This window comes from Epargyreus clarus, unplaced genomic scaffold (genome assembly GCF_041222505.1).
Source record: "Epargyreus clarus isolate Ecla_fem2 unplaced genomic scaffold, WU_Ecla_fem_2.2 ptg000026l, whole genome shotgun sequence".
Taxonomy (NCBI): Eukaryota; Metazoa; Arthropoda; class Insecta; order Lepidoptera; family Hesperiidae; genus Epargyreus; species Epargyreus clarus.
The window spans coordinates 13,702,695-13,764,001 of record NW_027332233.1 but is presented as its reverse complement, the minus strand read 5'-3'; the positions used below and the strand labels follow the sequence as shown (position 1 = coordinate 13,764,001).

Below are 61,307 nucleotides of genomic sequence, written 5' to 3'. Positions count from 1 at the left end.
TAAGTTTCGTTCCTATATCTACCCACGATTCTTAGGATTGATTACAACTGCACTCTTCGCTCACCCTTATCACTGATTTATCTCTACATTAATTTTTCGAGGGTAAAAATAAAAATGTCTTTCCCGAATTTTTGGGAGAGACGTCGAGAGATTGTTTTGAATATTCGGCTATTGTGAATTATTCGCTAGGAATTCGCGCCCTTGGCAGATATTGCGCTGATATTTTCTAGTACACTCAAAAATAACAGTAAATAAAATGTAAAATCGATCAACAAACTATTGTTAGACGAACTAGTACAAAGTGTAATAAAAAATTCTTTATACAAAATTATTAAAAACCCTTTGTGAAGTTTCACGAAAATTGCATTGTGACCTAGTAACACTGGGTATTAGAAATGATTGCATAAGGTTTTTGGAAAAGAAAATATTAATATTGTACGTACGAAAAATGTCTCGCCGTTTATGAAGGCCGAACGCCTGTTCAAATATTAACATTTAGACGTCAGTACGTAATATGTAAAACAAACTAATTTTATTTCAGGTAATATTCTGCTAGGAGTGTACGTTGCTTATTATGTTTTATTTCGCTTAAAAGAAAATAAAGTAAATTAACTGTTATAGTTAAGTTAATTGTTGCAACTTACAATTTAATTGGTTACAGGGAAGCTTTCACGGCACATTCACTTTCGAGAATATTATCACATTTGTGGTGGACCTCGGAGACGATCTATCTTATTTAGGGATATGTTACAGAATTATATGGACAGCATTGACCATTTACCATCAAATTTCTTAAAACAAATTGGTAACTATAACGACATTTCTTTTACAAATTTAAAGAGTACAAATGAGTATTTCAGACGCTTGCATCACATAACTTTTAATCATAATTATAAAATTCACACTTGACGCATATATCAATGAATATCGAATTGTATTTTTGTATATTAAAGTGATACTTTAGAATATTGCATGTTAAGCAATTAAAGGCGCTTCTACATTTAACGAAATATATATAAATATATTTCGTTAAATATAATTATAAAGGAAGCAAAATATACCAGTTTACAAATTAACTAATTATTCAAAATTCTTATACTGTTTCTGTAATTGATATTTGCTTGTATAATAATAAAATGATGTATGAAACAAATGCTTAGTCCGGAGCAACTCTCAAGGTATGAATATTGCTTGCTAATTAATTTCAGGCGCTTTCGCTTCACGTTCTCTGAAAGGCAACCTACAGATGGATTCACTTCTAAGTTGCATCAATGATGCATAGTGAAGAACTCCAAGCTTCTCTTAGTTATGGGAAGAGCCCAGCAGTGGGAAATAGGCTGCAGCAGGCATTAATATAAGTTGTGAAACAATATATTTTGATAACATTTGGAATAGTGATTTAAAGAGCAATGACAGAGGGACGGGCACGTTTAACGTGCCCGATATCTGGAGGCACGGCAGTGCCTCCGCCAAGTCGAGCCAAAGCCAAAAAAAGCGGCACGGCCGTAGCATACTTTTCTCGAAGCAATTCGGCCCATTTTCGACCCCCTGTAACTTCGTTGCATATGAAGCTAGAAGCTTGAATTTTCAGGAGCCAAGCAAGCATTGTGTAGACACGGTATATTTCAAATTTCATTAAATTTGAACCAGTAGTTTAAGAATTACAAGTAGTCAAAGTTCGTAATTTTGTCACTCACTCACTGACTGACTGACCGATCATCAAAACTTTAAGGCACTTCTAGCAGACATAGAAGGTTGAAATTGAGAATACAATTAGTGTTTAGTATATAACTCATGGGAAAACTAAAATATTTTGCAATTTCTGTCCAGTTATCTAGATACACCAACTACATTAAATAACTTTGTATCCTATATAAGTTATATAGGATGACAAAGTTACATTTGCCGTTAATGAATCTGTGTTTCTGTCCGCGAAATGTAAGAGTAGTAGGGGAGCCGATGATGTTAAATGGGTAGAAACTCGAGCGCCGATAGGTCCTATACGATTGTGTAGATTACACGTTAGAGTGAAGAAAAGGTTGTGTGATATTTTTCGATTCACCGTGGGAATAGTGTCTAGATGATTCGAAAGATGTTAAAAGCAGAGTCAGACATACTCAAGGCGCGGCAGGTTAGTGATAGAGTATATATCTCTGATGCCGGAAATATGTTTATCTGCTGGTTTGGGATAGTCATACGAGAGGTAAAAATGGAAAAAAAAGTAACCAGCGCATTAGATTTTCAAAGGGGATATGAAGCTACCTCAGATGAGTCGCCCATTCGAAAAACTGACGATTCGATTCGAAAGACTGTCAGTGACTCTTCGAAGATTATTATACAGGATAAGATTATTATACAGGAAATTCCAACTGATGTTTTACTTATCATAACCCTTCATCTGACGATTTAGTGGAGGGGTTTTCTATACTGACGATTTGAAAAAAAAATAGAATGAGAATGTATGAAGAATAATGTATTTTCCATAAAATTTGCCTTTTCCTTTAGTTTGTTATACACCATTACTTTCCAGGGATCCAAGCTAATAAATGGCGCTATCAGATAGTGCATATTTTCTAGCATTATTTCCTTTATATTAAAAAAATTACCGCACTCGAGTATGTCCAGGTATAGATTTTTTTGCAACCTTATTACTCCCTAACGCCGCCCTCAAATCATCAGATTATAAATTTATTGTTTTCAGAATGTAATTAAGCTACTATAGATAATACATTTTTTTATTAATAGTCTGATGGACTTCCCTGGTTGAACCCCCCAAATGGATAGTTTAAGATACTCTATAGGATGTAAGGTATCTCCCATATCTTAATCTGCCGCGTTCGAGTCACTCTCGAAATCCCGTCTTGGGCTCCCCTACTATTATAGGCGACGTCAATTGTTTTTATTCTCGAGACAAAAGACGTTTTCAATTCCAACTTCAATTTAAATTCAATTCAAATAATGGGTGAAGTGCGAATCGAACTCGTACACTGAGGGTTCCGTACCACAAAAACATTTGTTTATTTTATTTTTATTTTTACTAATTGATATTATAGCAGCCATATAATGCATTGTGAACATTTCAACTGTAACATCTATTACGGTTCAATAGATAAAATGAAAAACGCCAAAAAATAGCAGGTCCTTATATATTTGTCCCTGTAGTTCCTGGACTAAAAAAGGGCTTCGATATCCCGTGCCTGTCGTAAAAAGCGACTAAAAGGGGGCTTCCGGAGTTGGGAGTGGCAAGAGGGAGCTCGAACCGTCCAATAAGTGTCCGCGGGAAGGACGGCGGTATGTGTAGTCGCATACCGTCGTGAACAAAGTGTTTGAAGGTGATAGAACCCTTTGTGGTTCGACTCCGGTGGCACCAACGCCACACCTATTTCTACCTAATAACAGCAGTGTTAGGAGTTGCTGTGTTCCGGTTGAAGGGTGTGGTAAGGGAGACAGACTTTTCCGAGGCGTTTCAGCTTAGTCCTCAGGGGTAGCGGCGCATCCGTGGCCGACCTCAGGTAGGAATATTTTATCTTATCTGGGGTTGATTACAGATGTCCATGGGCGGCAGTAGCCACTTACCATCAGGTGGACTGCATGCTCGTCTGCTACTCTTACATTATAAAAAAAAAAAAAAACACCGGATAGTTTAGGAGGAGCGAAAACTGTTCTCCCAACGCAGAGCTCGATCGAGGCATCGCGCTTAGAGGACTTCGGTTGCGTTCAGTCGGAGATCCCGGAGTTCTCCGACAAACGTTGAGGACGGCCACCGAAGGATTTTAGTGCGGCTAAAGTCCCACATAACCCGGCGTCACTCCCACGTCGTTGAGTACCTTTTGAAGGTTTCCTCCTCTTCATAAAGAAAAAGAAGGTCTTTGTATGGCAACTCTCCTTTATTTGAAAGTTTTTCTTTTTACTTTTATTACTTGTTGTTAAAGCGGCCACCATTATAAATATGCCGTAAAAAAATTTAAGTTTCTATCTATTAAGGATCCAGAAATAGAGCTCTATGTCAGACAGACAAACGGACAGCTTAGAAATAGGGTTCCGTTTTTACTCTTTGGGTATGGAACCCTAAAAAGTTATATAATATCAAAAACATTCCGAATTTCTGACAAATGTCATAAGAAGAAAACTAGATGTTACGGCTAATGTGCCTAAATCAGTTAAAACGCAGATTAGCTTGTCCATTACCTAAAGTACAAAACGAAGATTGTATCAATTTTTACCCCTTGACGTCGACCCATGCATGCTATGATGCGTCGTCGTGTCATGAATTTACGACAAACTTTGTATATTTTCACGAAACAATATCGCTTTGCGGCACGATGTCGCTATGTATCACACTACGTCGTCGTGTCGTAAAAAGGCATGTGTTTTAGTCCTAAGAACAAGTCTGAAAAGATGTTTCAAATTTTAACTACATAGTTAATCTGCATATTTTCTAGCTAATCTTAAGACTGCCTAGTTAATGTGTATGCTAACGTATTCTACAATCTAACGGCAACATACACAAAATACAATAACTGTCGTGAGGTAAAGCAACTGTCACCGTATTATAAAATAATAATAAGTTTGTTTCCAAGGAAACAAGTGTTTAGGCAAATTTCGGCCTTATTGCGCATAAATAAATGTCTATGAAAATAAGCTTACATATAAAAATTTACAATGTTCACAATGGAAAATCCCTAATAACTTCTAAAAGGATTACCCTAATTACACAATTCCTTTTGCCCTATCCGTTTTAGACCTAAACCTACCAAATGGCATTAAAGACAAACCAATATATATACGAACAAAAAATCATGTTTTCAACTTACGTAATATTAGGTACCTAACATTTCAACGCAATATTACAAAAATTTAGTTATATTCATTTCAAGTGATTCGAAATAGGAAACTGTTATATAAATCGAGCTTAGATAGCCACTTTATAACATATTCTTGCCATGATCACCAAAAATATCAGCTCCTAGTGGCTTGATAATTGATAGCTATAAAAAAAACGAAAATCCACAGTTTAATGTTGAATTTAAACAACCGTCCATTGCACAATTAGGGTATTTTTTTGCTCCATTGCTTGCACAAAACAGTTACAAATGCGTGTAAAAATGAACTGACGAGTCGAGTCGAGTCCCCCCGAGATAACTAGTCGGTAAGTGGTGTCTATGTGTGCGTTACTCCAGCCCACTTTGTATGAAGATTGACTTCTGTTAGTTTTTATTTTGTGGTAATACCTACCCGGAAAAAACGTGGAAACTATTATAAGAAACCTTTTTAATATAAATTATTTGTAATCTATAATAGCTATATATAAAATTATATTGTACGGTGAGTTAAGTTTTAAATAGAAGTGAATAAAAATATAGTCTAGCTGAAAATATGTATTATTAATATACTCTGCAAATAATAATTCTAAAAATAACTACAGTTGAATGCAAAAGACAAATGCAGACTAATAATTTTAGTATGAATTTGTTAGCGGTGAGTAAACTTATTGAAAAAGGATTTACTGTTAATTTCTTGAAAAACGGTTGCACTATTAGTAACTCTATGGATAACATCATCGCAACTGGCCACAACGTACATGGTATATATAAATTTAAACAATTTGTCAAATCACCGATATGATATTTGACAATGTCAAATAAATATTGGCATAGAAGACTAGCCCATATTAATCCGGAATATAAGAATATTATGACCGGGCTTGATGATGTGAACATTACGACGGATATGACGACTAGTAAGAAACCATTTCCAAACCTCTGAACGCGAACGAACGATATACTGGAGATCGTACATACAGATTCATGTGGTCCCATGGAAGCTACTTCACTCAACGGTTCAAGGTACATGTTATTATTTATCGACTATTATTCACGAATGACACATGTTTATTTTCTCAAATATAAGAGTGAGTATTTACGAAATTTCAAAAATATAAAGTGTTGAAATGGGAACTAGCAAGTCGAACAAATGTAGGTATGAGATCAGATGGATGAACGAAATTTTGTAATAGAGCTTTCAATATTTTCTTATCAACAAATGGAATTCTACATCAGAAGGCGATGCTATATACCCCTAAACAAATTGTTGTGGTTGAAACAGCTAACAGAACTATTATTGTAAATGCGAGAAGTTTAAAACGAATGTTATCATTATTAAATAAACATTTCATTTAATTTCATTTCAGAAGTCAGAAGTATATTATAAATTGAACCGAATTTGAGCAAGAGCAGTAAATACTGTGGTTTATATAAAAAACCGGAGTCCGACGAAGTCAGTGAAAGATTACCAATGATTTTTGTCGGATATTCAGAAGAAAGTAAGGGATGTCGATTATTTAATACGAAGACACGTTAAATCACTATAAATAAATAAATAAATAAATCACAATCAGTAGAGATGTTTTTTCCTGAGGACAATGGGAATAATTTCAGTTGTCAAAATAGTAACTTTTTTTGATTTAATTTATTGTCATGTTCGAATGAAAGTGATGATGAATGGCAAGATTATTTACATAACTACAAAGACTAACTACAAAAATTTAATTGGCTTTAAAAAATCTGTTGTTGAGATTCAACTAGTAGAAGGTACCGGAAAGGAAAAGAGTAGAAATATCTACAAAAAGGAATGAGATGCCATCAAAAACAATGCTTGTAAAAAGATCCAAGTCTCGCCATTCAGTTCTTCTACCGTAAAAAGTTTTGAGATCTATGTAAAACCAAGCCGGTAAATGTATGCAGTCCCTACTTAAGGGACCTTCTGTCTTAAGGTATTATCTCACTATCTAACCTAACAACATCTCATGGGACCATACCAATATTAAAAATCTTTTATGTTCTAAATAAATCGACGTGGCAATCGTACTAATGTTACCTGTGTGATGCGATATGATAAGATGAAAACACAATGTGACTTGCAGTACGATTGCCACGTTAATTTATTTAGAACATAAAAGATTTTTAATATTGGTATGGTCCCATGAGATGTTGTTAGGTTAGATAGTGAGATAATACCTTAAGACAGAAGGTCCCTTAAGTAGGGACTGCATACATTTACCGGCTTGGTTTTACATAGATCTCAAAACTTTTTACGGTAGAAGAACTGAATGGCGAGACTTGGATCTTTTTACAAGCATTGTTTTTGATGGCATCATTCTGACATGAATGGATCCGGGTTCGATCCCTGGCCAGATGGAGATCTAAATGTTGAATACTATAGTATAGACAACTAAATTTATAATTTAGATATTTGTTATGGATCAGAGTTTTCGTGTATTCGTCTTTGTGTGCGTGTCCATAGCAACCACGACACAGGAAAATCCTAGAGTAGAAATCGTTATTATGTACCTACAAATCCTTATTCGAAATTAATATCTTGCGCTATATTATTTTCCTAATAAGTACTTATTTCTATAATTAACTTTAGAAACTAGACAAGTAGGGTGTACTTGTCTAGTTTCTAAAGTTTCTCTTACGAAATCGCGCTTAACTTTAAATAGATAATAACTTAACATACGTTATCGGAATTCAATCTTGGAACATGCTGACATTTGTCACGTGACTCTAATCTGGAATCTCGATCCGGAGATCTGTTTCTTGGCCCCAACGACAAATAACTAGTGTTATGTCATTAATCAGAAACTTTGTACAACGTCCCGTCTAACGAAAAGATTGCTATAAAAGATTTGTAACTTTATGAATCGAAGTTAAGTGTAATATACGAAACCGAGGTAGTTGATCCCGCGTTTCTTGAACCTAAGTCAATATTCTGAATAGTGTTTTTATCGTATTACTTACTTATATTCGAAACGTGTCGAGTTTGTAGTTAGACTCTCTTGTTGGATACAAAGTGCAAATCACTAGTCATATTTTATGTAAATGAAATAACAAACGAACCCCACTTTCGGGTACCCACAGACCCCATAACACATTTTTATGCGTTCTCATTCAAACTATAACTTTGTTAAAACGCATAAGAAAATCCCACATTAATCTGAGCTTATATTACATGTGCTGGGGCAATATTTTATTAGTGATAGGTGTTACAGCCTACGCACCGATTCCATTCGGTTTCGCTCAATAAATAACATATTAGCCGACGTTGTGAGGAAGAGACTTGTCTTATTGCAAGCGAAAAGAAAGCGAACTAAGTAAGAGGCGATAGATAGAGATTTTTTACTTTTATTAGTTCAAATGTGGTATTGGTATATAGGTACTTACAAAAATATATAGGTACCTACTAAGAAACACAATTAAATCCTTGGTTTTTCGATGTTTTCTTCAATGAATTATGAATAAACAATCTGCAACATTCAGTCTTAATAAAATTAGTAACGTTCATACTAAATACGAGTTACAAATAAAACACTAAACAAAGACTCTTCTTAAAGATAATTAAAAAAATCGTAAAGCGTAAAAAATGCACATGAGTTCCTACGCAGGTGGATACTTTTCACACTATGTTAATTTTATGTTATCCGTACAAGTGACGTTATATTTTTTTTTAATATTCGTTCCCATTGTATGTCGTAAACGAGTTTTGTGAAAGTCATCGCTTATATCTTATTCGTTTAATATCAGACAACTCGGTACCATTCAAGACATGGTAATTAAATTTTATTACGCCTAAGTAAAATCAATGATCATCGTGTATCTTTCGTTTTGACAACTCGATGTAAATAAACATTAAAGGATTATTTATCGATATCGAACAACGGATTATGGAAATGCTATTAGAGGCAGAGATAATCCATAGATCACAAAAAGTGGATTAAGTAGTTAATGCTGGTTTAATAGCTTGAGTATTCAAGTTATATTATGTTATTCAATAGAAAAGGAGTTTTAAATCAATCGGTGAATAGGTTTATAAAGAAATTTTACACTTTAGGATGACCACGTGGGTTATAGCCACCATGCTACTTGACGCCTCGCGTGGCGGAGCGGTCACCATACCGGTTTGACGCGCAGGGGGTTTCAGGTTCGATCCCCGGCCGAATGATGAATTTAGATTTCTATTCTATATATGGGTGGGTGTAGTTGTCTTCATGTGTGTCCGTGACATCCACGACACAGGGAATCCTAGTGAGGGACTATACGTGTAGAAAACGTCTTTTAAAAAGCTTTATATTGTTGAGTTAACGATTTAATCGCTAATGCCCGTTATTATTAATTAATTTATCCTATGTTTTGCCTATAAAAGATAGACAATTAAAAAAATCTGTTTGCTAGAAATTAAAAATTTCTAATCTGTAAATACTGCTACTGTTAAAGGTATGATTCATACATTTACGAATATATTATGAACTTTTGCTTAATAAACAAAATGTAGATGATATTATGGAGGGGTAAAAAAATAATTTTCAAAAGATAAAGTAAATTTGTTTCTTTCAGTTAGGTTTCGGACCCCAAAATGTACTAATAAGGAAAGTGCGTGACTGGGAAGACAAAATATCAATTTTGTGGAACTTTTCACACAGACTCTAAACAAGTATAACATAATAAACTTGTTTACATAACTTTTATGTTATTTAATAACAAACAAGAATAAATTGATTATGATAAAAAAAGGTAAAAGTATAAGTAATACTTATTTAACTATGTTTTTTCTTATGTTACAGGGTAATCTATTGCTTTAGTGTTTAGGTCTACAAATAGAAAAAGGATTTTGCGTTACTCGCAAACTTTAGTTGTAGTAATTCTTAGGAAGACAGTGCTGTTAATCTCTTGGATTTATGTACCTATCAACCGCCCCTGCAAAACTACTAAAAGAAGGAGTAGATAGTTCTATACAAGGCCATCATCACCCAGCACAATTGACGCTTTCTACAATCTTAATTTAAATGAGTTTAATAAAAGACAGGTTTCTATTTATAAAATTCTTTAACTCTTAAATTACTGCAAATTAACAAAAATATTCCATAACGCCCAACTTCAATAATCACGAAAACAAACGAGAGTATCTTCGTTATTATTTACAAAGAAAATTAAGTCTATTTTGGAACAAGTTATTTATAAAAGATTAACATTGTTTCTATTTCCAAATGAGTACCGAGTTGAATAGAATAGTGAGAAAATAATTCATACTAAGAAACAGCTAACTTTGTACGCAAACGGTACAGATTCCTGGAAACTTCGCGCTTTAATCATTTAACTTTGTAATTTTATTCAGGAGGTATTTGGTCGTAATTACCTTAAGATTAGTGAAATAAGATACGACCAACTTCACGACAAACTGGAGATACAACTTTAAACTCACTTCAAGTGATAATATAAGATGGCAGAGCTCTGACAACTTTGTTAACGTCGTACTTGGAGTTGTGACAAAATATGAACTTCAAAACAATATTTACGTCGCTTAAATTTTGCTTTTATTATTAAATTGAAGTAGAAAGTTGGATACTTTGTAAATGGTCAGTGCTGGCAATGGATTTATATTATCAATCCTAAATTGCAAAGAGAAGAATTAGGCCATAGTTGAACTGGCCAAGCTGCACTGGCCAAGTGCGAATCGGTACATTTTACACAAATTTTGGGACTTTCGTTTTTAAGAGATTAGACGTACAGATTAGTGTTTTCCTTTTCATCGTATAAATAAGCGATAAAATATAATTAATTTGACTTGAAAATAAGAATCTTAAAGAAAACATCGGTGCGTGCGTGGGATTCGAACATTAGACTTCGCGATCGAGAGGCCGAGTTTTTAACCAATAGCTATCACTGTTTTTTGTTACTGTTACTGTTATATTTTAAATTTTATTCTATACACTATTGTATTATTTTGAATTATAAACTTCTGTCATTAGTTGATGTTGAGAGTCGTACTTAAACACTATGCAAATGCCTTGAGTAAATGTTTGACATAATATCGATTGTACCCACATAACAACACATTTGGTAGTCTTAATCACAGGCAGTATATAATGATATGTCATTTAACACATTAAGCACGGCGTATTAGTCCTCTGATGATCTGTTACTAAGCATTATGCTAATTAGACGGTAACTACTGTCTTGTATCAACACTATTTGGGCGTTATGCTCTAATTTGAAGGGTATGGTAAGAAATATTTATATTTATGGGGTTATGTAATAGCCATCGGGGTTTAAAAGCGTTATTGTTTGATTGGTAACTAATTTAAATTAAATTCAATATCAACAAGATATTCTACGTGCCAGTAACCTTTTAAAGTTTAAGTGGACGCTGCTACAAATGTCGATACATTTATAAAAAAATCATTGAAAAGCAGATATTCGATTCTTACCAGGTGATTAAGTTGGAAGGTCTCGGATAAGTATGTCCCGCCTACCACACCCTTTAAACCAGAACACAACTGCTCTTGTCCCTGCCGTTGTGAGCAAAAACAAATATTGCGGTGGCACCTCCGGAGTCGAACTATAAGGTATTCTTCCAACAGTAATTGCGCTAACTTTTCCAATTACAACATAGAAGTAGATATGGTGGTGACGGCTACGGCGAATCCCAAAGGTTTGTACCATTAAAATATTACAACCAAAACATTTTGTGCCATGGTTCTATCTTTTCCTTATCAGCGTCTACAATCAAAACCTTATCTTTGTTTTATTAAAAGCCTCCGGGAGCCCATAAAATTAATTTATTATAGGAAAAGGAAGCGTACCCAAAAGGGGTGTCCCGCTGAGTACATGTCTAATTGATCTGATGGAAAACACGTAAAGACGTGGGCAATGGGTAGTTAATGTCCCTTTGTACTGTGTAAGGTATTAATAAAGAAGAAATATAGGAATCAAAGTCATTATGTTTGGCTGTCAAGAAAACATTTGATACATAACGTTAATGTTCACTAATTTTGAAGTAGTATTCATACATTAGTGATGTAAATTAATTAGCAAGATGAGTTTCTGAATATATAAATTAATTTACATATTTAATTCTACCTACACCTTTTATGTATGTATCACTTGCTTAAACGGTGAAGGAAAACATCGTGAGGAAACCTTCATACCTGAGAAATCTTAAAAAATAAGTTTTCAAAGGTACATGAAGTCTACCAATACGCACGTTGCCAGCGAGGTGGACTATGGCCTAATCCTTCTCATTCTGAGAGGCGACCCGTGTCCAGCAGTGGGACAATAATGGGTTCATGATTATGATACCTTTTAAGTAGAATATAGAGTTAGAACATTTAGTATTCAAGCCGAACACTATCGGCGAGTTAAAGCACGCAGACTCCGCTGGCTCGACGTTGGAAGAATTGGAGTGGATCGTGTTGTGACACAAGACTCATTTTGAGCCCTTGCGCCACCCACTAACTATACTAGCTGTACCTGCGGCCAATTTCTAAAAACGGAAAAGGGAGAGCGCTAGAAAATTTATTATGTAAGTGGGCGGTAAATAATAAGCTTGAGAGCCTTCGACATAAAGCGATAATTGTTAGAGGAAAAATAGTAAAACACTGGGAAATTCATTCTAAAAGTGAGCAGGAAATAATAAGCTTCAGAACCTCTGATCATTTTTTTATATTATAGGAGTAGTAGACGAGCATGCAGTCCACCCGAGGCTAAGTGGCTACTGCCGCCCATGGACATCCGTAATCAACCCCAGATACGATTAGATATTCCGTCCTGAGGTCGGACACAGGTGCGCTGCTACCCCTGAGGACTAAGTTGTTATGTTTGCCTAAGCAATGTATATAAAGTTAAATAAATAAAAAAATAAGCTGGAACGCCTCGGAAAAGTATGATTCCTTTACCACACTCATCAAACCAGAACACGGCGACGCTTAACACTGCTCTTATGATTAGAGCGCAGAAATAAGTGTGCCGGTGCTGCCGGAATCGAACCATAAAGGACCTACCTTCAAAAATCGAAATCTTCTATCTAAATCTTAATCTAAACGTTACACCTGTTTGTGTCATAACCAGAAGTAATACTCCAAGCTACTAGAACACGTTCGTAAGAGCCTTCACTAAATAATGTTGAATTGCATGTCAACGAGCCATTGACGCCCCGACCTTAATTACATATTCAAACACTGCGGCGCGGTGTAATGGAGCGATTCCTAATGATTCTGATTGAAAACTATGTTTATGTTATGGTTTTATGCGTGTAGTTTGTTATATACATGGATACAAATTGTGATAGATCTTGGACTCTCGCGTTGGGGGTCCGAAGTTCTAATGCCAGGCACGCATCTTTTAACGATTGTAATTGAAAATTAATTATTTTTATATACGGTGAGAGTAAATATCGTAAAGCAATCAACATGCCTGAAATTCTCTAAAAAGATTCATAAAGGTGTGTTTGAAGATCAATCCGTATTAAGTCAGCATGGTGGAGAATGTCCTGCATCCATGGTCGTCAGACCGGGATTTGCACGATATTTTTGCTTAGGTTCTTACCAGATGTGGAATTAACTTTTTCCCAAGGTATTCTAGGAGCGAAGTGATCTGCAGCTCCTTATGTAAGAGGCAAAAAGAGCCCTTATTAAAAGCCGGTAATGTAGTACCGATTCCTCTGGTATGTTTTAATACCTACTCGTAATGTATTAGTGATTCGTTTGCTTAAATATAAATTAACACATCCTTGTGCTATCAGGTCATCGAACCCGTCAGCATGTCCGGGTATATTTGGAGATAAAATTCATTTACGCTTTGTGAATGAAATTTCCAGAATTTCTCGCACGCTCCGGGAATATTTCCTGGAATGTAATAGTATCGGAAGGGAAATGAAACGCCAACCCTTTCAAACGTCAACATTTTGTTTTCTCCGGAATTTTCATTTGAGAAAATGGAGAAAGTATTGTAAGAACATTTTCTGGTAAATTAACGTCGTTTCACTTTATTTCTTGTTGTAGCTATTGTTGGAAATTAACTGCAAAGGACATATTTTCTCAGAAAACCTATTAATGTTTCTTGGACGCTATAGAATAAAGAGCAATTAACTCAAGATTTTCAAGCTCACTTCGGCGCTAATTAACTCATGTTATTATTTTATTATATTTTTAATGAATACATTTTTAAACGTCAACGTTTAAGATCAAAGATGGTATTCTGTATCAAAGTACGGATAATCTCGACTCGTAGGGAACTGAAATTATTACATGTGAAATCGTACTGTCAAAATAATAGAAATTCAAATGAGATGCTAATTCGATACTTTTACCTGATATAATTTTTTTTTTAGAATGACGTCATTAATCTTATGTGCATTATTATCAAAACCAAACGTATCTATGTATATAGTGTTCAAAAATCTGTGCGTACACGAACTAACAAGGCACGTTAAATAAAAGCGTAAAAAAATGTTTGCAACTGGATAATTTTGCCAATTTTAAATCAGTGGTCAGCCGATCAGCTAGTTTAAGATGGATCGTCTTATGGGCAAGTACAATCGACTTTAGTCCATCCAACACAAAAACTAAAACATAACATCAACAACTTATAAGTACAAAAATTATTCTCCATAGAAAGTTCAATAACATGCATAATATTATATTTGATTGACTCATAAGCTTACAATCTAATAATTAACGATGTATAAAATAAAATCAAACAATATACAATTCATGAAGATTATACAAACCCACCTTCAAATTAAACTGACAGTGTACAAATAAAGCAAAACAAAATATTATTGCCGGTATCGAAATAACAGATTTCCATCCACTCAATTTAATCCTGACAATATCCAGCTAGCGGCTGTCGGACTAACGTCATATTAATACGAGTCCTCTCACTGAAGTAGGTAGAGCAAGTTTAATGGATTTAGACAGTGCGGTAGAGGACGTTAAGGCTAGGTACACACCTCCAATGTACTGCACGTTTTTTGTCGTGTAAATGGCCGCTTCTAAGAGGGTTAGAATAAAGCTAAACCTAAGTTTTTTGGTTCGCAATTGTCCCTTCGCCGCCATTTTGAAATAGCTTTTCACCCTTCAGGTTATTGACAGGTTATCGACTATTCGTCGTAGAGAAAATTTGTAAGAACAAGTACCGTCGCAAATTAAATTATGTTTAAGCTTGGTTCTTTATAACCTTTTGTCGTAGATTTCCATCCACTCAATTTAATCCTGACAATATCCAGCTAGCGACTGTCGGACTAACGTCATATTAATACGGATCCTCTCACTGAAGTAGGTAGAGCAAGTTTAATGGATTTAGACAGTGTGGTAGAGTACCTTAAGGCTGGGTTCACACTCCATGGTACTGCAAGTTTTTTGTCGTTCTGGAATTAAAACGCGCAGACGATAGACTCCTCTTTGAGAGTGAGAATAAAGTTTTTGAGTTGGCAACTCTTGTCCCTCCGCCGCCAGGAAAATTATTCATCGCGCAGAAAATTTTTATGATGAATTTAATATCTAACTTTGACTCTATTTCACTTATTGTCGTTTAACCAAACAATTTTTTTAATAAATTTTTTACACTACTTTTCTTTAAAAAGTTTTCATACGATTTGCTTGTAAAGTCCAGCGAATATTCCATCAACGTCTTTAGTGGTGTATTTATGTGTTTTAGGACCAACAATACTTTTCAAAATGTATGTTGTTTATTCGATAAGACTCCTGCACAAGCCGTGCAGTGTACCTACCGTGTGAACCCAGCCTAATGTAACGAAAAGTCGACATAATGCGATTAATGGAGAGTCGTGTATCGAGCATTCGGGCCGGATTGAGCGTGACCGGTAATTTTAATTAATAACTTGCGGATTAACGTGTTTGTTTTGCTCTTACTTTGACGACCCGTGTGGGATGCCGGCTTAGCCTTGCCAAGGACTCCAAGTTCGAATCTTATCGGAAATGTGGATAAATTTCATTTTTGGTTTAAGTCTCCCCCCTGTTTAAGTGTTTGTGTCTGTAAATGGCATGTCTTGAGTATCAGATTTTTAATAAGTGAAAAATTATAATATACTAGCAGTATCCGCGGCTTCGCCCGCTTTTTGTTCAATAATAATAAAATATAGCCTATAGCACTCCTGAGTAGTGTAGCTTTCTGAATGTGAAATAATTTTCATGATCGGTTCAGTAGTTCCGAAGAATAGCCCTATTCGCATCAAAGTTACAAACTTTAACTCTTTATAATATAATATAATGTTAGTATAGATAATCGTTATAAAAAAGAACGACTGCTTAAAAATATAAGCCTATGTCACGACACCAACCACATCCATTACGTTAAAATCAGTCATGTCGTTTGCTGTAGGGTGCCAATAAGTGCGACTGTCTGCAGTCTGATAAAAAGCCATAGATTAGTAAAGATTACTCACTCCTAACAAGAAAATATACCCAGTTTTGCGAATTGAAATAGTTGCGTAAAAAAGTTTTGCCACGTCTCCGTGCTAAAATGTCCCTAAAATATTTGAAATAATTATTTATTCATTACGTAAATTGCGCAGTATTAGTTATTTATTCGTAAATATTCTATAAAAATGTTTTTATTTGTCAAGAATTCAAAAAAAGAAGTTACGAAAATAAGCCGTTTGTGGCTTCATTCAATTTCAAGGCGGCGAAGTATCTTTACTAATCTATGTAAAAATACATTTTGAATATATAAATACATATAACACAGTCAGTTCCCCCAGTCTCCCAAACACCCATGATGGGTTTTATTCGTCCAAATTGGATAATGGGTCGGTACGACGCCTGCGGCGGACGTCACCAATCTGCGTTATTGCGAGTGATAAGTGCCGTGTAATACCGTGCCCTGATGGACTGTATCCGAGGTGGGGTCTGTTACTGATACCGGTTGAGACGATTTGCCATTGAGCTCCAACATTTCCTTTGAGAGTACCTAAGACACTTCAGACAAACCTCCGACTTGGGCATCGCTATTAGGGCCGGCTGGGCATCCACTGAGAATACCTAAGAAATACATTTCAGATAAGCTTATCTCCTATTGGACATTAGACTCTATAAAAAATCCGATCTTTCGCAAGTTCTTTGGTGTTACGAATGTTTAAGAACAAGGGAAAGTATTAGGTGCCCCGACTGCGAGGTAATACTAGGTTAAATAAAAAAATAGATTAGGTAAAATATGTTATTAGTCAATTTATTATTGAATGTAAGCTCTACCTACAACACATTAATTGTACTGCTGATATAATTAATATTAGGAACATTTAAACATAAAGCATTCCACGTGCATACGTGTATACGAAGAAGTAGACAAACCTGTTATTTGCTTCAGGATGGGATCCCATTGCAGTTGCATCTTGAGAGCACAGGCGACATTACATAATGAAACTTGGAAAAAAATTGCAGATTATTTAATCGAATTAAAAAAAATGTTAAGTTTATATAAAGTCATACGGTTGCCCTGTACTTTTGAATATACAGTAGGTATCACGTTCTCTCTTATAAAGTACATACACATGTAAGTCACACATGCATGCAAACAATTGAGTATTCTGCTCCAAAAAGGAGCATCAGGGTAGCTGACTTTACGTCGATCAATCGTTAAATCAAATTAAGTACCTGCCGAACCATATTATCGCAATTTTCAACTCTATTCTACAATTCCACTCTCAACTAAACTGCCAGTAAAACATTCATTTAGATAAGTGCTGTTTTAACAACTCAACGTTAATTATTTCGGCGAATAGCTCCGAGTAATAGGATTTTAACGCAACGTCGGTTTCATACGATTATTTTAATTCTATCAGGATGTTTCGTATGGAGGAAGTGGAACTTTAACCGTGCAAATATGTTAACCACCACAGCCACGCTTATTTCTACACAATAACAGCAGTGATTAGTTGCTGTGTTGACAGACTTTTCCGAGACATACCAGCTTAATCCACCAGGGGAAGGGCGCATCTGTGGCTGACCTCAGGTAAGCATTTAAACGTATTTGGTATTGATTACAGATGTCCATGGGCGACAATAGCCACTTACCATCAGGTGAACTGCATGCTCGTCTGCTACTTCTGTATAATAAAAAATCTATCAGAAAAATCATATGGAGGAAACGAAACATTAACTCCTCCTCCTTATCTGAAGGATCACTTCCAATATAGGTTTTTAACGCATGATAAAATGCTTCGGTCGTCCAATAATTTAAGAGCCGATATTCCACTGCATTCTAGCGGTTTTTTTCATTTCTCATTTTCTGTTCAGGCGGTACTACTTTGGAACGCTCTGCCCGTGCATATCCGCAAAGCCCCCAGTAAAGCTGTGTTCAAAAAGCTTGTCCGAGAACATTATCTGAACTCCTCATCTAATTCTTAAACGACTTTTGTTACTACCTGTGTTTATTTAGTTATATATATTTATATATATGATAAATAGTATGTATTAGTTTATTTATGTGTATCTGTATATAGGTATATTATAATATATATTTATTTTATTGTTAAAATATGTATATTTCTTTATTTTTAATACATATTGATATATCTGCTGTTTCTATTATTGTCTATCGCTCTTTGTTACTTTCGCATAACACCTGCTGCAAATTCTCCTCATCCACCCAGGGTTGACTGGTAGAAAATGCCATCAGGCATTATGTTTGCCCTTTTGTGCATTTCTTTTTAGAGGTGATGCAATAAAATTTTTAAATAAATAAATAACTCTACAAATATGTTGATTTTTATTAATGAATTATGTAATTTTAAGACTATAAGCTGTTTAAAAACTTAAGGCGGCTTATATAGACGATTTGTCACTATTCAATATATTAATACTCTTAGTAATAAAATTAAATTTTACTTCAAACTGTCAAACCAGTTCCCCGCATATCACTGACATATTCATAGATTGTTTTGATCTTACGATACACGACTGATCTTAATTCTGATTAACTGAACAAAAACTTAAGTTTTGACATGTCTTAACTTAATTTAACGTGACATGTCTCTAACGGTGCTTGAAAACTTAACATTTAGCTTTAAACCGTCGGAGTATGATCTACTTCAGAAATTCAGGTCTAGACGGCTGTAACAATATTTTTATAGTGGATTGATCGAGATGTTTTCATATTAAAAGTAACTGTAGGCAGATATATCTAAAATGTATTAGTTCAGTAAGAATATTCATTTTATCCTATTGTAATAATGGAATGAGCAGTGATAGCATAGTTGGTAAAAGCTCGGCTTCTTACACGGGAATCCAAAGTTCGACTCCCAGGCACACACCTCTGATTTTTTAAAGTTACGTACATTTTAGAAATTAACTATGACTTGCTATACCGGCGATGAAAAACACCGTGAACCTACAACCTGGGAGTCCTTAAAAAGATCTCAAGGATGTATCAAGTCTAGCAAGTCAAAGTCTAGCTAAAATCCTTCTTAGAGACCGGTGCCCAGCAGTAGGTAGAACATTAATGGCTTGATCACATATTTTACAATTTAAAATTGTATCATTAGTTATAATAAAGTGCAGAACACGCAGTGATATTGTATTCTGATATACAACATCTAATAAGTAACAATACTAAAACTTCAACAAACTGTTCAGTACACTTAGTATGAGTTTTTACGTTTTGACAAAAATGACAGTTTTTATTTTTGCTTACGTATTTACCATATATTTCCAATCAGTTCTGATACAATCTGCTAGGAGCTACGAACAAAATTATAACAACCGTTTCTTGCGAACACTTCACGCAATGTTTTCTGTTATCAACCATCCATTGTTCGAACGTAAGCCGAATCGACCGTTAAGACGACGATTACACCGCAGTACTCATAATGATAGGGCTGCGATCAAAGCGAAGCCCTATTACCGTTCGTGATATGCCTCTACTGCGGGCGAAACGTTCTTTAGGGAACGTTTTATTCAAATTATATTTCATTTTGTAGTAAACTAAAGTTTGTCGTGATTTTATTCAAAATGTGATATAGTTTTACCCTATACAAATAATACGAGATGCTTGAACCGCATGAGCAACATGAGCTGCACATGTTTCATGAGCAATATGAAGTTAATAATCCGCATGGACCACACGAGCCGCATAAGCTACATAAGTCAAACGACTTTCATAAGCAAAAGGCAACAGGGGTGCATGAACCACCTATGCTGCATGAGCCAAATGAGTTGAATTAGCCGTATGAACCATTCAAGCCTCATAAGCCACATGAACTGCATAAGCCGCACGGACCATAAGAGCCGCATTAGGTACACGAGTCAAATGATTTACATAAGCAACAGGTATACATGAGCCACATAAGCTGTATGAGCCATATGAGTTAAATTAGCCATACGTACCATTCAAGCCTCATAAGCCGCATCACCCGCATAAGCCGCATGACCCGAACAAGCCGCATGAGCCGCAAGCCGCGGCCGCACGCCGCATCATCTGGTAAGTGCACTCATAAGACGTTTAAACGATTATTATTGTTCCCACGGTCCGTATTGGCGTGTGCGATGCTCATTACGACATGCTTCCGCAATTAGCCATGGGATACGGAGCCACTTTCTAGCACTTGATGGGGAAAGACGGTTAGAAATGCAAATATATGGAACTATAAACAGGATTGGATAAATACGCCCGATTGAACTACGTATTGCATTGGTTTGTGCCTAACGCATTTAACGGACGAACTGCAGTAGTTTGTACCGCATTTAACGATCTGTCGAAGATATCGGGTTCTATCCCCCGTGAGCAGAATGTGTATAAAACATTTTGGATCTAAATACTTCGTTCAGTTCGTGTACTTTTTTGTGTCCATGGAACACACGACATTTAATCCAATCTGCAACGATTATTATACATATCATGTTTTCAATCGTTTAAATGCAATCGAATATCTAATAACTTTCATCAAAAACATTATTTAGTGAAGAATATACAATTATTATTAATTTATACTTAAGAATAAGTAGCACAGACTATAAATATTTAGGGGTCCCGCGTAAAAAAAAACCGTCCACGGGGTTGAACGCCCGATCATCAAAAACCAAGTCGATCGCTTTTAAAACCGCTTTCCGACTGACACTACTAATTATTTCGACTTTATTACACTTTTTTTTTTTATTTTGTTTCGTTTTAATTATAGTTTGACTTTATCGGCTCATGAATTTCAATTATACGCGCCTATAAAAAGTGACCGTTCCCCGATCAGCGCGATGACTAATTAGTTATGACCAATTATGGCCGGCGTCAGATGTAATCGAATTTGGAACGACGAGAAACGATTATACTTAGGTATCGAGTTAAATATACTTTTTTGTTAAGATGTCTACTGACCAGAGAATGCGCGTGTAACGTATAACGGGTATTAGGCGGGTTACACAGGTATACCCGAATGCAGTACGCTTGTAATGTTACAATTCCGAATGTTATAGTCATGGTTTCCGTGGGTCGTAGGTTACAGTAAGTCTTTTATTTTAATGTAATCAAATTCGACATAAATATCTTCTTTCCATTTTCAGATTTCTGTTGGATAATTTTTAAGCATTTAAAAATATATAATGTACTTCATGCTTAAAATTTGAACTTCAATTCATCTATATATTATCGAGTTTTTACGGATAATGGAAGCAATTGAAAAAAGGGAACGTGCAGTCCTACATAAGGCCGATCACAAATGTACCGACTTTGGGGCTTAATTAAAACGTCTCATATAAGTTTTACCACATACTTATACAGAATAGAGCATTTTTATATTATACTGTTTATCGGTCAGTACCTACCTTTATATGGGACTGCATTGTGTACCAATTTTAAGTGGGCGAAACATGTTTTCAGTCATTCTGTCTGTTGGATTATGCCGACGAGTCATGATCCTAACATAGACAGAGTAATCCAATAGACTCCAAAATTATCAAGCGATAAATCTATTTACATAACCGCTGAGTTATATTAACCTTTAATCCCGGATAAGCGCTACAATAAGACTGATAATGAATATATTGTTAATAATAATACGTTCAAAACCAACCCATTATTGACACATTATTACATCTAGCAAATTATATTTGAATTTATATTCTACTGAACCAATAGTATTTTTTTATAAATGCCACGTTAATTTCTTACTAACGACGGCAACACAATAAGTTAGTCCTATAATTTTATTTAAGAGTTATTATTTTATTTAAGAGTTTTTAAGAGACTACTTTTGTTAGTAAAGTCCGCGCCAAACTGCAAGTCCACTCCGAATACAGAAACGAGTCGCGTCGCAACAACAAATTGTAGATATTAGAGGAAGACGGCGCGGCAGAAGTTGTGAAGTTTGGCGCGGACTACATCCAAGTATACTTAGAATACAATAAATATTACTTTTACATATTACTAAAGTGAAATCCGTATCAAAACTCGAAGGCAGAAAAGTAACTTTATAACGCTTTGTCGCAACAAAGTGTAACAAAGCAAGTTCGTGCATTCCGCTATCGAAATGCCTCGTGACACGCCGACCGGCCACGCGACACACTCGTGATAGAGTTACAGTCGATCTATCCGCTCTATTTGCTCTCCACAATTGCCTTTTAGACCATTGTTGTCGACATCGCTCGAGCGTTTCTATACGTCGCCTATATCAGTACATATTTATGATATAGTGCTTAATTTTATTTTCGTTTCTACTTTATGGCAGTTGTATAAAGTGCTGTTATGCTCTGGTCTTAAACGTAAGACAGTGACAATTATACGGTAACCTAACCTAGACAGAGTAATCCAATGGAGTCCAAATTTTCAAAGCGATAAATCTATTTACATGTAAACGGTGAATGTAGATACAATGAAAGTCATAATATTTATAATAATACGTTCACATGCAATCCATGAATATATTTTCTTAGTTAACGTTGAGTTATTACATCTATAAAATCATATTTTAATTCTAATTTTAGTAAAGCATTTCACTAAAAAGTCCTCTATTTATTTTATTTAAGAATTTTATTTTGTCAGTAGTATGTATAAAATACTACATGTATGTATTACTAAAGTAAAGTCTATATCACAAACTCGAAAACAGCGGGGCTTTGTCGCAACAAAGTGTAACAAAGCAAGTTCGTGCATTCCGCTATCGAAATGCCTCGTGACACGCCGACCGGCCACGCGACACACTCGTGATAGAGTTACAGTCGATCTATCCGCTCTATTTGCTCTCCACAATTGCCCTTTAGACCATTGTTGTCGACATCGCTCGAGCGTTTCTATACGTCGTCTATATCGGTTCATATTTATGATATAGTGGTTAATTTATTTTCATTTCTACGTCGTATAAACTGCTGCTATGTTGTGATTTAAAAGGTAAGAGAGTAACAGTTATTATTGGACGTAGTTATGCAAAATAGATCCAACCACAAAAACTAGCTTTTGGGAAAACTGATCTTTTAGTAAAAGTTAAATTGCCTAATTTATGGTTGGTATCACTGATATCTGTATATTTCAAAAGAAAAAGACCATGCAGCTTGAATATTTTTTCCATATACGAAAGTTGATGTGGAGATGCCATTTGTGATAGTAACTAAAATAACGGCTTTTGTGGGTTGGAGCCATTTTGCATAATTACGTCCAATTATAAGTTGGTACAAGTAGTGGATTTCGACCAGGGAGATACCACTGCTACACTTATTGTAGCCTAAAGTAAAAACAGCCTTGGAAGCGTGTGGTGTGAGAAACTTACACATGAGGCGACCATCCTAGCCCTGTGAAGTAGCGACGCATCTGTGATCGACTTCAAATAAAACTCCTGCTTCATATGGAGTTGCTTTCAGATATTCATGTGAAGGTGGTAGAACCCTTTGTGGTTCAACTCCGGCGGCACCACCGCCACACCTATTTCTACTTTATAACAGCAGTGTTAGGCGCTGCTGTGTTCCGATTTGAAGGGTGTGGTAAGGGAGACAGACTTTTCTGAGGCGTTCTAGCTTAGTCCTCAGGGGTAGCGGCGCATCTGCGGCCGACCTCTGGTAGGAATGTTTAATCTTATCTGGGGTTGATTACAAATTTCCATGGGCGGCAGTAGCCACTTACCATCAGGTGGAGTGCATGCTCGTCTGCTACTCCTATATTATAAAAAAAAAATCATGAGCGGCAGTGGCTACTTGCTACCGGTAGGACTACACTCGTTTCCCGCTTCAATTTTATAAATAAAGGCGGTCCAACTTAATCCTCAAGGACTGCGGCACATTTTGTTGTAGGTTGGATTCCACTCCTATTTGGGATTGATTACAGATGTCCATGTGCGGCAGTGACCACGTATCTTCGGATGGACTGTACGTACGTTCGTTTGCAAGTTAAATTTTAAAAAGACATTGCATTTTAGTTAGCGATAATAAAGAACATTTGCAAACATTTAAATATATAATATTTAAAATATTGTACAAAGCTTGAGCAAAGAGCAAAGAGCAAAAATGAGCAAAGATTGAACAAAGCTTGGTCTTATGTATTTATGTGTAGATTACTTTTAATTGACCCAACGACCAGTAAACCAATGTAAATATTACAAATCAGTTATATCCGTAGACCTAGACAATATAAAACAAACACATTAAATTAGAAATGTTATAAAGTGCTATAATGTAATAGCATTGTATTTTTTTAGAATATTGGAGGAGCATACACTCCATCTAATTAGCTGCGTCCGTCCATAAACATCTGTTATCAATCCCGGATAGGATTAGATTCCTACCTGAGGACTAAGTTAAAACATAACAACGTTTAACACTACTTTTGTTAGGCAGAAAAGGTGTGGTATGTCGTAATATTGCTTTCATTACGAATTTATATAATAACATATTTATTACATAACACGAACCCTTTAATAGACATATAGTAAATGCAGAACTTATTTTGTTTCAGCTTTTGAACATTCGAATACGGCAAAGAAATCGCGCAAAGAAATGAATCACACAAAGCTCCTGCTAAAATGGATCCGAAGAGCTTTCAAAGCGAAACTGTGACTGCGGTATCGCGAAACACAGTGTCACTGGGTACAGTCAACTACATAATACATGACGTGTACCTATGTTTTTTAATGTTAGGTAATAATGCTAAAAAATATTGTAAGTTTACAATGCAGTAATTAAACATAGTCAATAATAGCCTAGCGGTATAATATTCGGCTCCACATGCCGAAGGCCCGGAGTTCAAATTCTAGACATGTACATAATTATGCGACGTACTGTACTTAGTGTATTAGTAATTACTTATCATTGCATTATCTGTTAAGGAATACATCGTGATTAAACGTTCATACCCCAGAGTTCTTTAAAAAAATCTGAAAGATATGTTGTACTTGGCCAAAGTTAAATGATATCTAAATATATTATATAACTCAAAGTTGACTGACTGACGTAGTGATCTATCAACGGACAGCCCAAACCACTGGACGGGCTGAAATTTGGCATGCAGGTAGATGTTATGACGTAGGCATCCGCTAAGAAAATATTTTGATCAATTCTACCCCCAAGGGGATAAAATAGGGGATGAAAATATTATTTCGTAACGCGAGCGAAGCCGCGGGCAAAAGCTCGTAGGTAATATTAGTCGAAACCTAGAATTTCACACTGTTATTAATACAAAATAATCAAAATAAAAAAAGCTTATTATTTATGAGGCGAAGCGGTCAAAGTACTGAAATTTTACACGATATACCGAGAGCTACACGTAAAATGGAGTGAAGAGCTTTCAAAGTGAAATTACGACAGGCCGTGACTATTACGAAACATATTATAGTGTCGCCGTACAGTCGACGTCGAAATGTAATGACAGGTACATTAACTGGCTGTAACTCTGTGAGATTCGGTACTAAAATATGATATTTTCCTTTATAAAGCAGTTTTTTTACAATGGTGCTTTTTGTTTTCTTTAGTAAGTAAATAGTAAAACTAAAACTAGAAGTAAATAGACAGCCACGTTACAGAAGATTACGTGATTCTTAAAGCCTTTTTCAGTTTCTGTATAGGGAGAACGTAAATAATGAAGGATTTTTTTATAAGATTGAAGCAACAATCGAGCTATTGTAGTCCATCTGATAGTGGTCACTGCTACACATGAACTTCTATAACCAACTCTACATTGAATAGGGTATATATATTTTTTTTTAATTTGTGTAGTTACTGTTGGCCCTAGCGACCTGTACAGTTTCACCGGGTTTTGGAGGCGAGCCCAAGGTTCATCCGGGACAAGAAGACTATGGGCTGGAGCGAATAGGGTATAGATGAAGTGAATTGCACATGCGTTGAATCCTGAGGACTAAAATGATCGCGTCTTTATCGGGCGTCGTCCACACCATTCCACCGAAACGCAAGAACTGTTTAACGTTAATCCCGCTCCACATTCTCGCGAGAATCTTTCGAGAATCTCACGAGAACGCGAAAAAAACCCGATTCATATCGGCTCAACATTCTCGTTTCTCGTCCTTTTCTCGCGTTTTCGCGAGAATGTGGAGTGGGCTTTAGAAATAGATGTGGTAGTGGTACTTCCCAGATAAAAATATAGAGGTTCTACTGCATTTCAAAATGCAGTCGATTCTCTTAAAATAAACGTAAATTTACGTTATTTAACTAGAAGTACGCACTGCATGCTAATGCATTTGTTTCAATTATTTTTACTTGCCACAAAACTTTAAACACTTTATGCCCCAGGGTCCTTGCGTGACCTAAGGCATTATAGCAGTATTAATGATATAGCAGCTTCAATGGTGTTACTACGTTCTAGGTTGCAGTATATGGTACGTCAGAATAACTTATATGAGTCGTTGCAACTTACTCTCCAAGGATAGCAAGTTATCAGTGCAGTGGTCGTCTGCATATAACATACGGTAAAAATACAGCTGGTAATAGCTCAATGGTCGACAATGGTCACAGCTTGTAGTCTCGTGGTACTTTTGCGTCATCTTACTCTGGTCCGAGGATCGAACTCAAGGTTTTTCGAAATTTCGAACACTTAAGGAACCATTATTACAACTACAAGAATTAATCAGTTCCCATAAAATGATCAAAAGCTTGTCCATTCTGTTGACTGTACTTGGCTAGTGTGGTATGTCCTTAATCGTTATCATCCTGAAAAGAAAATAATGATTAGTAATAGGATAGAAATGGCTCGATATTACTACACGTTACTGCTTTAACTAAGTACAAAAATAATGTTTAAATTATTGTATGATGTTTGAATAGACTTTTGTAAATATTATCACGCTGACTGTACACTCTTAGACACGTGTACCGTCTATTCAAAGCACTTTGAATCGAGCCATGGTTCCATGAATTGTGAACCTTAATTAATTCAGTGCATTGAAGGTCTCTTTAACACTAGGAATGATTTGACTCGAATTGATTGTAGTGTTGAATTAAATCGGTTTAATTTGACGTTAAGCAATGTTGGAGCTTGTTATACAATTAACGTAGTTAAGTATAGTGTTAAGCGTCTAAATTAAATCAGTTTATGCCATTTTAAAGCTATATAATATATAAATTATCTCCTAAAATATCTCCCTTAATAGCGAAATAAGAAATCGACGGGAAAGCGATTGCATTGCCTGTTGCATCATTGAAACCCTTTTATGTTTCAATGATGTGCACAGCTTTCCTTTGACTGCTAAATTTTGAATGGTCTCCATCGCCGCCAACTGGCCATTCCTTGTCAGACACTTTCATAAGTCGGCAAGTCAATATGCCTTCCGAAGCACGAATATACGAGCAAATTTAGCAAATATCGGTCTACCATCCAACTCCCAACCCCGGCCGATGCTTCAAAAACTTGCATTCTTACTAGTACCGTTTCATAAAAGAACGATATTTTCAATACTGATAGAAAAACGTGCCGATGCAGATGAATCTTTTATGCAACTCTATTACAGACAATGGCAATTTGAAATCAATCAAGAGATAACTATCAAAAGTATTTGATCAATGAATGTTGGTTAGTAGGCTGCTCAGCGCTATTAATATTATAGCATCAGTTAAACAAATTCAGTGTGCCTACAAATCAATTTTATTGCCTCCCTGGGTGCAATGCGTCAATGTACTTAGTATGACCACTGATGCTTGGTATAACAATACATAGAAATATGGTCACTGGTCAGCCATTATGTAAATCGTTATAATGAAATAGAATGGTCGGATAATCGGTATTATAATTATTATCAACGTGTATCGAATGCAGTATTTAATTTAACTTTTTTTACTTTAAATTAATTATCACTTGCTAAAACATTGAAGGGAAACACCGTGAGGAAACCTGCATATCTGAGAGATTTATAAAAAAAAAAAAACTCACAAGGTATGTGAAGTTTACCACTTAACCAGCGCGGTGTACTATGGCCTGATCCTTCTCATTCTGAGAGGAGACCCGTGCCCAGCAGTGGGACAGTAATGGGTAGATGATGATTTACTTTAAAGTAAGGTTTAAGTGTGCTGTTTTATTAAAGAATTCAATGTTTTTAAAGTGTACTTCGCGACCCCCTGGCACGCAAGACCCCCTAGCAAGATAAAGCGCATTAACTAATACATAATCGATGTGACATTCTGTTTTAGGTACCTCATTATGAAAATGATAAGAATATTGTACGGATTTCATATGTGTAACGTATAAAATATATGTTAAAATCGGTAGAGGGTAGGGGGTCGAGAAATATCATTATATATTCAGGGGGTCGTAAATGATAGGACAAAGATTGAAAAACACTGATCTAACTTATTTTGGTAATGAATATAAAAACACGGTATAATATATCTTCCCGAAAAGTTTAAGATTAAGATGTATTTAACCACGCATTAGTAGATATAAACATACCTAAAAGGTATAAAAAAAGATATAAAAAACATACCAATTTTACTTAATGACTTTAGAATTAGAACGTAGGATTTTTTGCCACCAAACGTTTAACTAGATGACGTGACGCAGCAGTACCTACGGGTTCGATTCCTGGCCAGGTAGATGTCTAAATGATTTAGAATTTAGTTGTGTGTGTTAACGTTTGTGTATTCGGTTTTTATGTATGTAGCAAGCAAGATACAAGGAATCCCCGATATATACCTCCTTGACTTTATCTCCTCACTGAAAAAAAGAAGTTTACAATAAGTTTATATACCGCGCTGGCCAAGTACAAATTGGTAAACTTTTTTAAAAGAACTTGCGTGAAGATTTGCTCGTGATTTTCCTTTACCTTTACATCAATAGATAATTAATTTCTAATGCACATCCATTCTAATGTTAAATCGCTCCGATTGTGATGTCGAGTTTCAACGACTAGGCTATCGTAACAAAGAATCCTATGAGTATAGAAGGCGTTATTATTTCTTAATTCGCGTTACTCTTTTACGCAATTAATAAGTTCATTGAAACAATGGAAAAATCAATGAACAGCGCGGTCAACCCTACGCAAGAACAATTTCTCCGCGTGACTCGCCGCTTTCAAAAATGACGCAATTAATCACAGTTTCTTCTCAATTTCTGTACCTATTGTCTCATTTGAGTGGAATTTAATGCAACAATGACTAGCTCCTAATTTCATTACCACCCACGGCTGGTCTGTATTCGCCTTTACTGACGCACAATAGTTTATTGTGCGCAAAGAACCAAATTAGTGAAATGACGCGGTGAATTCGTTGATGATTTTAACGGTGAGCTATCCTGGTTAGAGGTAATTGGTAATGAAAAATTTTAAGTATGACTGGCAATATGTGAGCGCGCACTATTAATTCAGGGATGAAATGCTAATAGGGCTAATAGAGATTAATCAATTTAATCGTTGATAAAGTTATGTTATAACGTTGAATAAAGAACAGTGATGAAGAAAGATTTGTATTTTCTACCTCTAAAAGATAATTGATTTACGTTATGCTGTTAGTCCTTTAGGTTTTTACTTTTTCAGAACTAACTTAGTGATGAAGGTAAATATATTAAGTCCCGTAAAATAAAAAATTAAATAAGTAACATAAGTAAGCCCGGTAAAATAAGTTTTAAACGTCAAACATTTACACATATTACTTAAAGGTAATGTGCATCAAATTGCTTTGGACAAAAATACAGGAAAAAATCGAATATTAACCTAATCCTATGCGTTTTACAATGAGGTCTCTTGTCACGGTCAATTTATTTCACCGCGCACAAAATTGGATAATATTCAAAAGCCCTCGACATAGTCAACAATTACATGACATGAGCCATTGACACGGGTGTCGCTGCCGGCGAAGGCGCGGGCGGCGGACAGGCGCACGCGCAGGTAGGCTCAGCGACGACAGGGACGGCACGAGCGCCTCTCGCTCGCACCACGTGGTGGGGCTGCGAGGCGCGGGCGTATTCGCCGTTCGTGCTACATTTTTATTTAGTTTGTAACCGTTCTCTGTCGTCGCAGGTCTGTTCGAGCGGATCGTCCTTATAAATAGTGTTTCGATAACAAAGTTCGACAGATGAGTGACGACGCGCTAAGACTTTCTCGTGTTTATCGGCGCGTTGGCGCCAGTCGGCTCTGGTATGGGTGGCCGTAGGATAATTAAGGCCGCAGCTGTGCTCCTAGCCCTAGGGTACAGTAGCCTATTAGTGTATCAAGGAGGAGTGAACTTCAACTCCCAAGAAAGTCGCGCGGCAGTGCAAGTGTCTGGTTTATCTATCGAACCCGTAACTAAAACGAGTATCTATGATAGTGGACAGAGTAAGAATATAACTTTAGATGACATATTTATAAGTGTTAAAACAACTAAACATTACCAGTATACAAGGCTGCCGATTATACTGAAGACATGGTTCCAAATGGCGAAGCAACAGGTATATGTTTTGTTAATTAATACAGCAAGTAGTATAATTATCTGTTATTTTTAGTTTAAATAACTTTAATATCTTATTTTCAAGGTTATTTAAGTGTATTCGTTGCGTTTAAAATAATTGCAATGCAGAAATTATAGATGCAAAACGTGTTTTAATATTTTTAAATTACCCTAAAACTGTTATTTTAGTTAATTAGTATAAAAAATATATATTAAGTTAATACTTGAACGTGCTTTACCACCTAAGACTTAAAAATAGAAACACCACAACAAAAATAACCGCCTGATAAGGAATTGTTTACCAACTATTGCTTAATCAGATAACTTTTGAAGCATACAGACATACGTGTTTACCTATACGCAGCACGCTGTACAATGATATTGTTGTTAGAGACTGGTGGGCGAGCATACAGTCCATCTAACTAAATAATAAATCCCTTGTCAGACATTGCGCAAGACAAGGATTTGATACTAGCAATTGTCGAAATGGGTAGTACATAAAATTGAATCAGGTATATTTGCTAGCACGAAGACATTTTTGGTGCAAATATGACGCAGAAAAAAGTACTAGGTATATAGTTAATACATACAGGTCATTTTATCACGAATTTACATAACGATAAAGTAACGATACACATTGACCGTTATATTTATATATTTTAAAACGCCTTCGTTATCAATGCAGACAAGTTGCAAGCAGGTTGACATAAGAAATAGAACATTATTTAAGATAAAGCGTATTTTGTAAAAGATATGGTAGAACGTTAAAAAGTTAAAACTTTTGCCTAGTTGTTCCAAAACTTTAAAATAAAAAAGGGAAACTTTGAGCTGCGTTATAAGATACACAGATTAGAAAAAAAAAACATTTTTATATTTAAAGATACCGTTAGGTACATACCGTTAGGTTAATATTAATACGCTTTTTTTAATAGCTAATGGATATATGATAACAAATATGAGTAAAGATTGCTATACAATATTTAGAAATAAGTTACATAATGTAAATAAATATAAGACACGCATTATACTAACTTTTAGTTGAGTCGCTCTTGTCAGTGCGAACATCTGGTTTCAATGATAAAGAATCGTCTCGGACATATTTTTATTCTGGACAATACTACGCTTAAACGTGATCAACAATTTAAATTCACGCGTTACGTACAATTCATTGACTCAAGTCGTCTTGATTTTCTTATCTGAAATCAGTACAAATGTTTAGTTATTGATATTTAACGCGAAAAGTCTTATTAGATATTTTATGTAGAGTGATGACTACATCCATTGCAGGGTAAGATTTTCTACATGCATTCGGACACAGTCGGTCGCGTTGGTCACATGCGGTTTGGTAGAATTCAGTTACATTTTAATCCTCAAAATAGGTTTCAACACTAATTGCCTCTACCGTTCCATCGATATATGTATCCAATATGATATTATTGTTATCCACAACTGTAATAATATTTAACAGTGTATTAGATAACATAAAAAGAGTACTTTTTATACTACATTTTTGTAATAGCCATTGTTGTATCAGTTATGATAAAAAAAATTAACACCCATATAACATTTTATTATTTTGTTACCTTACAATTTTTTTACACACACAAATAAATAATCCAATAGTTAATTGTATCAGGCGTTACTTTGCGGAAATCCATGCTATTAAGTTAAGATTAAAACTACTTCGCAACAATCCGCTACAAATATGTATGATGGTATATATTTTAAACCATGCAGTATGTACCACCCTCCCTCCCTCAAAGGATGCATGCAGATGCAAAAATTAAAAATATACACCACCATACATACCACCACCAACACGTGTTTCGCTCCAAAACGGAGCATCATCAGGGTAAGTTGACTCTACGACGGTTAATCGCTAAGATCTTCTACGGTCTTAGCGATTAACCGTCGTAGAGTCAACTTACCCTGATGATGCTCCGTTTTGGAGCGAAACACGTGTTGGTGGTGGTATGTATGGTGGTGTATATTTTTAATTTTTGCATCTGCATGCATCCTTTGAGGGAGGGAGGGTGGTACATACTGCATGGTTTAAAATATATACCATCATACATATTTGTAGCGGATTGTTGCGAAGTAGTTTTAATCTTAACTTAATCCAATATATACTTGTATAAAAAGTCTGTAAAATTTAATTAAATCAATTCAATTTTACATAGCACTTTAACCCAACCATTTGTAAATCATGTTTCTTATCAAGCAAGATATATGCGCTGAAATTAACACAGCAGGCTTCGCTGTTAAGGGGTCAAAATCGCCATTAACTTCGAAATTAGTTACGGGAGAATAGCTTAATTCCCTGCTTTTATCTTTGTCATCTTGCAGCCGCAGAACAAACCTGTTTCTAGACTGGCTACCATTCCCTACCCTATCTTACAACTGCCAAAAAGCCGTAATTCGTAAAACCTGATCGTATGATTATGCAAAAGACTAAACGAACAACAAAAAAACAAACCAGTTTTTGAAAAAGTTGGAAATTATTTCTAACTCCATTCTTTAGAATCTGAGAGGCCATTATTTGACAACAGAGAAATATGCGTCCAATGACGGTGACAGAAACATCGTTATTACAGAAAAATATTCCGTCGCTACATTTATCTCGCAGTAGGAGTTTCGATTTAATCGCATCTCGTTTCGAATATTATTATATGAACCCTATTAATAAAATAGTTATTGTGATTACAGAGAATGTTATTATAGAAAGCTATCATCGTATTCATTGACTAATTAAACATACCATTCATTTGCAGTCACCACATTTGACTTTTAAATATGCATATGCCGTTATCACGTTTTAAAGTATTTAATAAAACAAAACTTATAGTTTATTTCAAAAATAAAAATAAATTAGCATACTTACGTCAAATATCAGAATCTTATCATGAAAATTTGAGATATAAACGGCAATTCAAATCGCCAACTATACAAACGGAACAATAGAAAACGGTACGAGGCCGGTCGTGCAGCGCCCGTTGGCTGTTTCCTGAATCTGGAGCGTGCATAATCGACCGTTAATCCGGCTCGAAGGACCAACATAAATAACTATTGGAACATGGACCCTGCGCTTGCGCAGCGCGTGGCACGACGCGCGCCCGCCACGTGACCAGATTGTTCTCTTGATTTCGCCCTTTTTGTATCGAAAGCTCTCTTATTATATTTGATTTATGACCAGCTTAGACCCGATAACCCGTATCTTGGCTATCAATAAATTTATTTTAGTCTTCCAATCGTATTAGATGGAATTGAATGTCTTGTATCTTTGATTTATCTTATATCATAAATATTTCTAATTTAATTGTTAAAACTTCTTTGTATTGTCACAATAACTTGTAATGATTATTGATAATAAGATTTGATTTACGTGAAAAGCGATGGAACTGTAGTGAGTTACTATGAGACAGATTTATTTAAGTATATATGATGAAACTGCGTTTAAGACTCCCGTATTTAGTTTGCATTATCGGAATTTTGATTATATCACGTGAGTTAATGTCACCCGTATCATCATTATATTCAGAAACGTTTGCTTTAGTTTTCTATAAGAAACAAGATTATTGAAATGAATATTCGAAATGTAAAGAATATATTCTCAGCTTTTCTATATAATATTGAAGCTTTCTTAGTGTTTTTCTCATACCCTACTTACGAAGTTAGCGTTAAAGTTTCCCTTTCTTTCCATACTCTATTGTAATTTGACCCGTTGCTTGTGGTCGGCCAATTTATTATAATTGACTGGACGTTGTGTCACGTCCACGTAATGGACACCATTGGCTTTCACGTGAGTGAACGATAAGGAAAATGTTTGATATATTCGCCCATAAAACCCGCGCGGTCTATTGTTTTGTGTTTTCAGTGTTTCGGTCGATTTGTGAAATAGGACAGACGGGATATCTGTGTATTCGTTCGTGACTGAAAATATTTTTTTGGATTTTTATTATTATATTTTCTAGGTACATCAAGTTTTTTTTAAACCGCTCCACCTGATATATGTTATATTAGGTGTAGCGATTTGTAGATCGACTATTTCTGCTGTTAACGAAAGTTTTGTACTAAAGCAAAAATCTCTAGTACTGCCATCGTTACTTATAAAATTTCACGGTTATATTTTTTTCATAGATGGAGAAGACTACATATAATTTTCAACAAATTTGAAGAACATTTTTATCCTATTAAAGGAAGTGATTACATTGATACTTTGTACTTTTAACCTGTATGTCTAAATAAGTAGTACTAGTGAATAATTAAAGTAATTAGGTGACTTGATGCGTTTTTGTGTCATAACTTGAATTGCATTTATTTTGTATTTAACGCTCATGGAGATTAAACTAACATTTTTTGACATTAGACGTCTTTAGTCGATCTCTTTTCACCAATTTTTAATTTCACGGCATTTTCTAATGCTATTAATGCATTTTATACACATCAAATAAAATGCTTTCAATCAAATGGAACCAAATCCTTTAAATTCTACAGCAATATTATTTCCCCGTTCGTGACTGCTGCAGGAAATAAATTTTCATTTCCATTTCCTAGATTTATTTACAAAGTCATTCAATATGCAAACTGCATTAAAACGTATCTTGGTATTCATAGTGCTATTTCACGTCCCACTGCTAGTCACGTCAGTTGACAGATCCTATTCCGCCATATCGTGTTTCTTCGGCTTATCATAACCGTTTGAATTTTTTATTTGACTTGCACCACGCTCTTCAAATGTGTACGACGTACGAACATTTGGTATTTGGGAGATGCATGTTTCCACGGTATTTACAATAATAAACGACACTATAAGCTCACCTTTACATTGGGATTTGTTGTAAAAACAATTTTGGTTGAACCTATCTTGGTATTCATAGTGCAATTTCACGTCCCGCTCCTGTAGTCACGTCAGTTGTCAGATCCTATTCCGCCATATCGTGTTTCTTCGGCTTATCATAACCGTTTGAATCTTTTATTTGACTTACACCACGTTCTTGAAATGTGTACGACAAATTGCGTGTTTCCACGGCTTCTTATTAGCAAACGACACGATTGGTCTTACTTCACTTTGGGATTCGTTGTGAAAACTATCTTGGTTGAACCTATTATGGTATTCATAGTGCTATTTCACGTCCCACTGCTATAGTCACGTCACTTGACAGATCCTATTTCGCCATATTATGTTTCTTCGGCTTGAATGTTTTGAATTTTTTATTGATTTACACCACATTTTCGAAATGTGTACGACGTACAACACGGTGTACGGTACCGTAATATGAGAGCTGCACAGTGCCTACAATAACAAACTACACGATCGGTGTTTCTTTACTTTGGGATTCATTGTGTGTGTTTAAAAAATAACATAGAATGTATTAATGGAATAAAAGATGGTAAATACCTTCGTGATTCAGCTCCGAAAACACACGACAACGCCTATTTCACTGACTATTCTAATTAAGATCTGATAAGGCTTACACTTAGGCTTATTCCTCGGGGGTAGCAACGCTACTGTGACTTACTTCGGGCAATATTCAAATGACTCCAATATTCAAAGAGCAAATAATTTATAATATTAACATCAACGAGGAAAACAGAAAGGTGCTAAAGGAAACTTTAAACGACAACTGTACCCTTAGTATGAGTTTTTACGTTTTTACAAAAAATACTGCTTTTGTTTTTGTTTACGCATTTCCCATACATTTCCAATCAAATACAATCCGCTAGGGGCGCTGATTGGAAGTGTATGGGCAAATACGCAAATATCAAAACCGTCATTTTTGTAAAAACGTAAAAACTCATACTAAGGGTACGTTGGTCGCCTAGGTGTAACGATCCTTAGGTTATCGCAAAGATCAATGTTTACAATGAATAACTTGAGCTACATTTGAATTTGGTTTCTCAAATTGAAAAAGTTTCAGAAATAAAACTATATTCCATAAGTCACTTCCACCTACATTAACTTTTCCGAAAGACTCATAAATCTCCCTTGTCACGCGTCTGAACTAGCCTCGAGTGTATCATATAGTGTCAGAACTATTCGTAGGTTTAATAAATGTCTGTAGGGAACATCTTACACGGCTTACATTTACAAATGTATTACTTCAAACTTTTTAACATTCATGGCGTGTTATGAATTAATTATCACTTGCTTTAAGAACAATTACACACCAAAGAGTTCTTAAATAAAAGTTCTCAAAGGTCAGCGTGGTGGACTATTGCTTTATTTCCTCTCACTCTCAAAAGAGAGCCGTGCCCAAAAGTGGCACAGTATTTGGCTAAAGACGCATTTTTGTAAATTACAAAAAATAACATGAATCGTGTTATACTTGTACGAGTATTACTTATTAGGTACTTTTGCCTCTATGACCCTGTAGCTCCGAGACCAGAATAGGGCTACGGTATCCCCAGCCTGTCGTAAGAGGCAACTAAATGGGGGTTCCGGGTTTGCGGGCGGCGAGAATGGGAAATCGAACTGTCTAGCAAGCGACCACGAGAAGGACGGCGGTATGTGTGGTCGCATAGCGTCGTGAACACCAGACGGTGTGGCGAGGCCTGAACTCACCCGAGCGGAGCCCGAAGGGGCAACGCGTTCAGAGTCCTCTTAGCAACGCCGAGGACGGCCACCGGGGGGGTTTTAGTGCGGTATAAATCCCACATAACCCTGTGTCGCTCCTACGGATCCGGTTACCTCATGAAGGTTTCCCCCTCGATAACAAAAAATGACTTTATAGGTTCTACTTATCCTCAAAGCAATCAACACGGCTAATTAAGAATTAAGATAATAGGCATGTTAGTAGCAATAATTTTAAATTTTCGTAATTTTAATGTGTTATTGTTTAAGCTTATCTTTAAAACGATCAAACATACTCGTAAGTTTATAAGAATGAGGTAAAAACCGCATGTAGTTCAAGTACTGTATTATATGCCGAATTATGCAGTTGACAATATTTAGCTTATAAGGAAGATATGATAAATTATAAAATATGATGATCAGATAGAGAGAAAAAGAGGAAAGCTTTGGCTGTTCATTGGATAAGATCTATGACGTCGAGCGACCATCGATCGATCGGTCTAATATGTAAGAGTCCCCTTGAACATACATTCTTCTGAGCGGGATACTTATGTTCCTACCCAGATCGATCGTAAAATATAAGAATCATTGTAAATACACAAAATTATACCTCTGAATGTATGTACACAACGGAATTTCGATTGTTAAATTTCAGCCTCGCCTACTTCAATGCAGATTAATTTATATATTTGCAATACTAAAGCCTATCAATTTCCTAACGACCTGTTACCGCGAACACGTAAAGGGCAGGGAACATAAACATTTTCTCAATCAGTTTTGAAATTTCGGACCTTCGTGATTTATCAAGCAGGTCACGTCGTGAGTCACTAGGTGTGCCTTGCAGTGCAAACTCAAATTATATACTAACACAGAAATAATAACAATAAGGGGTTGGATTAAATTCGTATTCCTACTTGAGAGATACGGAGTTTAACATCCATTAGAAACACATTTCTGATACCTCATGTAAGGTGCGCTGGGGCTATTATACCTAAAAAGTTTGAAACCTTCTTTTTAATAGACTTTCACAGATTACAAAACTAAGTTAGAAGCATAGAAATAATAGTAAACATTGTATTTTTGTTACAGTTTTCTGATTTAGGTATTTTGAATTAAATTACAAATGTCAATATTAGGATTTTATAATGTATTGTTTTGAGTTATTTATGTACACACGTAATGTGTACTCGTTAGTTTAGAAATCTATCTGTAAAAGAAAAACAATAAAGGTTTTTTTTTATATTACTCAGAATTTTTACCAAAAACATTTTTCTCAGTAGTTGAGGCGCCACATCAAAGTGTAACAAAGTGTTTTCCCTAACACACAACACTATTAAGCGTTTGTTTGCTAGAAATGTAATCTCATGAAAGGACCTTTGCGGCTTATCGGGCATCACCTTAGCCAAACATATCGTGCGCCAAGTCGGGTGTGGCTAACGCTGTTTGCTTACGCAGATCTAGGGTGAATGGAACTGATTTCTCGTGAATGGTATAAGATAAATAGTACATAAATAATATAATAACTGATTTAAGATGTCATAATGCATTGTATAGTATCGGACATCACCTTAGCCAAACATATCGTGCGCCAAGTCGGGTGTGGCTAACGCTGTTTGCTTACACAGATCTAGGGTGAATGGAACTAATTTCTCGTGAATGGTATAAGATAAATAGTACATAAATAATATAATAAGTGATTTAAGATGTCATAATGCATTGTATAGTATCGGGCATTACCTTAGCCAAATATATCGTGCGCCAAGTCGGGTGTGGCTAACGCTGTTTGCTTACACAGATCTAGGGTGAATGGAACTAATTTCTCGTGAATGGTATAAGATAAATAGTACATAAATAATATAATAAGTGATTTAAGATGTCATAATGCATTGTATAGTATCGGGCATTACCTTAGCCAAATATATCGTGCGCCAAGTCGGGTGTGGCTAACGCTGTTTGCTTACACAGATCTAGGCTGAATGGAACTGATTTCTCGTGATTGGTATAAGGTAAATAACAGGTACATAAATAGTACAATAATTGTTTTAACCGATTTCAAAATATGAAATGATGCATTGTTTTTTTATTAAATGTTGACAGTGTAAAAATATGGGTTTCTAGTTATGTGTAGTAAAATAAACTGCCGTCATAAAATGATAAGTTTCGACTTGAAAATATTTAATTCAAATTCAAAAATAAAATGTACACTGGAAGCACTGTAAGAACGGAATATGAATTATTACAGAAATATGTTTTCATAAAGATATTAATATTTTATCAAAATATACAACTGTGTACTTTAGCAGTTCGCTATAAATTACGGTAAAGTTGGAGATTTCGAATAACCTAAGAAAAAAATCATTGAAGAAATTTTATCAGAAATTACTTCGTTCTTTTCGCTAAACATCTTCCTTCTCTAGAAATTTGTATTCACAGATCGCCACCGAGTTATCAATCTCAATTCAACGCTCATACACTCTTGATTTATGATCCCTCGAATCATGATAAGCGCTTCGCAGAATTTATAGAATTGCTAATTCGTGGCGTTTAATGCCTCTTTTAGACAATTTATATCTTCGGTCAGCTCGCCCTGACAACCAGGCGGCAAAATTGCCGATTTTCCGCCCTACATCCTAATGGTCTCACCCACTGTCTAATTATGTCTGTTTTTTGTTGTATGTAGCTGTTTTTATGGAAAAACAAATATTATGGCTATGAATGCGCAATATGTGCCACATACAACATGCCATTACATTTTTTACTGTGATAAGGATTGTTATATTAGTAGCAGGCGTAGTAATAGTAGCGATTGTAGTAGTACAAGTACCTACTGCTTCAGTTATTTTAGTTCGTTGTTGAAAATATGTTGTAAACGGCTTCTCGATTCATATCCGAGTGATACTCCGATTTCTATAGGTCCCAAATATAAACGCATACGTAAAAGGATTAACAACATCTTATTTTGGTCATAGTTTTACGTATAAGCGGAGAGTAAATACAACAAGACTTATCTAATTGCTAATTACATTCCAACCAAACTGATATGATACATTCTTGATAACTTTAAATATTAAATAGTTTCTTTGATTTTATTTAATACTAGCTGACTCTGCAAACTTTGTACCGCCTCAAAATCAAATATATTTCATATAAAATGTAGCCTATGTTACTCGTGGATTCTTAAAAAATATTTCTTTACCTACTGTATATAGTATCGGTAGCAAAATAATAAACGGTTTTTCAATAAAGGACACTTAAGACTTTGATGACATCTGCATTTATATGATTTTAAGTAGGACCCTTAAATCTGTATAGCTACATTTAATATGGACTGCCGCCCTCACTTGATCCACTTGGTATCATTTAGAGGCGTGTTAGCGTAATAGTAGCAGATAATAAATGGTAAATACAAGCCTCATTAATTCAGGTACAAATCACATTCTGACCAAACAATCGGCTATGATTAATTACCAAATAATGTATATAGTACCTGTAGAAAAATAATAAATTCACTAAATGAAATTGAACACTGATGACTTACACATTTTTATAAATTTAAAAAGGGGGCTCCAAAGTGTACTTAAGGGCCCCTACATTCAGTTTTCAATACCGCCCTATCACATCATCCAGCTGGTATCATTTAGCAGCGTGTTAGTGTAATATTAGCAGATAGTAAATAGCAAATACAAGCCTCATTAATTCAGGTACAAATCACATTCTGACCAAACAAACGGCTGTGATAAATTACCAAATAATGTGTATGTATTTGTGGCAATTTGTAGAGTAATTCCGTGTATTCATATTTCGCTTTTGTAGAATTTGATAACGTTTCGAAAATTAACACTATGATTTATAGTATTTTCAATAAAAATTATAGTACTATATCAATTAATTATTAATCTATTTAAATAGATTTATGAACATTTATTAATTATTAATCTATATAAATAGATATTAATGAACAAATTCGGTACATGATTTTTTTTTTGCGTACTTCAGTGAAACTTTAACAAAATTTGTATATAAATAATCATATCAATATATCTAAGGATTCTAATTCTAAAACTTCTTTTATTTGTTGCAGACTTGGTTTTTCACGGACACGGACAACCGTCAACATCAAAATCAGACGAGTAAGTTATTTCTTGCATATCTACAGGAATACATATTGTTATGTAAAGGAATACATATTGCATGCATGTTATTTTATACTATACATACACATTTTTACATACATACATATTACATACATACATTACATACATACACAATTCGGTATATTTTTACAATTTTTTACATTAAACCCAATGGACATAATTTAATACGTACTTATACTATAATTATATTATGTACTTATACAAATAAAAAAAATTAAACAATCTGTAAAACACTGTTTCATAAAATAATATAAAATTTCTTTTAAACATTAGATTTTCTAATATGTTTACTTAGAACAAAATGTTACGGCACCAGTAACAACTTTAATGGAGACATCGAAATTTTAGTAATAACATTATTTTCATGCTCTATCCCCATATCTTCTCACCTATGACGAACGCTGAGTCAAAGTGCAGCTATTTCAACAAACAATGGAGAGATTCTCATTTCACCCAACATCAAAGTTATATCTGGACCAGAAAAATACAGTGTTCCACTTTGTCGGACGCTGTTCAGTTGTCAAACTTTGAACACGTGAATCTCGCTCTCGTACAAATACCAATTGAACTCAAAAGTTTGTGTCTTAGAATAAACTAGACCTTATATTTTCAGGGATAGAGTGTTAAGTCTTATTTTGTTGTTCCAGACGGTCACATGGTAAACACCAATTGTTCGGCGTCGCATCAGCGCAAACATCTCTGTTGCAAAATGTCCGTCGAGTACGATCGTTTCCTGGAAAGCGGTAAAAAGTAAGTACCGTCTCTATTGTGAGGTGGACGTAAATAGTATGATAAGACAGAATTGCGGTATTTAGGGATGTAAACAGAAACATTTAAAGTTAAAACGTAACGTTTAAGGTTACTTGTAAAAGCACACACTCACGGATTACGCTCACTGCCGGGGTGACTTGGCACGGTTTCAGCGAATAGAATTAAAATAACGCTAGACATGTAATGAAAATGAAATTATAATTACGATGCACAACCTGCCTAAGAAAACCGAATCTTTATTTTTGTACTGACGACGATCTTAACCAAAATTTATATTCTACATTCGCACCTCTAAATTATAATTTCAAACTGCACAAAATTTCCTTGCCATGTCGGCAGTGAGCGCGAGCCCTTAGAAGTAACAAACGGGTTAGAAACTTGATGCGTATTCAAAATAGACGTTGAATGCGCTTAAGGCAATAGACGGTAATAGCAATTCTCATTAACAATGCTGTAATGTAAACTGTGGAATCAAAAAGCTTTCGTAATTAGAATGAAGCTGTTAATGGTGATATTAATATCGACATAAACGAACATACCAACTCCGTTAATGGTTTTAATGGCCGTTTTTATTTCTATTCTAAGCATCAGATTACAGTTGATAGTCAACTTGTAGAATGGTAAGTTATTGCGGCTGAATTGAAACCCGAAATAGTTGAATAAATAAGAAAGAATGCGTTGTTTATAGAAACTAAAGTAACAAATTAGGTTACTAAAGTGATCCTAGATATAGTTACGGCAGAACTACCTTACAGTCAAACTAAGATACCACTTATGCTAGAAACTGGTAGAGCGACAGTTAGTTAATGTAAAATGTGGTCAAATTATAGTGCTAACGAGAATGTACGAGTACTTGCACAAGTGGAATAACTGTCCATAGATACTAACTAGTTAAACCTTAAACTTTGACATTAATGGTACGACGGACAGAAGGTATAATATAAGTTGCAGTTAAGGGCGTATTTATCCTTACTAATATTATAAATCCGAAAGTAACTCTGTCTGTCTGTCTGTCTGTCTGTCTGGTTGTCTGTTCTTCACGCCTAAACCACTGAACCGATTTTAATGAAATTTTGTACAAAGATAGTCTGAGACCCGAGAACGGACATAGGATAGTTTTTATCCCGAAAATCCCACGGGAATTAGGGATGGCGATCTAAGATCGATTAATCGGAGAATCGATCCTTTGGACCAAAAAGTCGATTATTTTAATCGATATCCTTACTAATCCTTACTAATATTATAAATGCGAAAGTAACTCTGTCTGTCTGTATGTCTTTTCTTCACGCCTAAACCACCAAACCATGAATTTTCTGTTTAATGTATGTCATATTATATCTTTAAAATGCGGGCGAAGCCGCGGGCACCACTAGTCTACTATAACTAAATGCCACTTTTGGCATTGATCACTACATAATGGCAGCTATTACTCATCATATTTTCAATGTACCAACTACCTACGGACCTACTAAGTATACTAGGGACGGTTTTAGGATAAGGCTAACGAGGTAACTTTCCTGGGGCCCCCACAATAGTAATAAGAAATATCCTAATTTCACTTATAAGTTACTTACACTTACTTAATTAAAAAATGTTCACATTTTTTTAAAAGATATAAATCCTTTTATTCCAAAAATAATTAGGGGCCTCGGATCCTTCGTTGCTTCAGGGCCTCCAGACTTCGAAATCCGGCCCTGAGGCATACTGTGCGTCATTAGGATAAACTCAAAAAACGTTCAGCGTCAAGATGAAAACATCTAGTTCTAATGACTGACTCAACCACTAATAGGTGCTTGAACTCATAACTCCTCAGTCCTCACATTAGCTAGTCCATCAAACGACATATCCCGAGCAATTATAACGCAATCAAAGTGGAATTCGTTACGTGATAGAACGGACGTAATTAATCAGCCTGTAATTATAACCGACGTGAATATCTGTACTGCAATTAACAGGAACGTGATATTTGTTTGAGCGTATGAGGGAATTGTCGGTCCGCTGACCAATATGGAATGGAGAGATGAATAGGGAGGTATTAATAAAATTAAAGGACATACACACAACCATCATATTTGTGGAATATGATAATTTCAGAGTGTAGTATCATAATCTAAGGTTTTTTCAAAGTTTTGCGCGTATTAGAAATTAACAGGGAAAAAATTATATAAAACTTTTCTTTATTCGAGGTACATGTACGTGTTTTCCGGAATTTAGCAACGCACTCCGTGTTTCTTGATGAGGAAACCTATATACCTGAGAGCTCCAACAACAAATCTTAAAGTTGTGTAAATTACACCAACCCAAACTCAGCAGAACGCTCTTAATTCTATTTTCTCTCAGCTCTATGTTTCCAATTTTGAGACACTAATGGGTCCATAATGGGAAATATATAAAGTACCTATTAGTTATACTGAGGGAAGTAAAATAATATATCAAAATATTGAGTTATCCAACATCACCACCACATCACATAAATACACACTGTTTAGACTGACTCAAAATTTTGGTTGTACTGTCGTATTATCGATTTTTGTGTGATTAATATTACTTATACACAATAGAGACAGATAATGATGAAGATGGTAATGTGGGCTCTGAGAATGAGAACAAAGCAACAACAAAGCAATTAATAACGCTTCACGTAAACAACTCTATAGGAAAAACAATAAGTGTTCGCGTACATTTAGCAGGTTATGCTGTTTATAGATATCTATGTAATTGAAATAACAGAAGGGCATATACACAGTCCGAAGGTAGAATCCTCTGTTATTCGTCTCCGGCAGCACCACCGCCACACATATTTCTGCCTTATCACAGCAGTGTTAAGCGCTGCTGTATTATGGTTTGAAGGTTGTGGTAAATGTGTCATGCTTATCTGAGGCTTTCCTACTTTTTCCTCAGTAGTAGCAACGCTTCTGTTGCCAACCTCATGTACGAATCTAATCTTACGGAATTGTTTACATATGTCTACGGGCCGTAGTAGCTATTTACCATATGATGAACTCATGTTTATTTATAATGCACGTTTTTTTAAAACTGATTTTAATTATTGACTATGCATAAGTGACCGCAATTAGATACAGGAACATAACGTGAATGTGATCATATTGAATGTACCGAAGTGTATTTTAGGCCACATCTGCCAAATTTCAAGTATTGAGTGATAAAAGCAAACATTTTTGGTCATATTACATCCCAAAATAAGCCTCATGCATCGACTTTAACTTTCTCAAATTAATTACTCCATGACGTTTCCATTTCCGATAAGAAAGTACATTTTATTAAAATACATTAAAAACCAGTAACACTTCTTAAGGTATAACGAAATCTCATTTTATTTGTACTCATTTTGAACGTCGTATAAAATTCGCAATATCCGGTTTTTAATGGCTTAAATTTACAACTTACGATTATTAAATCATTAATTGTTGGTGAACGTTAATATCGATTTATTATGTTCGTTTCGATTTAATTATAATTGGTAGTAATTTGATACAGATATCCTGTTTAGCTAAACCTTTCTTAATTAAGATTTTGTATATTATGAAACTTGTCTTGTCAGTTTTTATTAGTAATTTGTTATTTTTATTCATACAACTTTTACATCTTGCATGCAAATAAATTTTAATTAAAAATAAATTTAGTTTAAAATTTGGGTTTCCATGGTTCGGTTTCCACGGACGTTCTTGCTACGAACATATATGTGCTATGACATGAGGCAAAAAGAGGTCTCATCTAAAGCCGACGATGCATTGGTGACTCCTCTAGTGTTGCAAATGTCCATAGGCGACAATGACTACTTTCTATCAGGTAACATGTCTGCTTTATCGTTAATTCAATTATAAAAACATCACTACAATACCTGATTTCTTCAAAAAGGTTAAAGCCAATAGGAACTAAAAATAATACAATATATAGGCAATTCTAGGAACAAGAATCAAGATTTTGCATAGTATTTAAAAATCTTTATTTTATTATCAATGGTCATATTTCTATCATAATTTTTCTCATGAAATCATCATTTGTATTTTACCTGCATGTTTTAAATAAACAACCGTGTTGTTTCTACTTTTACCTCTTTCCTTTTTTGTTTTAACGAAAACATACCGACTTTTAACTTCTGTTTTTAGAAGCTTGTCTGAATCAACAATGAATATGAGCCTTTGTTTACGTACTCTTATGACCGTATTATATACGCCCAGTGCAGTGAAATTACCTTTAGCACATATTTCTTTAGGTATTATTTATATTATAACTTTACGATCGGTATAAATAATGAATAATAGTAACATTTTAGGTGCTTAAATACTGATTGCTAATTTCTCGTTTGTCGGTCATAAATGAGAATATCACAGGAAACTAATATAATTTACGACATGATATGAATTAGTAACAGAAATATAAAATTTTAAACAACATTTTTTCCTTATAAATAACGATATCATCTTCAAGATTTTTTTATCATTACTAACTTTAATTTCAATGGACACTAAATATATATGTACACTTTGCTGCATTATTCGTTAAATGTCATCATATTTATACGTATAATCTCCAGGGACCAACCTCAGCGTTCAAATATACACAACATAAGTTAATGGTTTTTGGAGAGCAAGTCCAATATTATTTCGGGCTCACAATAATTTTCACGCGTTTACACAAAGTCCTGACCACTGTTTTTGTTAGAGCTGGCTTGTTTTTTCCCACAAAATTTGTGTTTAAAGTTAAACCAAGTTTGTAGTTGCTGGCTAATATTACCAACACAATATGCTCACACAAAAAGTGAAATTTAATTGTCGTGTACCTAACGTTGATTCTTTAGAACCGGTTTTTGGTTATGATCAAAAATAATTACCGAATTCGATTTCTAAATAATTGGGTACTTGACAGTTATAACAATAAAATATGAAATATGTTGGATATGATAGCTTATAAGTAAACATAAATTATGCAGTATTTCGTTTATTTTTTAATACGTTCTAAGTATTTTAATTTTTAAAAAGAAATTTTCGATTTTTTATCTGTGGATTTTAAATTCCAAAACGGCGACAGTGCTGCCTCAAATGTCATGTGACGTCACTACATCGAAACCAAACAAAACAAATAATAATTAAATCGTTTGCTGTTAAAGTTGGTTGAATTTATGTTGTGAACCGAAATGAAGCCATACTATAATATCAAAGCTGATAGCGTGAACCTGCTTAAAGAAGATCCATATATGCAGTGCAATAAATCAAAATGGATACAAAAACTTCCGTGAGATAATCTATGGAAATATCAAATAAACAACGTAAGTAAAACATTCTTTATATTTACATTTAATCATATCGGACAATTAAAACATTTCTTAACTGACTTCAGACAGAAGAAAGGTTGCCTTCAAGTAATTATTAAGATTTTTTTAAATATACTTATATTCTTATGTGAACTGATTTAAGGTTATTAATTGGTTATATTTATATTTACAGATCTTCCCGACAATCGTATAGTAACGACGTTATAGAGTATGTGCAGTTTAAGAGGAAGGCAAGTTTGTGTTTCATGAAAAGTAAAAGTTGTCCTGAACACAAGGTACATCAATGAAAATGAAAATGTGATGACTGTCCTGCCTAGAAGAAGTGAGGAGCCAAAAGTTTCGAAAGTGGGCACCAGTCTGAAATACATAAAGTAAAGTACACGGGAAATAGTACTTCTTTACTTGCGTAACCTACCCAACAAGATGAAGGAAGAAAAGTGACCATACAGTTCCTATTATTGCATTGCAATTTAATTCTGAGAATGACAGTGATAAAAATATATATCCATTTGTTACGGAAAATAACTTTAGTAATGAAGAAAAGCAGACACGCAATTAGTAATTATTGTAACTGTAACATATGATAAATATATACAAAAGTTCTACTGTGTGTACTCACTAATAGAACCATATAAACCAAATAAACAAAGAAATCGGTTCATAAAATACTAATATTAGCAAATCATGTATTTTTAATTATACAGTCCTGTAACTTAATCAGTGCACATGCACCATCAATAATAACACAGTCATGAAATATTTTAATTGTGTCCTATTAATTACAGAATGGGCCCTTAAAATAGAATTCTCATAGACGTCTTATAATTCTATTCTTATCATAGACATCTATATAATATATTAAATATATGAATACTTCCACTTGCTGTTTTGTTTTGATTACGTCCCGTTTCAATGATTTGGAATTGACGAATTACTCGAGAGTTACTAAAGGAAATGTTTCATTTTCGGCCATCTCATGTACACTATATCTAAAAAACACGAATATTTTGTATAATTGAAGAAAAATACACATATATTTTGATAACCTAAAGTATTCCTGTTTAAAAATATTTAAAATAAGCATTCCTCGTTGAAATATTAAATATGGCGGAATGTCAATGTCAAGTTTTCAAAACTGTCGATGTCGGTCAGTTAACCTATGTGTACCCCCACGTCGGTAATTCTGTATTTCGCTGCTTTTGTCGTAAAGTTATTGTTACCCTAAGTACTTTACAACCTGGCTTTTGTTTTGGGTATCCCGTCATTATTTCTGAATTTAATTAATTATTTATAATAATTATAACAAAACCACCTTTTAAATAGTATCTGGTTTTATAGATGTAAGTGACATGTCAAATTAAAAAAGAAGAAGTTGTCAATTTGATATATGTAAAAGTGATATATACATATTATATAATAATAGTGGAATCCAATGTAAACGTTGAATAAATATGTACTGATGAGAAGATTCCATTTCAATCCTGAATATGTTTCTAGTTCTACTCTGTGCTGCTTACGATGTTGGACTGATTCTACCTTACTTATAGCTATAGCTAATTTACCCAGCTTATGTTTTATGGACTCTTGTGATTTTCGTGCGATCGTTGTGGATTGTGTTGACAAGGATTCAATATCATCAGGTAAAATATACATCAGTTATTTATATTAATGGTGAAATAATCGTTAATAATTTTAAACTAGAGAAGTTAATCTTTTTACATTTGTCTTTTTTTAGATAATTACAATAGCAAGACAAGGACATTCTTGGGATGACAAAATAATCAGTTATTATTGCAACTGCATCGCCGGGCAACGCACCGTACTCGTAGCTAGCTGCGGTCACACTATGACCATTGTTTGATGTTTGGGCTGAGCTCGTCACAGGATATTACAGAACCTGCTACATGATTAGATGAAAATATTGATAAATGAACATATTGAAAATGAATAAATAATGTATCTAAGTGAAGAATAAATAAAATATTATCTAAATGTGTACTTGAAGTTGTTTTATTTACACACTTAAATGTTTTAACTAAAATAAATTGGTATAGAAGTACATATTTTGGTATGTTTGTTTTAAGTCAAGATTTATGAAAGTAAATATAATTTATATTTATCAAATATAGGTATTGTTTTTCAATCCATACAATACAATATTTATATATCTACGCCCATTCGCGTAAAAATATATTAAAAAGTATATAATGTATATAGTAAGCTAAAGTAGAATGACAGATGTCATTATTACGGTAATCACTACCGCCATGATGTTTTTCCACTGTTGTGTTGCAAGTTTAAGTGTAAATAATTGTTTTTAAACAATTAAACGAACATGATTTGAAGAAAATGAAGCCCTACGAATTGTTATTTGCATGTTTTCTTAGTTTTTAATATAGTGTACAAAAGGTGGCCGGGAGCCCATACATTTTGAAACATCTCCTTTATTCCTTTTTTTCAATAATACTTCTCTTACATAGATAGTATAAAATGTCATTGCTTGCAAACAGAGGATTTAAAAATATAAGAATCTGCAAGTTCTTTAACGTTTATGAGATTTGGGTTTAGGAACTTGTATAAGCAAATTTGTTACGATCGTCCTTGTACACATCGTCACTGCACACGTCTTATAACTTGTCATTTATTTAAATTTTAGTTATAATAGCTAAATAACTCTCAATTTTCTTCTAATCGTTGTTTGTTTACAGTGTAATGACGTTCCGCCACAAAATGACACTTGACTGCCTGATTTAACGCGACGTTCCGTTCACCGTAAAGAAAGTTCGATTTTTATTAATGAATAGCCCTTTTTTCGAAAAAGTGATCAATGAAAGGCATATATAATACGTATACTAATTCATTAAAACACTTTCCCAAAAAGTGTCAAGTAGCCAATTGTCAATTTGCTTTGACCGAATCTGTGAATGAAAACTATCAAAATGCTATATTATTGATTACTGATCAAAGCAGTAGGAAAAAGTTTGGAAAATCCAAAAGTGCACGACTCATAATGCTCATTTAATTATAAAACATAAAAAAAAAAACTTAAGTCGTTCAAAATGAATTGCCGAAAAAACAGCTGTAGTAGGAAGAAGGTACTGCACAAGCGCCCCTGGTGGAATAAATGCACATAATATCTATAGATAGTCTTGTAGTTTTCGTTTTTTATTAATTGCAATTAAACGACACTGAATTAATTAATCATTCGCATTCAGTGACCTACAATCGTCGATTAGAATTTTTTTTAAAAAAATTTAACTCAAATGATGGATTTTTTCACAAGTTACAGTGTTTTCAGGTTTCACACATGACGGACAGGAAAATTTTTTGACCTATTTTGGTGTTTTTTTCCAATTCTATTGCAGTAAATCAATTTTTAAAAAGTATGGCATTAATCTCCATTAAATTATCTCGACAATAGTATGCAAAATATCTTGATTCCGTGAACTATCAAGGCTATAATAACAAAAATAGCCGCCAAAATGAAGCTAAAAAAAATTTTTCGATCGTAAAGCACTCTCTGATGCTTCGCATCATGAGTCGTGCAATATTACAATTCGATTATAGATAATAATTACCTATTATTAAATCAATTCACCTTATATTACTCAAAGTAATGTCTAGAAAACACTTGTATGTTACTTTTAACACAGGTATATTGAATAGAGATAACAGATCTTTATCCCATCATCTTTTCCTTTGCATAATATGTGATTCATGATTGAAGATCAGTAAGTATAAAAAAAGAGCAATCTGTTACTCATTTTCATACGAACATTTGATACAATAATAAATAAAGATACCACAAAACACTTTTATATCACGTTAGAAGTAGGTATCTATATTTTATGCTAAATTATTTCGGGTATTTCCTTAAATACCTCTTTATCTCTCATTCATAAACTGTCTTTTATGGGTGCAGGTGGACAAACAGATCGGCAATGTTATTTAACGGTCTCCATTTTCTATGTTTACTAGAAGCGGTCCGACATTCATATAAAAAATTCTGTTACTTTTAGCTAAATATAAGTTTTTACTACTTTTTATATAAAATAACTAGAAATATTCTTACTACTTGTAATAAACTTTTTTATATAAGTAACAATAATATTATGTTCTATTTTACCCGAGTTAACGAAACTCAAAATTAATCTAAGGTTTTTTAATAACGCATACCAAATAAACCAATGGTTAAATTAAAAGAAAAAAAACATTGTTGTTTGTGATTAGTCACACTTCCATCCGCAGTATATTCGTGTCCCGAAACTTTATGAGGGGTATTCAAGGTTAGGATGGAGATTCGGAGCTGGCGTCGTATAGGGATAACTTGCCGGACATTAATCCCCGTACGGATATTTACGACCTCATCGCCGACGTTACCTCCTATAATAGCATGCTCTTTTACTCCCTCACCATTTCTTTTAGTTTCCTCACAAATAAAACTATTCCTTTTATCCCAACGACATGGAATTTACGCCTCATTAAAACTCGTAAACAGACAACGATTTTATTCCGACCTCGTACCTTCATTAGCATACCGGACTTGATCCAGTATCATAAATAGATCTGTTCGATTCAAAGATTAAATTGCTGTCGCAAGTTACGCACTGGCTGCTTTAATTTCGCAAATGTAAACCTGATATGCAGAAATTCGATCCGAGTTGTTATTACTTAGCGTCTCAAAGCGATTTGTCGTATGCGATATTGCAATATGTGGTCTCGCATTGCGCGGACACAGCTCCTGTTATTTGCGTCGAGCGTAATGGTGGTAAATTATACCGCAACGGTAATTATTGGCACCAAAGCAAAACTCAAAGATAACTACGATTTAAAATTCTCGGACGCTGTCATGCGGTCATTTTTGTTATTAAAAGGACTCTCGGTAGAAAATCGTTCTGCTTTTATTACGTTTTTAAGAGGTTCAAATTGTTGGGTACTGAAAATTGACATAGAAGCCAGAACCGATGTCGTATAATCATGCATGATGTTTTTTTTATTTCCATAAATATACGATGTTGTCTCGTGCCTTTCTGAATTGTAAATTAATATTAATACAAATTTATATTTATGTTGAAAAATTAAGGCAATTCAAGTAAGGCATACATAATTATATTGTCGACTTATTTCTCGTTTCTTTTTTTGTGTAAATTTCAGTAAATCTTATTCCTTCATTTTTTGTCCCCCAGATGGTTTTGCCACTTCGATGACGACAACTACGTGAATATACCGCGCTTGGTCAAATTGCTGCAAACCTATCATTATCAAGAGGACTGGTACCTCGGAAGAACATCGATTTATGAACCTGTTAAAATATTTAAGAAACCCACAAACAAGGTACTTAAAGTACACCTGCTTTTGAAAATATTTTTGGTGGCTTCCAATTCAATATAACTGTTAAAATTGAATACTTCTCATTAATTGTGAATAAGGAGCGTTGTTCATTGGGTCTCGATTGCTTTTGAATTCTTATTCCTTTTAACAATTTGCTTTTCTCTGTTATATTTGAACTCTTAATTTTCTTTCAGTTAATGTTCTCATTCTGGTTCGCTACTGGTGGTGCTGGATTTTGCGTAAGCAGAAGTTTGGCATTGAAAATGTTACCAGTTGCGAGGTGTGTTTACTCACATATTAATTAATTTACCTTTTCATTTGTAATGGATGATTACGGGACAGTCTTTATAATCCATATTTCCTTTTCAGCGGGGGCAGATTCATTAGTATTTGTGAAGGGATACGGTTACCAGATGACGTTTCAATCGGATTTATAATAGGTAAATAATATATTGGTAGATGATAAGTACTTAGTTTCACTAGGCTTATATTTATCAAACGTTTGCAATTTATTAAGTTTTATTTTTTGCTAGTGGCGATTCTTGTGTTTTTAAAGTTACTTTCTGTTATGATCTGCACAATATTCATGATCATGATATTTGCTTTCCTCATAACACTGACTACATGTTTACCAAATTTTATAAAGTTTGTCCATTAGTTTAGTTGCAACAACGATACAACTAGATTTCGTACAAATTATGCATAAAAGTCTTTAACTATGATGATGTAGAATACAATAAATTAGGTGCCTTTAAAAATTTTGGCATTTAGATAAATTCCGTAATATTTGAACTAAACTCAGCATTTGTAATACAAATTACATTTTCTTTCAGAACATTTAATGAAGAAAAATCTCACTTTAGTACCGGAGTTTCACTCTCACTTGGAACAAATGAAACTTTTGGCTCCAGAAACATTCCGCGACCAAATATCCTTCAGCTACTCCAAAATCAACGACGAATGGAATGTCGTCAACGTACCTGGATTTGACACCAGATATGACCCTACTAGGTAAGTTGTAATACTTTTATTCAGGACCCTTGGTTTGTATTTATCTTCTTATGTCCTATTGCTGGACACAGGGTGGTCTTCACAAATGAGGGAGGCATGGAGTATACTTCTACATACTGTAATGCACTTTTCTTAATCGTACGTTCTTTACATATGTATTTTTAACGCAATAATCTTTTACCGACAAATAAACATCTCTCTTTTTACGTTTCCCATTAACATCGTGTTTTCTCTGTTTTCTTACAAAGCACCAACAGACATTAAAAATATTCCCCGAAGAAACACATTCACATCTGACCGCAAGCGTTTAATTTTCTCTCCCCGTACCGTGTTCAACAAACTCAATTGCTAAGGACAAATTCCCTCGCCACACCCGAGCCTGCTTTACACATTATTAAATCTACTGGCGAATATACAAGTTGGCATAGACAACTTGCCTGAGAACTTGATATTATACCGTATTTTATTGTAATTTCAAAACTATAATACACTAGTACAGTTATACTTTTAAAATATATTATTTCGTCAGTAATTGATGTTGAGTTGACTAACACGCGTCCCACAAATGAACACTGTGGTTGTTGGTCATAGTTGTGGTTCTATAAAATACGGCATTACTAATTACACACATTAACTGTGTCATTCTGGTCAAATATGCATTGTTACTTAAAATCGAGTTGGTATTCTAATATATTATGTACTAATGGAGTCGGCAATATGTAAGCGATACCAGATAATTAATAACTCGTAGTGGGCGTCCTGCCGCGCGTGTTTATCTCCGCACGCGTGGCCATCTACACGCGTGCGTCTTACGTCACATGTTTGTGCATATAAAAACACATGCATACAGGTTGCGAAGAAACTGCAGCGAGCTTATTCATGTATGTGTGTGAACGCAAACACGCGCGACAAGAAACAACGTCCTTACACCCAGGACAACAGACCTACCCACGGCCAACTTGAAACTAAATATGAACATCTGATACCTCTTTAACCAGAACGTAGGAACTTAGTGCCCCGTTAGTAGTGTTATGACCACTAGCATCTCAACTAAACCCAGTGTAAACAAGGCATCAAAAAGATAAAAGCGAATTGTACGTAACCGTTCTTTGTTGCAGGTTCCTTTCGCTGCATTGTTTCCTCTTCCCGCATTTTAAGTTCTGTCCGAGATAGCATCGATATACGACTCGCGGTGTTCAAGAAAATGCTTGCATATAAAGTGTATATTTAAAACTTAGGTGAATATTTTATTGTTCTTGTGCATCTGTTTCTCGCAGATTTCAGTCGCGTTGTTTAGTCTTATCTATTGTAATGTATTAGCTCTCTAGTATTGTTCAAAATTAATTTATTTAAAACAAGATATGTGATACAGTATTGGAATCGTAATTCAGCACTGAGAGAGAGTATCTCAGAAATATTAAAAATATGTAAATGTTATTTAAAATTTTCGCTACAAATAAGTTGACTTGCCGAAACGAATGCCGAAAATCCAGACGAAACAACATCATCTATGTAATTATTAATTATTCATAATAGGCGCGTTCCACTTAATCATTGTAACGACCGCCACAATTTCCACTTAACACATAAAACTCAGGAAGTTAATTAGTTCTTGTTTGTGATCATGTACAGTGGAACGTGTAGAGTATTTACTAAAATGTAAATAGAACCCGGATTAGACTTCTCCGCTTTTAGGGTCAAGTGCGTGTGATTAAGGGGTCCATAGTGGAAATGAACATTCATTCGGCATCGGCAGTAAATAAGTTCAAATTCAGTTTTAAGAAAAAAGATTACATTTGCAAAGAATAAAAAAAAGAGACTCGCATTTGACAGCTTTTTTGTTGTAACATGTAATATAATATAATTGTTATAAATAATATTTTTGTGAAAAGTTAAGAAATGAAAGATCCGAATTAATTATTTCATAGTAGAAGTTAGGGGTGTGGTATTGATTGATTGATCAGTAACAGTATTGATTTGATTGAGCAAACTCAACGCTCGGGTTGTGATATTAAGTGTATGATTGGATTTTTAGGTGTATAAATATTTTTATTGTAATATAATATATGAGTATGTAAACTAACAATGTACAGAAGCAAACATATCGATAGATAGATATAGTTTTTATAATATTTTTAAAAGAGGAATAGGAGATTTTTTTTGTATTCATTAATTTCTTTATGTCTGATTGCTAAATGTAATTATTTATACTTGGTTTACTAGTATCATGAATCAGAATTCTTTAATAAGTAAATTTATTTTGATGGAAGGAAATATAAAATATATTTTACTACTAAAATTAATTTACTTTGTGGGATTTTGATTCTAATAGTTCTTTTTTATCATCATCATCATTATCATTTTTATCACAGAAGAATAAAGTAACATTTGTTAAATAAATATTATATTGTCTATAGTCGCTATTGAAAAGATAATTATCTATATCCATGTATCAAGATCTCCTTTAATGAATGAGTAACATTTCATATTAATGTAATTAAATAAGCAATTAGTAATTTATTTTTATTTGGTGTAGAATCAAGATTGTCGCAAGTAAAATTAATTTAATAAAATAAATTATTAAATATTTATAATTTTACTACTAATAAAATTAATTAATCTTCTCCAATCTTGATTCTTAGTAGTTACTTTTTCATCATCATCATGATCATCATCATCATCATCATCACCATCACCATAATTATAAGTGTTTCATCGCTGGAAATTAAAAGTAAAGGACAATGCCCATGAAAGTATGGACCGCCGTCCAGAGTTGCATCAAATTGAAACTTGTTGTGGACGATGTATAATTAACCAAATACTACCACCAATAATTATTTTTTAGATCAGCATCCGGGTTCTGAAGTTATTTACCGAAATGTTACATAACCTCAAAATCGAAAATATCCGACGATAGATAGATGGTCGGTTTTAACTGATAGTAGGTACCTATAATTTAGTTCGATTAACATATTCCATTTACTTTTAAAGGTAGTAGGTAAAAAAACCTAAATTAATCCTAAAAACCTAAAATAATGAATTCCGAGTATAAAATACCGCCATTTTAATTTTTAAGAACAACAATCAACATTTCGTCTTATTTTATCTTAAATGGAACCCCCTTGTTCAAAGAAACTATTCTGATCGACAAACTATGTAAAAAAATCAAAAAATAATTTTAATATTACTTTCATTTTGATGCATGAGAAAAATCATTAGTCAAAACACTAATAGATCTTATTGAATTCAGAGTATAAAATTCCGCCATTTTAATTTTTAAGAACAACGATCAACATTTCGTCTTATTTTATCTTAAATGGAATCCCCTGTTCAAATAAACTATTCTGATCGACAAATTATGTAAAAAAATAAAAAAATAATTTTAATATTACTTCCATTTTGACGCATGAGAAAAATCAGTACCAAGAATGGGCATTCTCCTTTTGTAACTAAATTGTATTCTGATTATGCTTTTTTATTTACATAATGTTATGCATGCAAGTATCAAGATCTCCCTTGAGAAAAGGAAATAGTTACATTTTATTATTACATATTTTTATATTAAATTAGATTTGCACACTATTTTTATAAAAGCAATAAACAATTACATATTATTATTATATTTAAATAATGACTGTGATATTAGAATAAGGCTTACAAATGTAGATATATGATGTTATTTGTATGAAAAATGTAATAAAATGTATTTATAATGTCTCAGTCAGAAATGTTATGACTTTGTTTATGAATTAAGTTGTTTATCAAATAAACAATTAAAAGTGCTTCGCTGTTTTATTTCACAAATAAATTACATCGTAATTGTGTCATCATCAACCCATTATTGTCCCACTGCTGGGTACGGGTCTCCTCTCATAATGAGAAAGATTAGGCCACAGTGCACCGCGCTGGCCAAGTGCGTATTGGTGGACTTCACATACCTTTGAAAAATCTCGTACGTATGCAGGTTTCCTCACGATGTTTTCCTTCACCGTTTAAGCAAGTGATAATTAGTATCTATCAGAGCTGCGCGTCTGGGATTTGAACCTCGGACCCCTCGATCGAGAGGCTGAGTTTCTTAACCACTAGGCTATCACTGCACTGCACGTGACAATATAAGTCACTGATTAGAAGTACTATAAATTATACGCAATATGATCAATAATACAACTAAACAAACAAACAGAACGTATCCTTATTATGAAAACATAAGGAGTACGAATCATCCGTCGTCTGGACTCGTGAGGAATGCGGGTTATTGTCCGGAGCTACGTGTGCCTGATATTAATGCTGTGTTATTTTTGTATTATTTCTTATGGTAACTTGACGCTTGTGTCACACAAATGATATTAACACCCAGACCCAGAACGTAAGTTTACACTCCTTTTGATATCTTGATTGTTTATGTGTGCGTACGTACACACACACACAGACGTGTGTAGGAAAAAAACGCCTTCTGCACCTACTGATACATGTTGTGGATGTAGATACACACAAAGATAATATATCTCAATACAATCAGTTATCTGCTTGACCAAGGAACGATACCCAGACCTTACAGATTACACATATTACCAGTGTAGGACCGTCATGTCAGGTGACATAGAAATGATCAACGCTTTCTATACTCGTAGTTTTACTCGATTATTATCACAAAAAGTACTAGACATCTCTTCAAGACCTAGTGAGTTATAGTCAATTTAGTCAATAAAAATCTTATATATCTACTTTCCACTCCACAGTACTGTTATTACTTCCCTTCTTTTTAATACCAAACAGTATATATCAAAGTAGTGTAAAAAGAAAATACTTAAAAAAAATCCAAACTCTGACATTCTTATAGCCACTTAAGTAACATACAATAATTGTAAATTCATGTACTTTAAATATAAAAGGACGCCATTAAAAATCGAAATACCGCTACCGCTCTTTTAGGAACAATTCGCTACATAAATTATCCCTTAAACGCATTCTGAGCCCTTATTTATAGAGTAAAAGACGCATGAATAGACCTCTCAGAGCACACTGTAACATAATCTTAACACTCCTCAACGATTTAGTGTTTTCGTACTCCGAACATGAGGTGCTTGTTGTAATGGAAGCGATGAGCGACAAACGGTATTACTACGTTAAGCGCTCTTTCTTCAGCGCTCTTAAAATCAATAATAAATCAACTGACGAAGTAACTATGAGCGCATAAAGGAGAATGCCCATTCTTGGTACTGATTTTTCTCATGCGTCAAAATGGAAGTAATATTAAAATTATTTTTTTATTTTTTTACATAATTTGTCGATCAGAATAGTTTATTTGAACAGGGGATTCCATTTAAGATAAAATAAGACGAAATGTTGATCGTTGTTCTTAAAAATTAAAATGGCGGAATTTTATACTCTGAATTCAATAAGATCTATTAGTGTTTTGACTAATGATTTTTCTCATGCATCAAAATGAAAGTAATATTAAAATTATTTTTTGATTTTTTTACATAGTTTGTCGATCAGAATAGTTTCTTTGAACAAGGGGGTTCCATTTAAGATAAAATAAGACGAAATGTTGATTGTTGTTCTTAAAAATTAAAATGGCGGTATTTTATACTCGGAATTCATTATTTTAGGTTTTTAGGATTAATTTAGGTTTTTTTACCTACTACCTTTAAAAGTAAATGGAATATGTTAATCGAACTAAATTATAGGTACCTACTATCAGTTAAAACCGACCATCTATCTATCGTCGGATATTTTCGATTTTGAGGTTATGTAACATTTCGGTAAATAACTTCAGAACCCGGATGCTGATCTAAAAAATAATTATTGGTGGTAGTATTTGGTTAATTATACATCGTCCACAACAAGTTTCAATTTGATGCAACTCTGGACGGCGGTCCATACTTTCATGGGCATTGTCCTTTCGCGTACTTTTTCCACATTTAGATCATAATGATATCAAGCCGGAAACCCATTGACCATTGGCGCTTGGTAATCTTCTGCCCTAGTATTTCTGCCGTCGATAGGTATCTAATCAACTTAGAGGTCCCTTCGAATATAAATACCTATTCTAACTTGTGAACGCAACAAATCTGTAGTTTCGTCCGACGTCACAGACACTTCGTAATTTTCATTACTTGCTTCTATTTCATACGGACCTTATGAAAAAAGTATAGTCAGTAGTCAGTTAACTCTCTAAACGCTTAAGTTTATCGAAAACATTAAATTTGATAGTTGTGTTATTGGATACTTGCGATACATTACATTTGGATTCATTTAAAGTTTGAAGAGGTCAGAGGACAGTTGAAGATGTATATTTCTAGTCAAATCGTATAAAATACTATGTTTAAAAAATAGCCAAAGCTTCTGATTTCTGTTAAACTCGCTACTCGTTCATCGTTGTCAGTAAAACTCGTCATGAATCCGATCCATTAACGTTTAAAGCTTTCTCATCTGTCGAATTATCACCTCTTCTGGTATGTAAGTCTGTTTATATTTATGTCTTGAAAAATTATATTGCGGGAACTTGAGTTTCAAATTTAGAGGCCTATAAAAAGTAAGTTGCGTAGATTAGATTGAATGTACATTAACTCGTATGTATTTTTATATGGTCGTTACAGCTGAGAAACGTCTAACAATAAAACTGCATCCGATAGGATACTCTAGAGCTGATCACAAATTATCCTTCCAATTTCTGAAGACTTGATTAAAATGTGTCTCATTCGGTCTCATGGAAGTACATTAGGTTTAATCGCAATTTATAGAAGCTGCTATTAATTCAATACAACAACGTTAAATTTTAAGTTAAAACATAGTAAAAATGCAACAAAAATCTATTTTGTAAAAACTACACATTTACCACAGTAACCACAAAAGCGATTACCACTGAAGTCTGATAAGTAACATGTTTTAATGTATCATTACAGACTGAGTTATATAATTATATGTAAAAATGATGGCATTAAAAAAAAGACAATAATTATTATAAAAAAGACAAACCCACTGAGTTTCTTACCGGATCTTCTCAGTAGAGGTCGCGTTCCGATCCGGTAGTAGTTTAAGAAAATATTGTAACTGACAATTTGTAAATGCCGTCGTTGGCCTATACAAAAAATAAATATATTTCATTTCATTTCATATTTTCGAACGTTGCTCTAAAAAATAGTGACCAAATCCAAATCCATGAAAATAGGTCATTGCCGATCGGACAATTTTATTTCAAAAAGAAGTAGCAACTCTGACAATTTTTAAACCAAGAACGGTCTATCGTACCAATTGGTGTCACCAATCTATACCGTTAAAGTAGCTTTTAGGAACAATAACCAACTAAGTAATACAGACGTCAAGTTTGCTCTCCAAAACGTCCCAATTTAAATTGCTACAAAAACGTGCAAAAATGGCAGACCAGGGGGGCTAGCCAAGTTGACATTCTACAGTCGCTTGCGCTGTAGAAACGCTATAGACACGCTAAAATGTATGAAAATATCAATGATCACGTGATCAAAATAGCGAAGTAGAAAAGTCGTAGCCAAGTTACACGATAGAATAGAACGCTAGCTATTC

The 61,307-nt window shown here is 34.3% G+C and overlaps 1 protein-coding gene across 1 annotated transcript; it reads left to right on the top strand.

The window, feature by feature from the left end:
* The first annotated feature begins 30,181 nt into the window (after nucleotides 1-30,181).
* On the top strand, nucleotides 30,182-55,177 carry Fng (fringe). Its single transcript, XM_073087480.1, has 8 exons — nucleotides 30,182-30,629; nucleotides 41,281-41,329; nucleotides 42,001-42,103; nucleotides 52,607-52,754; nucleotides 52,946-53,031; nucleotides 53,121-53,191; nucleotides 53,585-53,762; nucleotides 54,881-55,177. The coding sequence occupies exons 1-8, from the start codon at nucleotides 30,339-30,341 to the stop codon at nucleotides 54,933-54,935; spliced, it is 981 nt and encodes a 326-aa protein (XP_072943581.1). The 5' UTR covers nucleotides 30,182-30,338; the 3' UTR covers nucleotides 54,936-55,177.
* Nucleotides 55,178-61,307: the final 6,130 nt, after the last annotated feature.

Coding starts and splice junctions, on each gene's coding strand:
- Fng (XM_073087480.1), top strand. CDS start 30,339: ATGGGTGGCCGTAGGATAATTAAGGCCGCAGCTGTGCTCCTAGCCCTA. Junction 52,755..52,945: donor TTAAGAAACCCACAAACAAG/GTACTTAAAGTA, acceptor ATTTTCTTTCAG/TTAATGTTCTCATTCTGGTT. Junction 53,192..53,584: donor TTCAATCGGATTTATAATAG/GTAAATAATATA, acceptor ATTTTCTTTCAG/AACATTTAATGAAGAAAAAT.